The following is a 65,027-nucleotide window of genomic DNA, read 5'->3' as shown; positions in this document are numbered from 1 at the left end:
TGGTATCAAACCCCAAGGTAAATCAGCTCCAATGGTTGCATCGAAAATAGTACCGAAAACAACAACACCAACAACCTACAATTACAAATATGTAAATCTAGATCCAACTTTTGGTACCCACAACCATAATTCAAATTCTGGGTCTTTTTTTAATAATCAATATGATGATATTTTCGGGTTCAACTCAGTTAAGAGTTCTAATAATTATTCAAGTTCATATGTTTATGTTGATGTATTTCAAATGCTAATGAAAAATCCTAGTTTCTCTGGTGGAGGATGTAACACCCCGATAATTCTCTCTTTCTAGAAAATAGTTTTATAATAACTTTAGAGAATTACCCAGGCATTATCGCCCGTGTGATAACGTTTCGGCTTACTCAGAATTTTGCAGCGGAAAACTTAGTAAAATAAAATCAACTTTATTAAACTTATGAAATAAGAACCAAACAATGTTTGAACTGAAACACACCAACTTAAAACTAATGTCTGAAAAGATAAACTCCTAGAAACAACTTAAATAATACTAATGTCACAAAAGACTCTCCATTCCAGATTCCCCAATGGTATGCATCTTCGAACCTGTAATGTCAATGTTGTCTTGACTCTGCTCCCTTGAAGGATCACCACATGATCAATAAGTAAAGCCATGATCACAAACACAGACAAACACGTAATCAGCAAAGCTAAGTACTACATATCAAACATTCATAACCCTAAGCATGATACTACAAAATAACTTGCAGGAATAAATAATAACAAGAGTAAATAATAATCTGCAGACAACTTTTACTGAACTAAACTTAAAACATCTTTTATTACTTTAATGGAATAGTTATTGGACTAGTTGTCCTGCCTATAAAAATGAAATGGGGTGCGACTCCACATTTCAGAGTGACTTGCGATATCGAGGAACCTTTTGAGAATAAAAAGGGATGGTGATCAACCCATTCCTAGAAAAGCTATGGCACGCTCACCATAACCCCAACCCTTATGTCCAACTCTAGACGTGCACCAGTCTAAAGTCTATAACCTATTCTCGTTTCACTTTACGTTGCATTCATTTTAATACTTGTTTGACACCAACCAAACACATAGCACATAATTAATATCACTAATCATAACAGAATCCTTTTTATCTTAGAATTAACAAGTGTTCACAACTTATCAATCAAGACTCCTTTTATTTTCTTTTATCCTTTTTGTTGAACCTAGCCAACAGAAAACCATACCTTTATATAGGTATAACTCATACTTACCAAATAAGATCCACGGTTCTTATAAGATAATAAAATACTCAAGAATCTATGTAACACATGATTCACTTACTTACATTAATTCACTCACGAATTAATACAGAACTAAACTTATCTGCTTGCATCAAACTTCCATACAAACAGTCATACTCATAAATATTCTTAGTTTACATGTAGCACACAGGCAAGTAACATGTAAAACAATTCCAATAAATCATATATATGAACAACAAAGTCCTATACATGATACTAATAAATAAAAACATCCCTAAAGTATGTTTCTAAATCATATAGCACGTAGACTATGTATGTACCTTGTGTAAACGAAAGGTAGGCCATTTTACGCTCTAAAAGTCCCCTACTATGAATTCTCCGCCTAGAAAATAAAATAACAAAGTAAATACTTTGAACTAAAAATTTACAGCAACTTTACAAACGTCCCAAACCCCTTTTAAACGTCTTTAAAATCATTTTTATGTATTAAACTTTCGTTATTTTTAACCCCTAGTATAGTACAACTATTCTAGTGATTAAAAATCATTAAAAACCCTTAAAATACATACTTTCTGAAATTCCAGCACTTATAAAAATTTATAAACCTTCTGAAAATATATTTAATGCATATAAAAATCATATTCTAATCAAAACTCATATTTATACTTTAAATATATAGTTTTGAGTGATTAAAAACCCTAAAAACTATATCTTTCATAATAAAAACTGAAAATAATAAATCTGAAATTATTATTTTTACACATATGTAAACCGAAATATATTTTCCATATAAAATAATAATTTAAATCATAAACATTGCTAATAAATAATAAAATAATGTAAAAACTAATACTTTAATGGAATCTTAGAGAAGAAGAAAAGAAAACAACCACAACGAGGAGGAGGAAAGGCGCCGGAAACTTGTGACAGCAGCAAGGGGCGGCGGCAGCAAAGGTCTTGGCTCAAGAAAATATTTGTGACGTTTCTTGTTCAACAAGAAATGTTACTTAGCGAAGAAGAAACAAGCTTTGAGAGGAAAATATGAAAATCACGCACCAAGGAAAGAGGAGAGAGAAAAAGTCGGGTGAGAGGAGGAGAGCAAGAAATCACGTGCAAGGAGGAGAGAGAAATAGAGTGTAGGGTAAAATATTTGGGTTTTTAGGATATTTAAATAGGCTAATCCTTTTGGGCTTAGGAAAAGAGATAAGATTTAAAAAGATTTGATGACTAATAAGATGATCAACTTAGGACTTTAATCATCAACAGGACTCTTTTCCTTTTTATCCTTTTTGGAGTTTCGATTCCATTAAACTTCTTTTTCAATATACTTTAATATTTAAACATTTATTAAGACATGCTTAATTAAAACATTTTCAATTTTATTAAGCTATGAAAATATTTTTAGTTGACTTTTAAAAATAGTCAACCCTTTTTAAAAGTCAAATCATTTTCCAAACTCATTTGGATTTAAATACAACTACATAAATACTTTAATATATTTATGAAAATCCTTTAAAATTGTGGGGGATTACAGTCTACCCCCCTTAAAAGAAGTTTCGTCCCGAAACTTAACACAAAACCCTCGTACTTTCAAAAGTTTGAACTAAACATTTCGAAAACTTTTGGAGAAAAGGTAGTGCCTCTCGTGCACTTTCCCATTTTTAAAACACTTATGTTACTTATGAACACTTTTCTTATGCGGAGACTCTACTTCTTTTGCACTAACATGTGCAAATTGCCCAACATAGGCATACATATGCATGAAAATCTCATAAAAATAAACAAAAGCGCGAAATTTATCGCATTCTACCCCCTTAAAGAAAATGAGTTACGCCCTCGTAACTCACCTCAAGGAATAGGTCTGGATACTTTTTCTTCATATCCTCTTCGGCTTCCCACGTTGCCTCTTCTGACTCGTGGTTAGACCAAAGAACTTTGACAATATGAACATCCTTGTTACGCGTACTACGCACTTTCCTGTCGAGAATCTTGATAGGTCTTTCCTCATAAGTGAGGCTACTATCTATCTGAACTCTTTCAGGCTCTAACACGTGGCGCTCATCAGGGATATAGCGCTTAAGTTGGGATATATGGAATACATCATGCATCCTCTCAAACTCCATTGGCAAGGCCAATCGATAAGCTACTTTCCCAATGCGCTCTAAAATCTCATATGGGCCTACATATTTAGCACTCAGCTTGCCCTTTTTCCCAAATCTCATAACGCCTTTAGTGGGTGATACTTTCAAGAATACTTTATCACCTACAGCGAACTCATCTTCACGACATTTGCCTCATATTCCTTAATCAACTCTACCCATCTCCTTTGCCTCATATTCAAGTCTTTTTGGGTAAATATGTACTTCAAGCTCTTATGGTCTGTAAATATCTTGCAAGTTGCTCCATAAAGATAATGTCTCCAAATTTTCAATGCAAACACTATGGCAGCTAACTCTAGATCATGGGTAGGGTAATTAGCCTCATAAGGTTTCAATTGACGCGACGCATAAGCTATTACCTTACCATTCTGTTGCAACACACAACCCAAACCATTCTTTGAAGCATCACTATAGACCTCAAATCCCTCATTCCATCAGGTAGGGTTAAACAGGTGCAGTGGTTAAACGATCCTTCAAGATCTGAAAAGCTTCCTCACACTTCTCATTCCACTCAAACTTGGACTCCTTTTTCATCAAATTAGTCATAGGTCTTGCTATCTTCGAGAAATCTCTCACAAATCTCCTATAATAGCCAGCTAAACCCAAGAAACTCCTAATGTCAGCACACTCTTTGGAGTTGGCCACTCACTCACAGCTTGAATCTTAGCAGGATCTACAGAGACTCCTTCCTTAGACACAAAATGACCCAAGAATGCTACTTTCTCCAAACGAAACTCACACTTAGAGAACTTGGCATATAGTTGGTTCTTCCTCAAGGTTTCCAAGATAATCCTCAAATGTTCATCATGCTCGGTTTCATTCCTCGAATATATCAAAATGTCATCAATGAAAACCACTACGAACTTATCAAAAACTCATGAAAGATTCTATTCATCAAGTCCATAAATATAGCAGGAGCATTGTTAACCCAAATGGCATTACAGTGAACTCGTAGTGACCATAACGCGTTCTAAAGGCAGTCTTAGGTACATCCTTATCAGCTACCCTCAATTGATGATATCCTGAACGTAAGTCAATCTTCGAGAACACACTCGCTCCATTCAGTTGATCGAATAGGTCATCTATTCTAGGCAAAGGGTACTTGTTTTGATGGTAACATTTTCAACTCCCTATAGTCTATACATAACTCATACTCCCATCCTTTTTCTTCACGAACAAACAGGAGCTCCCCAAGGCGATGCACTAGGTCTGATATAACCCTTATCCAAAAGTTCTTGCAATTGCGTCTTTAACTCACTCATCTCAGGAGGTGCCATTCTATAAGGTGCCTTAGATATAGGTGCAGTTCCAGGAACTAAGTCTATGGTAAACTAAACAGCTCTTGCAGGCGGCATACCTGAAATTTCACTGGAAATACGTCCATAAACTCATTCACTATTGGAACATCCTCAAGTTTTAACTCACTTCTTTACTCACATCTTGCACGCTACAGAAAAACAGCTCACACCCCTTTCTCATCAACTTCTGCACTTGCAGAGCAGAGATCACTCCAAAGTTTTAGGTTTCCCAAATCGTCTATATGAGGTAAATTTTCCCGAAGGGTTTCTCAACACTACTTTCTGACTTCACAATCGATCCTGGCCTTGTAATGACTCAACCAGTTCATCCCAAGAATCACATCTAAATCTCCTAAGTTAAACTCGATTAAATCGGATGGAAAGACACTCCCTCCTATCTTCAAAGGTAAGTTCTTGAACAACTTAGTACACTTAACGACTTCCCCAGTAGGAATACTAACAGACAAGTCAATTGACTCATACTCCACTAATCCCAGACTCTTTAAAACAGAAGGCGAAATAAAAGAATAGTAGCCCCCGAATCAATAACGTTTTAACGAAAACTGATTAATAGAGAAATTACCAGTTACCACATCCGAGATCTTTCAGCTTCGCTATGACTCATCACGAACACTTTTCCTGCAGGTTTGTTCTGGGTAGGATTATCATTAGCAGGCCTACTATAGTTTCCTTGGTTAATCTGACCTCCAGGCTTAGGACCCTGGTTTCCTATCTGATTGGACCCTGGTCTAGCCTGATTACCATTTCCCTGATCTTTAGATCTTTCCGTGCTTGGCGTAGCACTCAAACTCTCTATGACCCTTCTTCTGGCAGTAATGACAGGTCACTATCTCCCTTACAGTCCTCCCAGGATGGTTTTTGTTGCAACTCTTGCAATGGTAACCCTTTCAGGTCTACCCTGACTACGGTTTCCTGGTTGGTTCTTCCTTGAAATTCCCATTCCATTCCGGTTTTTCTTAAAGTTACTTTGGTTTCCCCAGTACTAACCTCTTTCTCTTTTCACCAACTATTCCACCTTCTTATCCCTTCTCGATTGCAACCCATAAATATGAGAAGCTCTCCCATACACTACATCTAAGATGTAAAGGTTTCACCCCCTAACCCAACTGGATCTCATCAGTCAACCCTGTTCGAACCTCTGAGCCTTAAGTCCTCAGTAGCTACCACCTCAGGTGCAAACCTAGACAAGGTTATGAACTTACTGTAATATCAGAATAGTCATACTACCATCTAAGGTTATGAACTCTTGGCTTTCTGTTTCTCATGAAGGCAGGGTAAAACTTTCCTCTCAGCACAATCACAAAGGCTTCCCAATTGAATCCCTCAGCAGCACTCAATCTAGCCCCTTTTCTCTCCACCACAAATCAGCCTCATCCTTTAGGTATAAAACAGCTGCCTACTCTCATATAGCAGGGCAATTCACTACCTCAAAAATTTTCAAATTCCCTAATCCAGTTTTCTAGGAAAGTAGGGTCAGCTTGTCCCTTAAAGTAAGGTGGTTTCACTTTGGACAGTCTTTCAACATCTCTCCAGCAGTCTCTGGACGTTCGACCTTGTCCTGATTCAGTTTCTCCGCCAAGAGGCGAATAGCATCAGCTAGTTCAGTGTTGTTAGCCATTCTACTTCGGGACCTGAAAGTAATATAACTCTACTCAGGTTCCAGAAAACTTACATAGTCATCTAAGCAAGACAATACTTGACTTGATCACTACAGATCGCATCAACTACAATTTCACTAAGTTTCAACATGGAATGTTTCACTAATATTCATTAGTTTCACGTAAATAAATTCATTCACATGAATTTAGCAAGAAAATTGTAATCACATAATGAATAATAAATAAATAAAAAAAATATTCCCATTACGTGCCAAAATAAATTCTTACTCCTTGAATAAAAAACTATATTTTATTCTTCCATAGAAGGGAAAAAAATGTGAAATAAAATAACACACTATGTATATATATTTCCTAAAATGCTAATCCTAAAAACACCCTTGTCTTGTTGGTACATATCCAACATTATTATTATAACTAAAACCTTATGCATGTCTATATGTATATATATATAAAAAATATCTATCAGTATATATCCTATGGCACTACATTGCCATCCTTATCCTTATCTTCCTTATATTGTTGAGGTAAAGTCTTCATCACTACTTCTCCTCTTCTCAGTCTCATAGTATCAACGAATTTCTCTTGATCTTAGACTGCTCTAGTAGGTATGGTGTCCAAGTCTTCTCAGGTTCAGATTCAACCTCATACATGCATCATATATGTCTTCCCTGTAGTACCTCTAGCAGATCCATTTCTATGATGACTTCATCATCCCTAGCATATGTCTTTCTCAAGATGCACGCATTATCCAATGCAGTTCTTCATATCCCTATGGTCAATGGGTGGATAGGTTCGTTCTTCATCGTCAGTCAGACGATGGGTTAAATAGTTTCCTAAATTTGCAGCCATAATGTAGAGCTACATCACAATAACCAAAAGGTTTAGCACTCTTCCTTAACGTGTTCCCACCAAAATCAAAGGTAAACAAAAAACAAAGGCATGTAAATATAACACTTTAGGCAAGAAAGATATAACAATTAGCAGGAAGAAAAAACATTCATGCATCATTAGAGGGAAGAAAAATAATAATGCACTTATTTGCAGGGAAGAAAAATAATGATGATGCTGAACTAATTTTCAATGCAGGCATATAATATTTCTATCCTATATGCCCTTCTTATACTACCCATTCTCACAATCATTCTATAAACCTTAAAGGCATGAAAATAATGCAGACACTTTTTAAAATAACATTACTTTTGTGCCAAAATAATTTTCATAAAAAAAAATTTCGGACACCTGGTCACTCGAAAAAAAAATTTTCGCTCGGAATTTTTTTTTCTTTTTTTTTTCGGACTTAAAAAAATTTTCGAACTCTTCCAATTTCGAGAAAAATTTCGAACCTCAGATTTCCGAAGAAAAATTTCGGTTATTAAAAAAAATTTTGTTCTAAAAATATTTTTGTCTAACTTTTCGAAATGAAACGTAGGAGCATACTAAGGTTTCCTTCAAATAACAATAAGCTAGGTAACTTAAAAGCTAAAGTCACTTAATAAGCTAGTAGTTAGTAGGCGCCTATAAGTCTTAAACTAACCTAAAGCTCTGATACCACTTTGTAACACCCCGATAATTCTCTCTTTCTAGAAAATATTTTATAAAACTTAGAGAATTACCCAGGCATTATCGCCCGTGTGATAACGTTTCGGCTTACTCAGAATGTTGCAGCGGAAAACTTATTAAAAAAAATCAACTTTATTAAACTTATGAAATAAGAACAAACAATGTTTGAACTGAAACACACCAACTTAAACTAAAGTCTGAAAATAAATCCTAGAAACAACTTAAATAATCTAATGTCACAAAAGCCTCTCCATTCCAGATTCCCCAATGGTATGCATCTTCGAACCTGTAATGTCAATTTTCTTGACTCTGCTCCCCGAAGGATCACCACAGGATCAATAAGCAAAGCCATGATCACAAACACAGACAAGCACGTAATCAGCAAAGCTGAGTACTACATATCAGACATTCATAACCCTAAGCATGATACTACAAAATAACTTGCAGGAATAAATAATAACAAGAGTAAAATAATATGCAGACAACTTTTACTGAACTAAACTTAAAACATCTTTTATTACTTTAATGGAATAGTTATTGGACTAGTTGTCCTGCCTATAAAAATGAAATGGGGCGCTACTCCACATTTCAGAGTGACCTGCGATATCGAGGAACCTTTTGAGATAAAAAGGGATGGCGATCAACCCATTCCTAGAAAAGCTATGGCACGCTCACCATAACCCCAACCCTTATGCCCAACTTTAGACGTGCACCAGTCTAAAGTCTATAACCTATTCTCGTTTCACTTTACGTTGCATTCATTTTAATACTTGTTTGACACCAACCAAACACATAGCACATAATTAATATTCACTTAATCATAACATAACTTCTTTTTATCTTAGAATTAACAAGTGTTCACAACTTATCAATCAAGACTCCTTTTTATTTCTTTTCATCCTTTTTGTTGAACCTAGCCAACAGAAAACCGTACCTTTATATAGGTATAACTCATACTTACCAAATAAGATCCACGGTTCTTATAAGATAAGTAACCAATACTCAAGAATCTATGTAACACATGATTCCATCTTACTTACATTAATTCACTCACGAATTAATACAGAACTAAACTTATCTGCTTGCATCAAACTTCCATACAAACAGTCATACTCATAAATATTCTTAGTTTACATGTAGCACACATGCAAGTAACATGTAAAACAATTCCAATAAATCATATATATGAACAACAAAGTCCTATAAATGATACTAATAAATAAAAACATCCCTAAAGCATGTTTCTAAATCATATAACACGTAGACTATGTACGTACCTTGTGTAAACGAAACGGTAGGCCACTTTTACGCTCTAAAAGTCCCCTACTATGAATTCTCCGCCTAGAAAATAAAATAACAAAGTAAATATTTTGAACTAAAAATTTACAGCAACTTTACAAACGTCCCAAACCCCTTTTAAACGTCTTTAAAATCGTTTTTATGTATTAAACTTTCGTTATTTTTAACCCCCATTATAGTACAACTATTCTAGTGATTAAAAATCATTAAAAACCCTTAAAATACATACTTTCTGAAATTCCAGCACTTATAAAAATTTATAAACCTTCTGAAATATATTTAATGCATATAAAAATCATATTCTAATCAAAACTCATATTTATACTTTAAATATATAGTTTCTAGTGAATAAAACCCTAAAAACTATATCTTTCATAATAAAAACTGAAAATAATAAATCTGAAATTATTATTTTTACACATATGAAAACCGAAATATATTTTCCATATAAAATAATAATTTAAATCATAAACATGCTAATAAATAATAAAATAATGTAAAAACTAATACTTTAATGGAATCTTAGAGAAGAAGAAAAGAAAACAACCACAACAAGGAGGAGGAAAGGCGCCGGAAACTTGTGACAACAGCAAGGGGCGGCGGCAGCAAAGGTCTTGGCTCAAGAAAATATTTGTGACGTTTCTTGTTCAACAAGAAACGTTACTTAGCGAAGAAGAAACAAGCTTTGAGAGGAAAATATGAAAATCACGCACCAAGGAAAGAGGAGAGAGAAAAAGTCGGGTGAGAGGAAGAGAGCAAGAAATCACGTGCAAGGAGGAGAGAGAAATAGAGTGTAGGGTAAAATATTTGGGTTTTTAGGATATTTAAATAGGCTAATCCTTTTGGGCTTAGGAAAAGAGATAAGATTTAAAAAGATTTGATGACTAATAAGATGATCAACTTAGGACTTTAATCATCAACAGGACTCTTTTCCTTTTTATCCTTTTTGGAGTTTCGATTCCATTAAACTTCTTTTTCAATATACTTTAATATTTAAACTTTTATTAAGACATGCTTAATTAAAACATTTTCAATTTTATTAAGCTATGAAAATATTTTTAGTTGACTTTTAAAAATAGTCAACCGTTTTTAAAAGCCAAATCATTTTCCAAACTCATTTGGATTTAAATACAACTACATAAATACTTTAATATATTTATGAAAATCCTTTAAAATTGTGGGGGATTACAGAGGAGGTGGTGGGGTTGACTTTGATATTGAATCTTTGCTCAAAGGTTCAATGAAATTGAACTCGAACTCAAACTCAAACTCGAAGCCGCCTTCGAATGTTGATAATGATCTTATTAGGGGGATTTTCTGAGAATGGGAGCACTAATGTGGTGATTGAAACTGATGACTTGTTGTATAATGATATTTATTAAAGCAACTACAGTTTATTGTCATATAATGATATTTATCGTCATTGTCATATAATGAAACTGATGACTTATCGTCATTTTCATACGTTAATGATATTTATTAAAGCAACTACAGTTTTGAAATATAACATGGACGTAGTAAATAAAACAATATGATCTTTAAAAAACATAATAGAGATGTATTATTACTTGTAAAAAAAAGACAATTACATATCTATCATATCTTATATAGTTAATGAAACATAGCTGATTATGTAGATTTTAATTTTGGATTTGAATACATTATGTAGTAACACAAATAGGTTCTAATATTTTTTGTTGTATAGTTTCTGTAAGTGTCAGTGATTATCTTTCAACAACTTCATTTGATAATAATTGTAGTCTCCAATGTCAAGATTATATGTATCTTGAAGAAAGTTAATGGCTTGTTGAGCTGTAGTTGGCTGTGAAAGATTGACCTCTGTCGAAGTCTTTTCGGTGAACCTTAGTGTATGTGGAAAGTTTGGAACTCCATGTATTTCAATGTATGTCTTCAATTCGTCATCAGTGACAGAATGAATTCCATAGTATATCGCTGGTAAATTAAGTTGTATCATTATGTCACGCGAAATTATCTTAATGTTCTTTTCCATTACTCGGTGTGTTACACCCATTATAACTGCCAATATTTTTGAAGTTGTGGTAGTATTTGTTTGAGTATGTATGTCTCTCTCTCCCTCTCTCTCTCTTTGTGTGTGTGTGTGTGTGTGTGTGTGTGTGTGTGTGTGTGTGTGTGTGTGTGTGTGTGTGTGTGTGTGTGTGTGTGTGTGTGTGTGTGTGTTTGTTTGTGTATGTGTGTGTGTGTGTGTGTGTGTGTGTGTGTGTGTGTGTGTATGTATGTGTGTTGAGTATGAGTGTGTGTGTGTGTGTGTGTGTGTGTGTGTGTGTGTGTGTGTGTGTGTGTTGAATATGAGTTTTATAATAAATGTAACATTCATGTTGACATGTATCATAAATTTTGCTTTCATTCCATATATGTACGATAACATGTGTTGTTTAAATATTCATGTTGATATGATTTGTCATAAGTGTTTATGTGGACAGTATATTTGAAACTTACGTGTCAGAACATTTATATCCTAATATAAGTAATTATGACATCATATGAATATAGTAAATAAAACAATATGATTTTAAAAAAGTATAATATATATTAATACTTGTAAAGAAAAGGCAAATACATATTGTACCATATCTTACATAGTTGATGAAACATAGATAGTTGATTCTAATTTTGGATTTCAATACATTATGTAATAACACGATTAGTTTCTAAAATATTTTGTTGTATAGCTTGATATAAGCTTCGATAATTATCTACCAACAATTTCATTTGATAATAATTGTAGTCTCCAATGTCAACATCATATGTATCTCGTAGAAAGTTTGTGGCTTTTCGAGCTGCAATTTTCTCTGAATATTGACCTTTAGGTCCAAGTAACACTTTGAAGAAACCATATTCTCTCTCTAAAACAAGCCCGCCTAAACCTAAAAAACCCCTTCACCTAAAGGCAACCCTAGGGACTCGACCGCAGTGTGAGCCACCTTGGGCTCACGACAGCAGTCGGGCCCATCCCCATCTTTTCCCTTTTTCTGCTAGCTGAGTTGTTCTCTCCGCTTCCTTGAGTCGCGCTGTTGGTGGTGTCTCCCTCATCCCTGTGTTTCGTTCGTTTCCCCCGCCCACTCCCTGTGTTTGTTTCCTTCCCGAGCAGTTGTGTCGGTTCCCCCACCCACGTGTCGTGTCGTCTCCCTCCCCGAGTGGTGTTCCTCGCGTCGCTCTCTCCCCCCCGAGTCACGTCGTTTCTCCCCTTTCCTGAGTCGCGTTGTCTTTCCCTGTTTTCATTTTTCTTCACAGGTCCCCGACACCTGTCGGTTATTCCGAGTGGTCTCCCTTTGCTCGCTGTTTTTTCGAACTGCGTGATTGGTTCAGTCCTTTCTCGTCACTGTATGTTGATTTCGGTTGTCATGATCCCCGTCACTGTCCCCACATCTTATAAGCAAAAAGTCTCTTGTATAGTGTGTTGGTTGTTTTGGGCTTCCCATTCACTAGTTGTGTATTAGGCTCCCATTTCCCATTCACTAGTTGTGTATTAGGCTCCCCTTTCCCATCCCCCTTGTTAGAGTCGGGCTCCCCGTTCCCCTACCCCCTGTTAGTGTCGGGTTTCCCCTCCCCCTCCCCCTTTGTTGTTGGGACCTCCAACTAGAATGTTAGGGTTTTTCTTCAAATTTGTGTTAAATCTCCAAATAAAAGGAGTGCGTTGTTTTCGAGTTGTTAAAGATGTTGTCAATGGTCGCTTGTGCCCATCGACAAGTGTTTGTAAGTTGAATCAGGATTGGTGATTCAAAGTTGTGATAGTAGAATATGTCGATTTTTGGGATTATGTGTTGAGGGACAAGGTTACTCAAGAAGTTCGTGAGCATGGACGAGGCGATGATAGTTGGTCTTGGTTAGGACGTATGGTTTCCAATTTTGTAAACTGGAGGTGTGTTCGAGAGCTTAATTTATTTGGCTCTCATTTTAGCTTGGCATTAATCGTAATGGATGGTCCTCGCCTTGAAAACTTCAAATCTGAAGGCGGCACCTCAATTACATTTGAGGGTTTTCAACACCCCCACTCATCTGTGTTTCTCCTACCTTAACCTCAAATACTGTCGGGCAAGAGTAATGAGTCACAACAGAACGTGACTCGTATAAAGATCATGAGCCTAGAATCCCAAGCGATAGCAAATTGGTGGGATTAGGGGTGTTAATGAGGCAGGGTGGCTCGCAAACTATTCGAGTTCGGCTCAGTCAAAGCTCGGCTCGAGAGGGCTCGACTCGAGTTCGGGATCTGCTCGAGACCTTAACGAGCCGAGCCTGAGCCTCCCTAAGTTCGGCTCGAGAGTTCATGAACAAGCTCGAAACTATTTTAGATATTTTTTATATAAGATATTAATGTCCCACATCGACATAGAAGGTAAACAACCACCTTATTTTCATTATAAAATCTTACTACCTTTCACTAAACTTCATTTTAGATTTGTATAATTGGAATATTTATAAAGTCTTTAATTAACTAGTTTAATCATTTTGAAATTATTAATATAAACATTGAACAAAAAGGTGGCAGCATATGAAAAGTGAAGAAAAAATAGTGAAAAGAAAAATAAAAGAAAAGACTTGCAAAATATCAATGGAAGCATATGAAATAGTGAAGTAATCAAGTGCAACGTGTGAAAGCTTTGTTATATCAAATTTCTGAAGTCCCACATCGTTGAGGAAGCAAAGGAAGGAGTGAACCTTTTGTGTTAAAAAGGAATGCGGATAAAGAGTCACAAAGATCAATGGAAGTTGGGCCTATTTATTAAACGGGCATGACTTGACTTCCATATTAGTTTAATTTTGGCGAAAGTGTGTTGGGCAGTTTTTTTATCAAAAGTCTGATGGATAAAACTTTTGCTGAACTTTTTTTTAATATCTGAAAGTTTTCGAGCCGAACCTCGAGCCGAGCTTGGGTTTGAGCTTTTTGAGCCGAGCTTGGGTTTGAGATTTTCGAGCTCGAGCCGAGCCTAGATTTTTAAGCTCGACGCGCTTCGAGTCCGAGCCGAGCTCAACCTCAAACATTTTCGAGCCGAGCCGAGCTTGGACATGTTCGGTCTCAGTTCAGCTTGTTAACACCTCTAGCTGGGATTGCTCATGCGGTGAGATGGGACGTTCGCCATTGGTTGTTCATTGTCCGGCCTGCAAACGTCCTCCGCTTCATCTACCACATCCATCAGCCATCCGAGGTTTGCATCCATCATCAAAAGCACTGACCAGCGACACCGCCCTTCCTCCGCAACTTCTTATCAGTTTTATTTACTTCGGTTTTAGATGGAATATACGAGATCATAAAGCTCATTTAGGTTCGTTTGTTTAGTTTAGATTTGGATGAATTAGCATTAGGATGTACTCCCGCTTTTAATTAATGTACGATTTGTAAAAAAAAATGTTGACCTCTGTGGAAGCCATTTGGACGAATCTTAGTGTATGTGGAAAGTGTGGAACTTCATGAATTTCAACGTATGCCTTCAATTTGTCATCAGTGGTAGAGTGAACTCCATAGTATGCTCTTGGTAATTTAAGTTGTATTAGCATCTCACCCAAAATTATCTTAATGTTTGTTTTCATTAGCCAGTGTGTTTCACCCTTTATAAGTAACAATATTTTCGAAGTTGTTGTAGTATTTGTTTGACTATGTATGTATTTCCAATGTATGTAAATATATATCAAGTTTGAGTCTTGCAATAAATGTAACATGCATGTTGACATTTGTCATAAATTTTGCTTTAAATCCAATATATGTATGATAACACATGTTGTTTAAATATTCATGTTGATATGCTTTGTCATGAATGTTTATGTGGATTGTATATTTGAAATTTATGTGTCATAACATTTATGCCCTAAGATGAGAACTAACATGTTAAATAATTTAAATTTAAAAACATTTTTTCTTATTTTTACTTCAATAAATTCCAATTTATATTTAATGTTTTTGTGTAACTATAAGATATTTGATATGATTAAAAAGATATGTAGTAAAAATTTAAAAGCATTGTATTCAAATATTTAAGGGTTGAGCAATGATATCAAATGCATTTATACAAATACATTACATTATATTTTACAATATGTACAATAATGTCTATATTATTGTATCTTACAATGGACATTTAAAAGTAGTTAACAATTGTTGACCCTTGAGTTTTGAAGATGACTTAACCACAAAAGACATAGTGTATTTTATTTATGTTGTTGCTAGGTAATTCATTCTCAAGCAAAGAGAATAGTTGATTGAAGATCAAAACGGAGAATTAATCAAAAGTCGAAGTAAAGATGTTCGAGTGATGAAGAATCAAACATGGAATGAAGATTAGAATACATTAGGGTGTACGTATTATCTTCATGTTACGGTTGAGTGAAAGCTCAATTAAGTTCGTGGTGAATTCTCAAAGGAACTTGGTTCTGTTCCCATGACAGGAACATACCTGGCACTATTAGGAACAAGTAAGGTTAGGGAACAAGACTTAAAACTGGTTTAGGAACACCTAAGAGTCCCTAAAGTTGTGTGCCTAACTCTAGTGTGCGCCCAATATGTTAGTTAGAGTTTTTAGGGTTGTTTTAATTAAGATTCACTATTATAGGGAGTTAGTTATAAGGTTGTTAGGAAAAGATTTTAAAACTGATTTTCTGATTTTATTTAGAATAATATCTAACCGTTATATTTTATATTTTATGTAAAAGATTTTGTTTTCAAAATAAAATATCTTTCCGGCTTTTAAAACATTTTGTTTTAAAATATAAAACTGGTTTTCGATTTTATTAAAGTTATTTTTAAACGATATTTTCCTAAAATCTAGTTAAAAGTAAATACTTTATTTATTTCCTAAAATGAGATTACACACCTACAGTTACTGCTACATGGTTATGTAGTTAGTGGGTTTAGTGGCTTGGATAATTATCTCCCAAGTATTTAATTAATTTAAATAAGTTTAATTATTCCTCAAGTTTGTAAAACCACGTAATATGTTACTGCTTCTCTTATTTAGTTAAGTAGTGGATTAGTGGGTTAATTACTTATCAAGGAATATTTAACTTAAACTGATTAAATTAATTAAAGTTATGGAGATCATGGGTTAGTGGATTAATTAGTGGATAAAATTTCTTGTCTAAACTGTCTATAAATAGGCGCCTAAAACCTTAGAACAATTTGTGTCTGACTTAGCTAATTTGTCTTAGTTGTCTAAAAGAGTCAGTGCCTTTTCCTTAAGAGAATTCATACTTACATTAATCGAGTTTGTTACTCTTCCATTATTTTACAAATTGTATTTTTGAGAAAAGGGTTTGAGTGAACTCATGTAAGTGTGAGAAGCTTTGAGTGAAGCAAGAGAAAGAGAAAGAGAAAGAGAAAGAGAAAGGAACTTCTAGTGAAGTTTGAGAGGAACGACAGTTATGGGAACTGTCGTTGGGAATATGAGTTGAGTGACTTAAGTTGAGAATCGAGAGAAAAGTAATAGGTTGTAATCAGAGTTGTTTTGGCCTATTATAGTGGAAAGTTGTGTTAAAATCCCTTGTGGTCGAGGTTGTTTCTTCCTACTAGGCCTAGGAAGTTTTTCCTCGCTAAATCTCTCGTGTTCACATTATTTGTTCCCAAGTTTACTTTTAATTCCGTAAAAAGTATAGCTTATTCTCTCACTATAATTCAACCCCCCTCTTATAGTGCCCATATTATACAACAATTGGTATCAGAGCGGGAACTCTAACAATCAGGAAACCCTGTTGAGTTCAAGATCTTGAAAAATATGAATACTAGAGAGAAACTGGAAGAAGGGTACTCTACGCAGAGGCCACCAATGTTCAATGGTAAGTTTACACTTACTGGAAGAACAGAATGGAGATCTTTATCAAAGCCGACAATTACCAGGTATGGAGAGTCATAGAGGTAGGTGATTTTGAAGTCACTACCACTAATGACAAGAATGAGGTAATTCCTAAATCATTCTGATTTTGATAAAGCAGATTTCGAAAAATGGAAATTAATGCTCTTGCTATAAACTCTTCATTGTGGTTTGTGACCTCATGAACACAATCGTGTCATGGGATGAAAACCGCAAAAAAAATTTGGGATCTTCTTGAAGTCACTCATGAAGGTACGAGTGAAGTTAAGAGATCAAAAATAGATCTTTTGATGAACAATATGAACTTTTCAAATGAAATCAAAAGATCTATCAAGACATGTTTACACGCTTTACTAATATTATTAATGAGCTAACATCTCTTGAAAGTGATTACTTCTGAGGAACAGGTAGAAAGGTCCTAAGGAGCCTTCCTAGGGATCGATGGATGGCTAAGGTAACTGCCTTACAGGAAACTAAGGACTTTACAAGTTCAATTGGAACAACTTGCTGGTTCCCTTATGACTCATGAGCTGCAAATGGACAATGAAAATGGAGTTATGTCCAAACAAAAATCAATTGCCTTAAAAGCTGATGAAACTGAAGAGTCGAAAACTGATGAAGAAGAATCTGCTCTCATGGTCCGAAAATTCAAAAGAATGTTTAGGAACATGAAGAACGGAGACTACAAAGGTAAGAATAAGAAATATTCTAACAAACTTGTTTGTCATAAGTGTGGCAGTTTCGAGCACTTTATCAAGGATGTCCCCAATGGGAACAAGAAAAAGGCAAAGGAAGGGAACGAAGCAAAGATAGGAACAAGAGATACAAAATTCCTATACTCGATCTGAATGAAGAAAGCTATGGTTGCTTGCATGGGGAGACCTGACTCTGAAGAAGAAGATGATCCTCAACCAAATGAGGAGACTGCAAACTTCTTCTATGGCTCTTGACAATTCCGAATCTGATGAAGAGATTGAATCTCTTGAGGCAAGTCTAGACACATAAAACTCGTCTTAATTCTTTAAGTAAAGAAAAGTTATTTGAGTTTATTGTTGATGCTGTAAATGATTGCAAAGATGAGTCCATTAAACTAAAACAATGTCAACATGCTTTAACTGTTGCGAAGGAACATACCCTTGGCTTAAAAGTTTCGATATGATATTGAGAAAAGATTTTTCGAGTTGTTTGACAAAAATCTAAAAATTAAAAGAGGATTTCGAAAATCTTAAAAATGAGAACTACTTGTTAAGCCTTGAGTTGTAAATTAAAAGAGTTTGTTCCTGAAGTAAGTTCCTTTGACATTAAGTCAGTTCCCTTGCAAAGTTTCAAATCTGAAATAAACGAATTGAAAAATCATGTTTCATTTTTGGAAATAGAAAATAATGAACTTGTAGGGGAACTGCACCAATGAGAAATGAAAAGAAAATGCTACCTATTGCAAATTGGATTAAGAACCCTCAAACAAAACGAACCGAAGGTCTTGGTTTTAATCACAAAAAAAATTTGAAAAACCTAAAAAGAGAGTTGATTTACCAAGTGATAAAGTTTGTATGTTTTGTGGGAACACTGGTCACATTAGGAACTCTTGTCCTAAAGACTTGGTCGCATAACGAGAACTTGGAAACAAGTAGAGTAACTTGGAAAAAGAAATCTATTGTTTCCGAAGGAAAGGAACCCAAGAAAGATTGGGTTCCTAACTCTAACAATTAGTTTTCTTGCAGGTTGGAGTGAGGGGGAACAACACATGGTACCTAGACAGTGGTTGTTCTAGCATATGACTGGAGATAAATCAAGATTTCTCTCACTCTCAGCCTATGATGGTGGAAGTGTGACTTTTGGTGACAACAAGAAAGCTAACATAGTTGCCATGGGCAAAGTTGGTAAGTCATCGTCATATTCCATAGATAACGTTTTTCTAGTTAACGGTTTGAAGCATAATTTGTTGAGCATTTCCCAATTCTGTGATAAAGGGAACTGTGTGAAGTTTAATAGTGAAAAATGTCTAATTATCAACAAAAGCACAAAGGATGTCGTTTTGGAAGGAACAAGAAAAGGGAACACATATGTTGTGGATCTCAACCTTGTTCCCAAAAACAAGTTTACATGCCTTAGTGTTATTGATGATAATTCCTTTTTATGGCATATGCGTCTAGGTCATGCTAGTTTTTCATTGATTGACAAACTTTGTTCTAAAGAACAAGTTTCAGGTTTACCTTCAATTAAGTTTCATTTATATCATGTTTGTGATGCATGCGTAAAAGGTAAGCATGTTAGATCCTCTTTCAAGTCCAAGAATGTGGTAAGTACCACAAGACCATTAGAGTTAATTCATATAAATTTATGTGGACTTATGAGGATTCAAAGTAGGAGTGGCAAGAAGTATGTGTTGGTTATTGTAGATGACTTCTCTAGATTTACATGGGTTATTTTTCTTTCTAGCAAGGACGAGATGTAACGCCCCGACAAATTTACATGACCTTAATCGCCAGCGGAAGCATAACTTAATCCTGTGGGTTATGGCCCACAAATAAAATAGTAGCCTAAAATTTAAAAATTCACTATACAATTACTCATCGCAAGATAATACTTGTTTACTCATTATACAAAGTATCCTAAAACCTCATAGAATCATACATAATCTCCATAATGCAGTCTATCAGTGATCCACAACTGTTCTTCCATACCTAAAACATAAAACAAAACGTCGTGAGCCGAGGCTCAGTAACATACTACTCTAACATCGTAAATTCATTTCACATCATTTTGGTTAAAAACAGGGAGGAGAGAATAAGTAAAACATTTCACAAATATATCATAGTAGGTTACATTATCTTCTTTATCATGTTCATCATCATACATCTTTTACTTTGGTAACTTGGCAAATATCACATATCACATATCGCACATAGGGACGTCTCCCTAAACAAATGGGTGACACTCTCGGTGTCCAAATATTGCCAGAAAGGCAGTCACAAATGGATGACACTCTCGGTGTCCAAATATTGCCAGAAAGGCCACAAATGGATGACACTCTCGGTGTCCAAATATTGCCAGAAAGGCGGTCACATCATAGGTGACATTTTCTATGCCCACATACTTGCCAAGAACCATCTTTCACTTTACTTTATCATGTTTCAAATATCATAATTACATTACATCATTATAATCATAATCATGAAACATCATTAAAACCATAGCGTTAGCATACTCATATTTTCATAAACATCAGAGTCATTTCATTTCATCGAAAACCATCATATTCGTAAAACCTTTCATATCCCACAATCCATAAATCAACAACATAGTGCGAAATACCATAAAACATCATTCGAAAGGGATTGTGGGTGTTAGCAGTAGACGTTACCTGAATTCTTGCTTACCAACCATGATAGCCGGGGGAGGCTTGTAATATCCTTTATCTTCTTTAATCTATTCAAGAATAGTTTTATTAAAGAACGTTTCATTACTTAGCTTTTAAGCCTAAATATTAGTTAGCGCTTGTTAAGGTCATAACGTCGTAAAGGTTTCCTTTAGGTCATTATTTCTTAATCGTTAATAACTTTTTAATCAAGGTGACTCTTTAATCAAATAACTAGGTGAAATAACTCCTTTAGCTATATTTAACAAAACGTTAAAGTTATATTAATACATAACATATAACCCTTTGAAAATATATTTTTGTTATAAGAGTTCGTAGTTAATAACCAATTAATCGTCTATTATTAAACTAATTTTTAATATACTAGAACCATTGGCATTATATTATTAAACTAGTAAGTCAAGTAGCTGGTTATTATAAGTGAACTTGGATTAGTGAAGTGATGATAACTTAAACTCAAATTACAAATAACAAGTGTAATGGATTTGTTTTAAACAACTCAACTAGTTTAGAAGTCATGAATTATAACTCAATAATAGATTTTAGTAAATAAGTTAGGTGGTTTAGTAAAACTAACTGAAATCAGTCCATGAAACAAGTCTAAAACATCTTTTAGCCCAACATAGTAAAATAAATTCAGATTTGTAAACACTTGGGTTTAGTCCAAAGGTATTCTACTAGGCCCAAACTAAATATTAACTAATAAGAGAAATCAACTTGGGCTTGTATTATAAACTAAGGAAAATCAGAATTTAAAATAAAGAAGCATCACCTCTGCTACTAGGAGCAGGGAGAACGACGAGTGGGGCGAGGGAACGGCTCCGGCGAACGGCGGTAGACGGCGACGACCGGAGGCAGCGAGAAACGACGGTAGCGTGACGGCGAGGCGGTGGCGCGCAGTGCTGTGCGCGTCCTGCTGGTGCGACGAAGAAGAGAGCGAGAATGAGCTGCGCGAGGAGGAGAGGGAGAACGAAGCTGCTGGTGGTTGGCGGAGCTCCGGCGAGCGAGCTGGAGACCCGCGAGCGACGGTGAGGTGGAAGCGCGACTGAGTGCGGCGCAAGCGGCGCGTGACCGGTGGTCGACGGGGTGTGTCAAGGGGCGAATTAGAGGAGAGAGAGGGAGAGTTTGGGTTTTCTTTTGGGTTTCTTTTTGTCACAATTTTTCCGGCGATTATTGACTGAATTTCTGATTAGAGAGAAGAGATGATGAAGGTTGTTGTTGGTGTGTTCTTGGTGTTGAATCTATGGCTATTTATAGTGGAGTTTGGGGGTTTTAAAATCAGTGGTTGGGAGGAAGATGGTGAAGTAATTAATCTGATTTTGTTAACTTGAAGAAGCAATGGTGAGAGATTGGTGACAGATTTTGACTGAAGAAGAAGAAGAGAGGGTGATTGCATGTGTGCCATGTGTTTGCCATGAAAATGAAGGAATTGAAGGAGGAGGAAGAAGGCAGTCAACTTTCTCAGTTTTATATAATACTTTTATTTTTCTTTTAATTTATGAAATCAGAAAATAGTCATTTTTTTTTCAACTTTCAACCACCTAGTTGGGTGATGGTTAAATATAAGTCTAATATTTTCTGGTTAAACAAAAGAATAGGATTACCCCTTTTTACAAAGTCTAGTAATTTATGTTTAACATAATAAAAGAAAATCTAAATCTTAGTCAAATTAGTGATAACTATATTTAATTAATTACTTAAACATGGTTAAGTTTTTAGGATATTACACGAGATTTATGATGAGTTCCTTGTCTTTGCAAAGAAATTTCAAAATTTGAGTGGTAAAAAATTGCTACACCTTAGATCCGACCATGGCAAAGAATTCAAGAACTTTAAGTTTGATGACTTTAGTAGAGACAATAGGTTAGATCATAATTTCTCCGTCCCTAGAACACCTCAACAAAATGGTGTTGTTGAAAGGAAGAATAGAACATTAGAGGAAATGGCTAGGACTATGTTGATAGCTAGTGGTCTTCCTATGAACTTTTGGGCCGAAGCTATGAATACTGCTTGTCATATTATAAATCGTGCCATGGTGAGACCTTTATTAAATAAAACTCCTTATGAGCTATATTTTGGTAAAAAGCCCAATATTACATATCTCAGAACATTTGGATGAAAATGTTTTGTTCATAATAATGGGAAACAAAAGCTAGGTAAGTTTGATGCTAGAAGTGATGAAGCTATATTTTTAGGATACTCTTCTAGTAGCAAAGCTTATAGAGTTTATAATAAAAGGTCTATGTGTGTAAAAGAAAGTGTGCATGTTATTTTTGACGAAACAAATAAATTTGTTGCAAGCACACAGGTTGATGATGACTTCAAGATAGGTATGGTAAGAGATCAAAGTTTTACTATGAACTTTGGAAGAAGAAGAAGTCATGGGAACAAAGCCTAAGGAACAACATCATGTTCCTGTTCCCAATGAAGAAGAAGAAGAACTAGGTGAGGAAACACAAGTGAATGAATCCATTATTGTTGAACCTAGTTCCCAAGAACAGAGAAGTGAAGATAATCAAAGAAATCAAGTTTCCATCCAGGATTTCCAACCAAAGCCTTGGAAAACTCATCGTTCCCATCTAGTGGAACTCATAATCAGTGATATTAACAAGGGAACTCAAACGAGATCTCAAATTAGAAATTTTTGTGCTTTTCATGCTTTTCTTTCTATGATGGAACCCAGGAACCATGAAGAAGCTCTCACTGATGCTGATTGGATTGTAGCTATGCAAGATGAACTTCATAATTTGAAAGAAACAAAGTTTGGCACCTTGAACCTAAACCTAAACACAACAGGTTATTGGTTTAAATGGGTGTTTAGAAACAAGTTGGATGAGTTCGGAACCATAGTAAGAACAAGGCTCGGTTAGTTGTAAAAGGATACAATCAACAGGAAGGTATAGATTATGAAGAAACTTTTGCACCTGTTGCAAGATTGGAAGCAATTAGAATTTTTGTTGCTTTTGCTGCTTTCATGGGTTTTAAATTGTATCAAATGGATGTGAAATGTGCCTTTTTAAATGGTTATCTAAATGAAGAGGTTTTCGTGAACAACCTCCCGGTTTTGAAAAAAAGAATTTCCTAATCATGTCTTCAAGCTTGACAAAGCTCTTTATGGGTTAAAGCAAGCTCCAAGAGCATGGTATGAAAGACTTTCTAAGTTCCTTCTTGAAAATGAGTTTAAAAGAGGAAAATTGGATCGAACCTTGTTTTTAAAATCAAAAGGAAAACATTTATTAGTTGTTCAAATATATGTTGATGATATTATATTTGGTCACTAATGAATCTTTGTGCAAGGACTTTGCTAATCTCATGAGTAAAGAATTCGAAATGAGATGATGGGTGAACTCAACTTCTTCTTGGGGTTGCAAATCAAGCAAACAGAAGAAGGAATCTACATCCATCAACAAAAGTACATAAAGGAACTGCTTAAAAAGTATGGTTTGGAGGCATCCAAAGTGAATCATACACCATGGGAACTTCAACCAGATTGGATGAAGATCTATAGGAACAAGTGTGGACCAAACCAAGTATCGAGGTATGATTGGCTCACTATTATATCTAACTGCAAGTCGTCCTATATTGCTTTAGTGTAGGGTTATGTGCAAGGTTTCAAGCCAATCCAAAGGAATCTCATCTCACAGCTGAAGAGAATCCTGAGATACCTCAAGGAACAACGATTTAAGCCTATTCTATTCAAGAAGTGATACCTTTGAACTAAAAGGATTTGCGGATGCTGACTCTGCAGGTAATCTGGTCAATAGAAAGATACATCAGGTATGGTTCAGTTCCTTAGTCATAGTTTGGTTTCTTGGAGCACCAAGAAGCAAAACACAGTTGCTTTATCTACAACTTAGGCTGAATATGTTGCAGTAACAACATGTTTTTCCCAAATGCTATGGATAAAACAACAACTACGTGACTACGGAATTTACTTTGAATGTGTTCCTATCTATTGTGATAATACTAGTGCTATTAGTATTTCTAAAGATCCCGTGCATCATTCAAGAGTCAAACATCCATATTAGGCATCACTTTCTAAAAGAAATGTTGAAAAGGGTCTTATTAAAATGGAATTCCGTGAGACTGAACGTCAAATTGCAGATATTTTGACAAAGCCCTTAAATAGAGATAGGTTTGAAAAATTGAGACTTGAACTTGGCTTGATCAAGTTGAAATGATTGCTACAACTTTTCCCTTTGTGTTGATTCTTTGGCATTATGTATGGATGAGCATATTTGATGTTTTTATTTGCTTAAATACATCACAATCCTTATATGATTATTTCATGTGTATGAGTAAAAATGTCTGAAAACTGCTCACCAATGTCCAATAATATTCCCCTTATTGTTCATAAGACAATTCTATGCCTTAAGTGATGACAAAGGATTAAAAGAATTAATGGTGTTCCAAAGTAGCAAAATTTCTCTGTTTCCATTTGTTGTTCCCAAACGTTGTTCCCAAACGTTGTTCCCAGCGTATTAAGTTTAATTTTTTTTCTTCTTTCAAAATTCAAAAATCCAAAAATATTCTGTTCAGATTTTTTCTCCTAAAAATCTGATTTTTTTTCTCTTTCCTAATATCTCTCAAGTTAGTTGGAAGATATTATCTTTAATTTCCTTAAGTTTTTTAGAAACGTGTGCAATACACGGTTAACTTATATTTTTTTTCCTTTTATTTCCTAGCTTTACTTAAAACAAAACAAAAAAAATTATTCTTTTGTTTTATTTTTCATTAAACCCAAAAACACCTCCACAAAATATGACCTCCAAACACACTTCTCATTCTCTCTCTTCCCAAAAATCCAAAAAACCCTCTCCTTCCTCCATTAACATCGAATCACCTGCTCCCATGGATATTTCACCCAATCCATCAACAAGAATCCTAAGAAAAAGGAAGAAAATTGAAGAAACAATGGAGATGGAAGTAGAGGAACAACATGCAAATAGTGAGGGGGAATCAGAGGTTCCTGAGAAAGGAACAACAAGAATTGCGCGAAGAAATACCACGACAACTAGGTATGTTCATGGTCTTTGCATTAATATCTCTTGGTGTAAGAGGGTACACTTTCGTCAATTGCTAAATATGATTAAGTTTCAAGGTTGGGAACATCTTTTTGTGAATTGCTCTGGTAAAAGTTTAATTCCAAAACTTATGGATGAATTTTGTGAAAATTTTTCCATTGATGAAGAAGGGAATTGTTCTACACTTGTGAAGGGAACCCAAATTGACTTTAATTCTGAAATTTTGGGAAAACTACTCGGTGTTCCTGTGAAGGGAACCGATGTATACTTTAAGAAACAAAGAGGTTCCTATCCCTTTTCTGATATCTCTTTTGACGAATTAATTGTGAAGTATGGCGGTAAAAAGGGAAATACATTTCTTGATCACAATCTTCTTTCTCCCTACCACAAAATTCTATTCCACATTCTAAAGAAAGCTATATTACCTCGTCTCACTAAACGTGCTCAAGTTAGCATGTTGGACTTGATCTATATCGATTGCCTAGCTCTCATAAACACATCAACTTTCCCTCCTTAATGGTTCAATATATGAGTCACTGTATTGAAAATGGATTTGTAGTTGGTTATGGGGCTCTAATAACCGAAATATTGATGAAGTTTAATGTGAAGATTTCGGGGCTCAAACCATTGGTGTATCTACTGGGAATATGTTGAATGTACGTGCACTGAATAATTTAAATGTATGTGTTGTGAATGGGGAAGTTATCAAGAGAAGGGTTAATCTTGATGATGATGAGAATGATGATGAGTGTGATGTTGTGGAAGAAGAAGAAGAGATAGAAATTGGCGTTTGAAAAAGAAATGGAACAAAAGAAAACAGAAAAAATAGAAAAAGAAAAAGAAAAGAAAAATGAAGAAGAAAAACAAGAAGAAAAAAAGAAGGGGAAGAAGGTGGTTGAAGAGATGGTGAAACCAGTTGCTAAAAGCACTCGAACTAGTCAAAGAGTTCGAAATTTGAAAGTGCTTCACTCTCCTTCCCATGATGAGGAAGAGAGTATTGATGAAGATGGAGGATGATGTGCTCAAGATTGATCACACCATGACCGAAAAATCATAAGGAGGTGATGGCTAAGCTAAATGATGTGGTGGAAGAAGTTATCGAGCAACCTTCCTCTCCTAAACCTTAAACCTTTCTTAGTTTAGTTTTTGTGGGAACATGAACTTTTTAATCTTTGTCTTTTCTATCTTTCTTTCTTAAGCATGCTACAATGACACTATGTTAATTTGATAATTCTATGTTTAATCTTGTTGCATGTGTGCGTCTCTTGAATGGATAATATTCTTGGATTGCGGTTTTGAGAGTTGAATGCGTTATTTACTTATAATAACCAAATTATTTCTCACAAGTTTGGTGGTGTGATGTGTTTTAGTAGATAATTTCATCTTTTTGAAATCGTGGACTAATGTTTTTGAAGATGCCAAAGGGAGAAAGAGAAAGGCAATCAAAGTAAATTTTTGTTTAGTCATGGATTATGTTCTCATGTTTCTTTACAAAAATAAAATAACAAAGAGTCTATAATAATTAATTTAACTTAGTGGCATACTTTGTTAAAATAGTTTTATATGACTTATTATATGACTTATGTGCATTACATATTATTATATTATATGCCTTTTGTTGCCATCTTCAAAAAGGGGGAAATTGTTGACCCTTGAGTTTTGAAGATGACTTAACCACACAAAAGACATAGTGTATTTTATTTATGTTGTTGCTAGGTAATTCATTCTCAAGCAAAGAGAATACTTGATTGAAGATTAAAACGGAGAATTAATCAAAAGTCGAAGTAAAGATGTTCGAGTGATGAAGAATCAAGCATGGAATGAAGATTAGAATACATTAGGGTGTATGTATTATCTTCATGTTAAGGTTGAATGAAAGCTCAATCAAGTTCGTGGTGAATTCTCAAAGGAACTTGGTTCTGTTCCCATGACAGGAACAGACCTGGCACTATTAGGAACAAGGTTAGGGAACAAGACTTAAAACTGGTTTAGGAACACCTAAGAGTCTCTAAAGTTGTGCACCTAACTCTAAGTGTGCGCCCAATATGTTAGTTAGAGTTTTTAGGGTTGTTTTAATTAAGATCCACTATTTTAGGGAATTAGTTATAAGGTTGTTAGGAAAAGATTTTAAAACTAATTTTCTGATTTTATTTAGAATAATATCTAGCCGTTATCTTTTATATTTTATGTAAAAGATTTTGTTTTCAAAATAAAATATCTTTCCGGTTTTTAAAAGATTTTGTTCTAAAATATAAAACTGGTTTTCGATTTTATTAAAGTTATTTTTTAAAGATATTTTCCTAAAATCTAGTTAAAAGTAAATACTTTATTTATTTCCTAAAATGAGATTACACACCTACAGTTACTGCTACATGGTTATGTAGTTAGTGGGTTTAGTGGCTTGGATAATTATCTCGCAAGTATTTAATTAATTTAAATAAGTTTAATTATTCTTCAAGTTTGTAAAACCACGTAATATGTTACTTTCTCTTATTTAGTTAAGTAGTGGATTAGTGGGTTAATTACTTATCAAGGAATATTTAACTTAAATTGATTAAATTAATTAAAGTCATGGAGATCATGGGTTAGTGGATAAAATGTCTTGTCTAAATTGTTTATAAATAGGCGCATAAAACCTTAGAACAATTTGTGTCTGACTTAGCTAACTTGTCTTAGTTGTCTAAAAGAGTCAGTGCCTTTTCCTTAAGAGAATTCATACTTACATTAATCGAGTTTGTTACTCTTCCATTATTTTACAAATTGTATTTTTGAGAAAAGGGTTTGAGTGAACTCTTGTAAGTGTGAGAAGCTTTGAGTGAAGCAAGAAAAAGAGAAGGAGAAAGGAACTTCTAGTGAAGTTTGAGAGGAACGACAGTTGTGGGAACTGTCGTTGGGAACTTGAGTTGAGTGACTTAAGTTGAGAATCGAGAGAAAAGTAATAGGTTGTAATCAGAGTTGTTTTGGCCTATTATAGTGGAAAGTTGTGTTAAAATCCCTTGTGGTCGAGGTTGTTTCTTCCTACTAGGCCTAGGAAGTTTTTCCTCGCTAAATCTCTCGTGTTCACATTGTTTGTTCCCAAGTTTACTTTTAATTCCGCAAAAGGTATAGCTTATTCTCTCACTATAATTCACCCCTCCTCTTATAGTGCCCATATTATACAACAACAATATATACATAGTATTCAAACAGTGGCATATATAATTTCCTTAGTTTTCTAGCGTAGTTGTCTGTTATCTCCAAGCATATATGTAGTCAATTATATGCTAAAATATTTGCCTTTCAACTTTTGAACATTTTATTCAATAAATATTTGTCGTTCCCCTAAGAATAAGTGTAATAAATATTTATTATTGATATACTTATATTATGTAATGTGAAATTGTCATTAAGTACCTGTATTGGCAATAAATAGATCTCATTTGCTTTTCGTCTAAGACGAATTCTGCATGAGAACCAAAGAATGTCATAGGTATTGTGACGCTGGAGTCTTGAACATCAACATGTAAGATACATCTGTAGTGGATGAAATAGAACAGATAAATAACAGAAAACTATTTTAAAAAATAATGAAAAATAATGTACAAAATTACCGAGGTTTAGCTATTGCAGCATGTGGAAGAGATGAAATAAAACAGGTAAATTCTTTTCTGATGTTAGCATTACATTTTTTGTTGCAGACGTTGCAAGAATCATATATTAGATTATGCTTATTCAATATGTCTGTAATTTTTCCTTTAATACGCACTTTTTTTTCTAGCCTGACATTAACAAAATTAAATCAAATAAAAAACGACTTCGAAAAATACAACTACAATAAAGAACATAAGAAAAAAAAAATTTATTTAAATTATGATGTAACCTGTTGTTCTGGTAGTAAGTTGATCAAAATATATGCTCTTCCATTTTGCTTTATGCTTTGATTGCTCTGAGTAGCAATCAATGTTCTAAGCTCGTAAATTTTTCTCCATTTTCGATAACACTTCAACAAAATTATGTGTAAAATTAGATAATGTTAGTAATAATTAATCTGTTGCTACTCTTTTATTCAACGTACCAGTTATGTAATGCAAAAGTAGTGTTTGAATCTGGGTTTATTTTGATAGTTGAAAGAGGTGAGCTATTCCATTTCGCTCCTGTAAAAATATTTTAGTATACTTGTAGTTGTTTTAACAATAGTAAAAATACGGACAAAAGTGGTTCCAAACAACTAATCATAATATAATGATTACAATAGTATCATCACTTAAAAAGTTAATGTAATACTTAAATGTTAATATAATTTAAATTGGATACCATCAAGAAAATTTGCTACAACACGTGTAATTTAAATAACATGGAGTGCATCGATTATTTCAACAATATGTTCAGCTTCATGTATAGCAAGAGTATTATACATGATGTGTCATATTTTTATATAGTTTTTAGTTGCATTTAGGTTGCATTCTAGGAGCATTTAGGTGTATTTTGGTTCATAATTGCATGCTATTACTTGATCTGCGAAATATTTCTCCTCTTATGCGTTTTCGGTATTATTTGATGAATTTCTGGTATCGAGAACATAATTGGAATATTACTTGACAAGCTTGAGGACTTAGGAGCAATTGGAAGCAAACTACATTGATAAGGATCATTTTCGATGCATTTGAGTGCAAATTGGAGCTCAATTGGAGTTGGAATTCATTGATAGAATTGTGAAAATCAAGTTATGTTCACTCTTTTATCTATAACTTCTGACTTGATGCTTATATTGGGCTTCTTCCAAAGGCATTGGAAAGTAGGATTGAAGATCTTTCCAACGATAGGTCGCACAGCCCAAGACGAAGTGTATTTTGAGAGATATGGGCTTCGAAAGTTGGCCGAGTCTGCCAGAAAACTTCTTACGCGGTTTTGATAATTTCGGCCATTTAATGATTTATTTGGCTTCCTTATCTTGTAATTTGGTTCCCTACTAGTATTTGGAGTTAGTTCTAGGGCTGGCAAAAGCTGATCCAACCTGATAACCCGACCTGAAACTGACCTGAAAATTCCGGGTTTGGGTTGAGATTTTCGACTTGAAAAGAAAAGGGCCGACCCAACCCGACCTGAAAATATAATGGTTAGGTCCAGGTTGACCTTTTGAACCTGAAAATAACCCAAAATTACCTGATTTAAAAATAACATATATTATGTTAGGTTAGCCCTTAGCCGATTAGGTTATAATATTGGGCCAAGCCCAACTCACTTCAACCTGAAAATTCCGGTTTTGAATGTTGAATCTTAAACCTGTTACATGTACATTACCTTTCTGAATTAAGTTGGCAGTTTTGTGATCATTGGATATTTAGATTTTTATTTCAGGTCATTTTGGGTTGGTTTCGGGCCAACACGAAAAATATAAGGTTGGTTTTGAGTTGAGTTTTTCAACCTGCAATATAAATCAGGTCGGGTTTGGATCAGGTATAAGTGACCTGAAATACAAATCAGGTCAACCTGAAACTGACCCAACCTGATCTGATTGTCAGCCCTAGTTAGAACTATATATTAGGGGTTTTCTAATTAGAATAGGACATATATTGCTCACTTTTCATTATCACATTATTTTTCCTCTCTAGTTTTCTCACTAGTTTATGCCCTAGTTTATTTTCTATTGCTACTTTGGAGATTCAAGATCCAATCTTTCATATTCATATTCAATTCAATCAAGTTTTATTCTCCCATCTTCTCTTTATTATTATTTTAATTATGTTTATCATTATGTTTATTGCTTTTATTACCATGATTAGTGAGTAGTCTTTTTTATCTAGGATTGAGTTGGGCCCTAGTATGGATTGATCATGTAAATTCTTCTCTAATTCCCATGTTATTGAATTATATGTTTAGGGTTTGACAAGATTGTTGTTCTTGCCAATTGTGCATCTTGATTTAGCCCTAGTTTTATATTATCAATGAAAGTCGGAGTTGAACTTAGGAATATTTTTTTGATGCTAAATTGTTATTTTATTAATTAAGTTCATCAATGAAAGTTGGGTCTTAATTTAGATAATCTTGTTATTGATTTGAATTCTCCCATGAAAATAGGTGAGAACTAGAATTGGGAATTATTTGACATTGGTTCCCAATGCTTCAAATTATGTGTGTAAGCCATGAAAATAGGAGACCCTTTTGCTATCACGAAAGTGAGTTCTAGGTATTGAGGATTGACCGAGTGTTTATTTTCGGTTCGCAGCTGTGCTTTATTACTGAGTCAGAAGGGAATGTCAATCTCGCCTAAGCTATAATTGAATAACTGGGATGTGAGTTGTGGTTTGATCAATTCATATTAGTGGTGATGCTTAATCTTAGTGTTTTAATTAGCATATTCATATAGTTTGTCATATTTCGTCATTAGTTTAGCCTTTAGTTTATAGATTATTCCTCATTTCTGGATTGTGTAACTATTTTGTAATCTAAAATCAAGTAGTGGTTAATCTTGCATCTCCCTGAGTTCGACCCGTATGTGCTACGACATCGTACACTTGCGGTATTAAAATAAAACACTAACAAGTTTTTGGCGCCATTGTCGGGGAGGCTATCGATTAGAATGATTTTGATTATAGATTTAATAAATTACACCTGTTACTTTGTTTCTTGTTCACTAGTTGTTGTTTTTGAATGCGCAAGCGATCGTGATCTGTAGATCCCGTGGTCTTTGAAACAGAGATAGAAGCCACAACTTAGAGACTCAACGCTAAGAGAAGAAGAAGGGAACATGAAAATATTCAGAGAGAACCAATGGCTCATCCTCTTCGAGAGTATAATATGCCAGATGTCGCATCTACATCTAGCATTGTCAGGCCTGCTATAGAGGTCAACAACTTTGAGATCAAAATCCAACTGATTCACTTCATTCAACGAGTTTAGTTCAGAGGCAGCCCTATGGAGAACCCCAATGAACATATCAATTCTTTTCTTGAGAAATGTGATATTGTGAAGATTAATGGGCCTCCGATGAAGCTCTTCGCCTCCGCTTGTTCCCTTACTCCTTGCTGGACAAAGCAAAAGAATGGTTAAAGAGTCATGAAGCGTTCAAGTTCACAAGTTGGAATGATTTAGCTACTGCTTTATGTGAGAAGTACTTTCATCCAAAAAAGATTGACAAGCTGTGTAATGCCATCACATCCTTTACTTAATTGGATGGTGAATCACTCTATGAAGCTTGGGAAAGGTACAAGAATTTACAAAGGCATTGTCCTCGTCATGAGATCCCAACCTGGCTCCTTATCCAGACATTCTACAATGGGTTGGCTCATGAGGTTTCAAATTTATATTGATATTGTAGCTAGAGGTGCTCTCATGGGTAAGACTGCTACTCAAGCCAAGGCATTGCTCGAGGAGATGGCCGCCAATAGTTACCATTGGTCTACTGAATGATCTACATCTAAGAGGGGTGGCAAGTATGAGGTCGATGCAATAACTTCACTCTCTAGGAAGGTTGATGCTTTGTCTCAACAAATTAAGAGTATATCACTTGGTGCTAATGCCGAGATTAATGCTTTCCAAGGGAATAATGCAAATTCCATGTCTACAGATATGAGTATTGTGGAACAAGAGCAAGTCAACATTATGTATGGTGATGTTAGACCTAGAAATAATCCTTACTCGAATAATTTCAATCTTGGTTGGAGGAATCATGAGAACTTCTCTTGGAGTAACAATCAACCTCAAGCACCACGCAATTCCAACCCCGCTGGGTTTCAGCAGAGACAACAAGGTCCACCCTCTCAACAACCTCCTCAAAAGTCATATATTTATTCCTTGCTAGAAAGACTCTTAGCAATCTCTAAGGAAACGAATAAGAAGTTTGATAGGATTGATGCTCACAACAAGATATTTGATACCCAAATTGCACAGCTAGCCCAACAAATGTCACATGTGACTCAACAGGTAACCCAACTTTAAAATACACCTCCCCAATTTCCAGGGCAATTAGAACAAAATCCTAAGAATCATCACAATGTAAGTGCAATCACCTTGAGGTATGGAAAGACTTTAGAGGAACCAATGAAGCCTATCGTGACATCATCGAACGTTGATAAAGACGACATTACTGAAGAGATTGAGAAAGCTCCATCAAAGCCTGCTAGAGTTTATGTGGAGCCAACTCCTTTCCCTCATCGATTGCCAAAGGCTAGAATAGAGAAGAAGTACGTGGAGTATCTTGAGTTATTGAAAAATGTTCATCTTAAAATCCCGTTCCTTGAGGCCATTTGCGAAATCCCTGCCTATGCTAAGTCCTTGAAGCAACTTTTGTCTAAGAAGAAGAGGATTAGTGAAGCTACTACAGTGGAGCTCTCCGAGGAGTGTAGTGCCATCCTTCTTAATACGCTCCCTCCAAAGCTTAATAATCCTGGAAGCTTCACCATTCCATCACTACAAAAAAAATTACATATAGAGGCAATCTAAAATTGCATCTAAATATACATTTGTAGCCTCTAATGGTGATTAGAAGCAATTTTCTCGCTGCCTCTAATTAGTCCGTCGCTAATTATAGGTTGCCCCTAATGCCACCTTTTAGAGGCAGACAAGTTATGGTGCCGCTAAAGACACTTCTGTTTAGAGGCAACCATATGCCTGTCGCTAATTGTTGGTTGCCCGTAATGCCACCTTTTTTTGGCACAAAACTTATAGTGCTGCTAAAGCCACTTACATTTAGAGGCGACCATAAGCCAGTCGGTAATTATAGGTTGCCCCTAATGCCACCTTTTTGGGGCACACATGTTACATTGGTGGTAAGGCCATTTATATTTAGAGGCAACCATAAGTTCATCTCTAATTTTAAGTTGCATCTAATGCAACCATAAGTCTGTCGCTAAAGGATGTTTTTAGATGCAACAACAACTAGAATTTCCACATTTTCGACAATTTCTTTGGGATTTTTTGACGTTTATAAGCATCGAAATAAAAAATTATCGACTCCCTAAAGGAGCAGCGAACATTTAGCCACCGATAATTAACGACACTCATAGGCTTCGAAAATGTTGAGGCTTTTTAGCATCATTGCAATTGAAGATGTCGCAATTTGAAGCTACTATATAGACACTTGTAAGCGTCAACATTGTGTTATTAGTACAGTAATAGTTACAAGCACATTCTTACATCAACAAGAAAAAATAATATTATAAATTAATAAAGGAAATTAGAAGTATAATCTTATTACTAACTTTTTTGACGAATTGATACAAACATTCAGAAGAGGAAATAAAAAAATAAGAAATACGTAGAAATTCCATCTTCAACCGACATTCAACCTTCAGTGAATCTTCAACATAAAACTTCAACTTGAACGCAATTCAATCTGCAAATTCAACCCAAAAAAAAAGATCAATATGAACGCAATCCTAGGTTATTATGGTATAGAAAGAAGGTTACTTCCCTATATGAAAGCAAACACCACGCTAAAAAAACAGCAATAACTTAGACTCACTAAAAGAAAAAAAGCAAATAATGAACAGCAAAGTAGTAGTTACCTACTATCGGGACCTTCCTAACAAAAGTAACTCAATTCACTGCATTGAGTAGCAAAACAGTGAACCCCTCAACAATGATGAAAAGACAGGGTGGTTCGAGCTCGACTACATAACTAAGCTATAGCAACGCTTCAATAGCGTTGCTATAAGGTATAAAAACGTTGCAAAAGATCAAATACTTAAAAGTTACCTTGTACAAAACCATAGAGTTGCAAATGCATCATTGAGCAACATATATTCACCTTCTAGAAAGGGTACCATCAAAGCCCTAATCACTTGTAGAAACACCTGCAAAACAACAACAAAGACCAAGAGACAATAGATTCACATACAATCAGCTAAGCCAGAGTACAATTGAACCAGTCTTTATCTCTGCAACTGGATTTTTAGGCATTACAGAGCTAATTCTAGCATATACATCATGTTTAACATTCTGAACTAAAATATCAGGGCTGCAGACATCAGTCTGGTTCCACTTCGCTTAATTTCTTTAGCTATAAATATGATATAGCATGGTTGTACTACAACATCGAATAACACTCTTCTTGAAACTACCTCTAGTAGGTTTACACAACTATCTAGAACAAGAATCAAGTGATTGGAAAACATAGTCAATCCACAACATATTAGCAGATAATACTCCCTCAGTTCCATAATTTTCAGGGCATTTACTGTTTGGGGAGAAAACTAGGAATGATGTATTATATTGATGAAAGCATAAAGCAGAAAAATTAAGCATGAAAGAGAAAATATATTAACAAAATTAAGTAAGGTAATTAGCACAACTACTAACACCCATCCCATTGACCAACCACCAACAGCACCACCTCACTGCCACGACCACCACCACCGTCTAAACACCACCGCCGCCGTCGCCGCCACCAACGTCTAAACACCATCGCCACCATTGAATAGTTAGAAACAGTTAAATAATCAGAAAAACAGAAAATCAAACAATCACAACCAAAACTCTCATACAAATCCCAAGAAATCAAAAATCAAACAATCACCACCAAAACTTACAAAAGATAAAATTGAAAACAAAGAAAAACGAAAATGATCCCAGATCTTAAAAAACTGAAAATGAAAATTTAGAAACAGAAACTCAGAAACTGAAAATGTTGGTTCTTAAAAACTGAAAATTAAGAAAATGTTGTTAAAAACTGAAAATGTTGTTAAAAACGAAAATGATCCCAGATCTTAAAAAATGTTAGTTCTTAAAAACTGAAAATTAAGAAAGTGAAACTCAGAAAAAAAATCGAAAAACAAAAAAGAACATGAATCAGATATGGAAATGAAATAAGAAACAAAAAAGCGAAAAAAATTCAACAAAAAAATTAGAACCAAAATTCGAACAGATAAGAAGAAAAACTCGAACAATCAAAGCAAAATATCGAAAAAAATCGCAGCAAAATTTTTTTGAAGAAAAAGATAAGAACAAAAATTTGAACAACAAATCAGAATAAAAGATTGAGAAAAAATTCTGAACAAAAATCAGCCCGAAAATTCGAAACAACGAAAATCATAATAACATACCTTACATCGAAATTTATTCAAGATCCACAAACATAATCCAACGGTTCATCAAAGATAGATAGTGAAGAAGAAATGAGAAGGAAGTGACGGGAGAGAGAAAACCTAGGAGAGAGAGATGAAGAAATGAGAGTTAAATGAAAACCAGAATGGAAAATCAGAATGATATGAGGGGGGGACTTTAAACTTTTGACGATAATTTTCAAAATATTGAAGGGCGGGGGCTTTATACATTTTTGCTGAAAATTTTATAACTTCAAAAAATCAAATCAGAGCTCATTAAATCCTTTAAAAATAATAAGTTTTAAAAATTATTATACTTTGATCAAAGAAGTCAACTTAAATATGTAATAGGGCACAAAGGAAGTACTACTATAATTTTTTTTGACTCAAAAATTGTTTTAATTTAATTTTTAGCTTTGATGTCTTTGTTTTCCTTGTTGATAGTACAAGAGTTTCCAATGAACTAGGGGCTGGACGACCACATTTAGCTCGATTAGCGGTATGCGTATCGACAATCATGGTGGGAATTAGAGCTATAATTAATTATTTTATTCAATAATCAAATTATCTATATTTTTATTATGAAATTATTCGATAATTTAGATGTTATTAGATTATGGGAAAAAAAAAATTTATCCTTTTTTTTTAACGCCCAATAATATAACTATCATCAGGGAGTCAGGGGCAAGAGATTCTGCCAAAATATATAATTCTTCTGTATCTAAATCACTACAATAGATTGACTTTCATGTTTGCCAATACATAATTTTGACCATTAATATATCTAATTAGGTAATTTGTAAAAGTTATACAAAATTGATATTATGAATATATTTATTAAAAAAACCGAGCAACTTTATATCATATTTTTGTTCCTAGCTAGTAAACATGCACACCCTCGTATATAAGAGCCTAAGAGGAAATGCAATAGCCAACAAGTACTTGCTTTAATGGTTGAAAAGGCATATCTATCTCTGTACCAAGTACTCCGTTGATCAACCCGTAACGTAAAGATCTCTTTTATATTGATGTAGATATGGCCATATGGGTACAAGTCTAACTCTAAAAAGAAAAAGAAAAATTGAAAGAGGAAAACAATTGTTGTATTGCTTAAGCTTTTTTTAATCATCGACCACCTTTAAATTAAATCTAAGTTGAGCTCATTAAGCTTTATGCATTTGAAAACTGAAAATATATAATCGACGTAAAATAAGTTAATAGTGGATTGGTTCAAGGTATATATCTATGTGAATCGATAAGTTAAATCAGGACAACAATACTCCATTTAAGTTAATCGTTAACAAGTTATATTCAATTTGAAACTCATGAGATTCTTTTAGTTTTCTCAGTTCCAGATTTTTTTTTTAAAATTGAAACTCTATATGTTATTTTTCTTTCTGGCTGAAGTGAAGCTATTCTTTGGTTTTGTATCTGGGTTAAGGATGAAGAGAACCTTTGATAAAAAGTCAGTCTTCTAATAAGATTCTGAAACTTTGTATGTTCAGTAGTATATTTTTAGGATACATTCGCTTGATCTCCTGTATTCAGTAGTTTTTTCCCCTTCCTTTTCAAGGACTTAAATTTTTGAAATTTGGTAGTGTGACGAGAGTTTTAGATTGACAACAGTAATTTCAACTATGGCTGGTATCCTTAAGGTATCCTCTACCTTTGTGCTAGTTAGTAATCTCTCCTGTATGTTCCTTTTGTTTTTTTAGGAGTTCTTTCAGAATTTTTCGTTTTGGTTTTCAGATTGTTTTGTTTTTGGTTTTCAGATTTGTGAGGAGTTGTTTCAGATTGTTATTTGTCATTTCTTTTAAGTTTGTTGTATTTTTTGGTAATTATTGTAAGACTATGATGTTTATTGAATATATGAATTTAATGGATAGTTTATTGGAGTTATTTTTGTGTTGTAATTTTTGTTGAGAATTACTGTAATATTTAAATTTCAAAAAAAAAAAAAAACTTAAGTAGTTCATCAAATGTCTGAAAAATCATATATATTCGAACTCAAATTAAAGTATGTGTAAGCTACAAAATTGAAATTTATAAACTTATAGTAGTGAAATTAGTCACTACCGAACCTTGAATTTTTATGGAAGATTCAACTTTCTTCAATTTCTTTTCTCTGACTTTTGTAGTAGTGTAATTGTGAAAATTGTCTTTTATGAAAATTCAGTTTATTAGTTCTCAATTTTCTGTTCTCATAAACAATTATTTTCAACTCAATTTAGTTCAGTTCAATTTAATTGATCAGTTCAGATATTTTAATCTGAAACCAATCTGATTCAACTTGATATAATTCGAATAGTACCTACACCCAACATCTGATATAATCCGAATCCGCCACAATCCGATATTGAAAGATCCGAAATCCGAGTTGGCAGAAAAAAGACTATCCGAAATCAAAATAATATCAACCCGTAACAATCGTCTATAATAAGATCCGTCAATGTAAATGGGTGAATTTAACGTATTTTTTTAACCTTACATTATTAAATTTTTAATAAAAAAAATAGTAGATTATTATTGGAATTTTAATATCTAGAATAAACTATTGTTTATTTGTGGAACTTGTGAGTGTGTCGCTATGAAATATTATATGACACTAAAATACATGGCTTTAGATACAAATAACTAAATTTGATGCTAATAAAATTGGCTTTAGAGACAACTAAATTCATGTGACGTTAAATACATCGCTTTAGAGACAACTAACTACAGTTGATGCTGAAAAAATAGCTTTAGAGACAACTAAATTCATGTGACACTAAATACATGGCTTTAAAGACAACTAACTACAGTTGATGCTGAAAAGAAATGGCTTTAGAGACAACTAAAGTCATGTGACGCTAAATACATAGATTTAGAGATAACTAACTACAGTTGATGCTAAAAAAAAATGGCTTTAGAGACAACTAAATTCATGTGATGCTAAAAATATGGATTTAGAGACAACCAATATTCAGGTGATGCTAAAAACATGATTTTAGAGGCAACCAACATTCATCTAATGCTGAAATGTATCTTTAGAGGCACCAGAATATACTTGACACTAAAAACCATATACTTTAGAGGCAACCATGTTTATGTGATGGTAAAAGGGGGTTTTAGAGGCAAGTCGGCCAAATGATGTGCCTCAATAGCCAATTTTTTTTTGTAGTGCATGTTCCATCGGGGATGTAACTATTCAAAGGGAACTTTATGATCTTGGAGCCAGCGTAAGTCTCATGCCTAATGTTATCTTCAAAAAGCTCAATTTTGGTGATCTTCGCCCTACTCGTGTCTCCCTGAAACTAGCAGACCGATCTATAAGATATCCTTTGGGTGTTTTTGAGGATGTACCCCTCCAAATTGGCAAGTTAACTATCCCATGCGATTTCTTTGTTATGGAGATGCCAGAAGATGTGCACACTCCTATCATACTAGGTAGACCATGTCTTGCTACTGCTGGAGCCTTGATTGATGTGAAGCACGATAAGTTGTCCCTCAACGTGGGTGAAGATAAGGCGGATTTTGAACTCCATAAAGCTTTGCATGTTCCTTCTTTGGGAGATGCTTGTTATCGCATCGATGTGGGTGCCAGATGGGAAATGCGTCACCTATGAAGGGTAGAGATGTTGACTCACCCCACTGGAGTTTCAAAGGTGATGCGGTATCTTTTTCACCAAATGTCACATGATCTTCAAGGAGTCGAGCTCATTGACTTTAAGCGAGCGCTTTTTGGGAGGCAACCCGAGTTTACACACAATTTTCTTTGATTTTTGCTTTTTGTGTGTCTCTTATTTACATTGATATTTTTTTTGTGTGTTTATAGGTTTATAAAAAAAAATGTTCGTAGAAAATAAAGCTGCAAGAAGATCTTCAAAAAGACGACTCGCGGTACAAATGCCGAGAGCATATCGCGACTCGCGGCATGGAACACGACCTACTTTTTCAGAGAATGAAAGATTTACACTTTCCATCATCACGTCTGTTAGTCTTGGACGAACACTTAAGCAACTACAAGAGGGGGGGGGGTGAATTATAGTTGGAGAGATTTTCAAACTTTTTGCGGAAATGGCGGCTCCTTATTTCTAGGAAAACACCAATGCTGCGCATACATCTCACTAAACAAGATATCATGCAATCTTCATATATTTCATTTGTTATAACCATAATATAAATCGGATAACACAAGTAAATAATAAATAATTTTAAACTTGATCAAACACTTAATCAAACCTTTATAAAATATTTACCATTTTATTTGTGAACCCTAAGAACATTTAACTGTAATAAACTAGACAAATAAAATAAACAAAACAAAAACAAAAACAAACTAGAGAACTAGAACTAAGACATAAACAAGTTACTTCTAACAAAAAAACCGATTTAAACTAATAAAATGTAAACATTAATTATATGTCATTATCAAAATAGTGAAATAACAATATTCCCCCTTTTTGATTATGACAATTAATTAAAAAATTTTTAAGGTTTTTTGTTTTTGTTTTTGAAAAGCAACTCTAAATTAAACTACATAGAAAAAATAAACTACACAAACTAACCTAGTGTAAACAACTTTACAGACTGGGAACAGGAGCAACATAGGTAGGAACAGAGACAAGCAGAATATACAAGGAACTATGATAAAAATTTTGTTTTTGTGTACACACACTATCTCTTCCCCCTTTGTCATTATCAAAACCAAATGTTGTACCTGCAACACTAGAGAGTCAACAGTCTAGGCACCAAGCAAGTTGCTCAAACAGATATCTCATAATATTAGTCATCCAAACACACAAGTATAATAGGCAAGCAGAAAGAAGTATTAGGGACAGCAAAAATCAATCAATATGCAGAGTAATGAGAAAGAAAATGGAGAAAGCAAAGAAAATATTAAAGGTACTTCATATGTCTCAAAGGACATAAGAAGTAGAATCCAAAAGAGTGTTTAATAATTACAGCCCTAAAAAAAATTATTCAAAATAGCCAAAGATAAGAGAAGTTAGGATTTGGTTCGTTTGAAGAGAGAGGAGACCGCCGAATCTATCTTGGAAAGCACACCATCCACCTTGTTCCTGATCCCAGTATCATCATTCTTGAGTGCAAGTAGTTGATCCTGCTGCTGAGAGTCCAGAACGTGAACAGTAGCTTCAATTGCATTGATCTTGGTGTGTAGGAGGGTCAAAGAATCCTGAATCTCCCGGAGCATCTTGTTAAGCCCAGTTGTAGAAAGTAGAGGAAAATCCACGGCAGTAGAAGGAACATGATCAGAATCTAGGTGAATAAAGACAGTTTCACCTTGATCCTGTTCCTTCTGGAACTTAGACCCAGCCAACCTTTGCCTTTTTCTGACAGACCCACTGGCAACCCCTTCTTCATCCAATTTTCTTTTACTCCCTACCTCAACCTTAACCGGAGTTTCTTCTCTCTCACACTCTAGCTTCCCATTCACCAACCTCAAACTTAGTCTAGATAAAGTTTCTTTTGTAAGATAATTTTCGGGCTCAAGAGAAAAGGAGGGGCTGGAAGGGAGTTTAACCTTGCATTGTTTGAAGACATAGGACAGAAGATTACCATAACCCACTTTGGTGTTGTGGGTAATGCAATGAGAGAGATGGGCAATTATCAGGGAGGGAAGGTTAATTTTGATGTTTTCAGCAAGGCAATACATAATGGAAAGATCCATTAGACTTGCCTGGGTTCTTTTGGAGGAGCGAGGTAAAATAAAACGCCAAACCAACTGAAACAGCAGCTTATGAAACGGAGACAACTCCTTTGATCTAGAGATAAAGCATTAGAATGGACGTTAAAGAAGGCAAGAATTTTGGCATTAGTGACTCCATTTATGTTTAACTTAGCCCTACCCTTAATGTAATCCTTATAACCCTCATTTGGAATATCAAACCAGTCCCCAAGTTTCTTCTCAGTGATTGTAACAACTGACCCATTAACAAGTGACACACACACACCCTTTGTTATTGTAAACCCAGAACAAAATTCTTTCATCTCCTTTTCATAAAGACCCTCATCTATGCTAACAATTTTCAACCACTTCTGAAATTTTAAAATTTTCAACAACTCATTCCATTTAGACTTTTTGCACCATGCAATGTCTACACAAAAGTCCACAAGAAATTGTGAAGATTTTGTTTTCTTACCTCTTTTTGTAGGTACAACAAGTTCTTGTTCTTGTTCGCTTTCAATTTCATGATCATCATCTTCCTTTTTCGGGGAGAGAGAAATTGGTGAAGAAGATGTCGTTTTTGACCCAGAAGAATCTGTGTCATTCTTGGAGGATTCTTGAGCACTTTCTTCTTCAGGAGATGGTGGTTTCTCTTTCGGTAAGTTTGCATGTGCATCAGAGGTTTGAGTTTTGGAAGACATGTTGACAGAGGTTTTGTGAGGTTGAAGATGAGAATTAGGAGAGAGATATAGAGATTTGAGTTGATGTGTGAGAAATAGTGAAGGGTCAGTGATTTGATGTGTTAGGTTTATAAAGTAATCATGATGCCGTGTGAAAAGAAGTGGAAGGATGGGTTTAATGAAGCGGTTTATGGGTTTTCGGAAGGCAATTAATGAAGTCACTCCTCTTAACTCTAGATTAATTGAACGCTTAATTTTGGGCATAATTCAGAGTGATGTGTTTATTTTTGGACGGAAGGTGTGAAAAGAAAAAGAAACAAGAAAATTTTGAAAAAAAATTTACTCTTGCATATGATAAAATTTTCGGTCCATAATATACAAACTACAAGCATACCAAATATGTGTAAGGACACTAAGGGTAATATTCAGAGACATATGTGAGTCCTTATACTTGACCCTAGGTGTATGAAAATTAAGTCATGAAGATTGCAGTACATACTTAGTAAGAAACAATTGGGGGGAAACCATATCATGTGCACATTTAAACAATCTTTATCATTCCTAGTTCCAAGCGTATCTTTTCAAACCTGTCCCTAGATAGAGGTTTAGTCAATATGTCAGCTATTTGATTTTCAGTAGGACAGAAATCAACTTTGACTAACCCTTTCTCTACATGTCTTTTAGGAAATGATGTCTAATGTGAATATGTTTGACTCTAGAGTGATGAACTGGATCCTTCGAAATACAAATAGCACTAGTATTGTCACAAAATATAGGATCACACTTGAATTTTATGCCAAAGTCACGTACCTGTTGCTTGATCCACAATACTTGAGAGCAACATGTAGCAGCAGCCACGTATTCAGCTTCTGCTGTGGAAAGAGCAACGGTCACTAGTAGAAAAAACCTCAAATGCTCCGGTTTTTTAGGCCACAAATGCTCCGTATTTGACGCGTAGCAAATGTCGCCCGAGCATTTGAGACTTTTACAAATGCTCCGGTTGCAACCGGAGCATTTGTAACACAAATGCTCCGGTTTTATCTCAAAAACCGGAGCATTTATGTTACAAATGCTCCGGTTTTATCTTAAAAACCGGAGCATTTATGTTACAAATGCTTCGGTTTTTAAGATACAACCGGAGCATTTGAGCCCCTAAAAATTAAAAAAATATATATTTTTTTTTGGCTTTTTTTATCCTAAATTGATGGACAATCATTTACATGTAGATAAAAGTTTCATTTCTAATATTTTTGTTCATAAATACAAGATATAGTACAAATCTCCAAGGTAATACAGCAAGAAATTGATGATCACTCGATATCTCCCATCTTTGCTTCACCGTGTCAGAACAAGATATCAAACTCAGACTAAAAGAAAAAAAGCGATATACTAATATCATACAACACCCCTTGTGGTTGTACTCACGTTATTGAGTCACCTGCACATATGGTAGGCCATCGCTTGAAGGAGGAAGTCTTCTTTCGAATTCCTCTTAAGGCATTAGGAGGTCTTGGCAAATCTAAAGGCAAAAGGCCATTGAAATCCACAGGAGATGATGTGTCTAATTGAGAGAGGGACTCCAATAGGACAACCTCTGTTATACCTGCAAATGAATCTAAGGAAAGCCCAGTATTTAACAGCTTAATGTCGTGGCAACATGATGGTATACGAGAACCATAGCCCAAAAGAACAAAAGTTCAATAAAAAAGAAGATTTACCATTCAACAGCTTTCCCCCCACATTGGCAAACTCCTTCAAGATCTTTCTCAATTTCCAGTCACAGGAGTGCTGTAGAATTCAAGAAAAATATATAGATATGTTAAATTTCTCAGTCTTGCTCCTCATTCCATCAATGAGCTTCAAACATTAATAATATAATGACAAATTGCATTTCATCCCAAATAAGGGTAATTTTATAGTGTTTTTGTTTGGAATTTGAGGTTGAAGTGTTTTTGTTTGGCATCTGACTTTGTAGTGTTTTTGTTTAGCATCTGAGTTTGAAGTAATCAAATAATAAACCGAGCAGAGAAGGTAGTCAGTTATTACTACAAAAGGGGTGCGACAAAATTGAAGAAATAATAATTACCTTGTGAGGATCAACTGTACCTAGTATTATTTCGTCTACCACAGCTTGCATGTACCTGTGAGAAATATTGCCACCACAAATATAAAGAAGGGACACATCATGCAAGAAGGCACCTCAAACAAAGTGAGATCACCAACAACAATCATTGAATTCAAATTTAATCTAAAACGCACTACTGATTTGTTGCTTACATACCTATCAAGAAAGGACTTTCTTCATAAATCACCTGAATTTAAGGCTACTTGCACTTCAATGATTTTTTAATTTCAAACCAGAGTTTCACTTTCTTAAGCAACTAAACCAAAATGCAAAAATCACAACCTATCCTCAATTGTACATTAAGAGCTGATTCACTGACAGGCCATATAATCCTACTAGCTTAATATTGCATTACCAAACAATAATTATTTTAGTGTTCAGGTTGCCAGCAGTACAATATGACGAGATTAAGATTATCAAGCGAACATATGTACTCAATCCTTTTCACAGTGTTTGTCAGAATTGACTTTATCGGGCACATTAAGAAAAGTGGAAAAGAACCGATAAGTACATTCATTGACAGAATAGCAAATAGCACATAACATGTTTATAGAAAAGTATTACTCCCTATACTTCACAGTTCACAATAAGCTTAACATTTGGAGTTCCACAAAAAACAAGAGAGTGGTGAGAGATAGACAAAAAAAGTGGCCCCATGTGGTAGGAGAGAGAAAACAAACCCCAAATAAGGTAAGTGTGCAAATGCTGGTGTTATTGTGAAGCATCCATTTTTAGTAAGTGTTAAGCTTATTACAAAATATAACGGAGTTATTATAATAAACTAAATAGAATATCTAAAAATGGAAAGCATAATCAGTCAAAAACGGCGAGAGTAATTCAATACTTGATGCAAAAGATATAACCAAAGGAAGCAGATTAATTATTGAAGTAGATAATGCAAGATACTTCCTACTACTGACAATTGATATGAACTCACTGGAATATGTGCTGTGAGCAACTTTCAGTATCACCAGCCAGAAACAATTGCCTAAGGTTATAGACATGCTTCCTTTGGACCTATAAAGATAATGAGAGAACGTACTGAGGCCTGCAACTCTAACTTTTTCCCAGTTGATTAAAAGACAACACAGTCATGGCTGCATTTTATGTTGACAAATGAACAACATACGTACATTTGTTTTGAAAAAAATAACTCGTATACTTCTCAACTTCTGTCAAGTGAAAGGTTGGCAATGAAAGGACCAAAAAGGCTATTTGAAGATAGAATCATAGAACTATAGAAAAGACATCAGCTTCATACACTAAGTTTAAATTATCAATATCCAGCCTTGTTTCCAGAATTACTAGCATATGATTCTTGAATAAGATTGGCCTCACTCAAAGCCACTTAACAATGGACAGAAAAGCTACATAGCTAAACATGATCCTTGACACAACATAAACAATTCGTAAGTTGTGGACATTTGGTGCGTAAGCCCTGGATTATGTATATGAAAGTATTACAAGTCGCAGACAACATGTCAAGCATAAAACTGTCATTTAGCATACCTCTAAGACTTCATCAAACTCAACCAGGCTCTTCCTGATGTTAAAGAAATACTTCTCCGCGTTTATTTGCAAAGACAGAAGCTTCATCAATGACAGAGAAGTTAGACGAAGTCAGTATAGTGGTTCATGTATAAAGAAAAGAGGAAATGTATTAGCCTGTAATAACCTGTTTAACTATGGTATCTCCTTCAATTGGTATATCCTCGTGATTTGTGATTCTTGATATCAGCTTAACAGCCCACTCAGTGTCAAAATTAAACTTCTGAAATATTTCATTTTGTAAGCTGTAAAATCGAACAATAATAAGTTGGCCATCGCAGAACAGGAAAGGGCCAAAATCTAAAACAGGGCATCAAACTATCCACAATTAAGCTGCATCTAATCGATCACAATCAACACGGGAAGCCCACCTCTAATTTGGAATAAAAACCTAATTGCACCTAGAGTTCATTGTGATCTGTAAGTAGTATTAAATTATGTGTCCTACTGTCCTCACAATATATTCAGCTGTAGAAAGCTGCAGTGCACCAGTAATTTTTCACTACAGAAAGAGAATTTCCCTTCGAATAACTACAGCAACAGAAAGCTGCAGTGCGACAGTGACATGTCATTATAGAGTGAGATTTCAGATTTGTCCTTTAAATAGCTACATTAGCAGAAATGCAGTGACATGTCATTACAGAATGAAAAGATACACATTCTCCATGCACAATGTTTGGGATATGGCAGACCCAAAAAAAAAGTATTCAAGAGTCAGGACTCAGTAAGGCAACTTTAAACTCTCATTAATCTATGAATGGATAGGAAGTTTTATTTTTTAGTTGAAACCCATCATATGAAAACAGCTCATAAATTTAGACACCTCCAATGAATAGGGTAATATAGACATAAGACAATTATGGAGGTCCCATATCTCTTTCTCAAGTGCCAGGCCAATCTTCTGTGTTGAGTAAAGTGTGAGGTCATGCCAATAACCAACAATTATATGCCCATTGTTGCCAGTCAGAGTGAAAAGTCTAACAGTATGCCAAACATTTAAGAAAATATGAGATCGTAGTTGAATAATTATAAAACAGATATCAAAATGTATTGTCATGCCTGAATTATGTGTTGCATATTTTCTCATTAAAATAATTTACCTTCTCTAATTGAACTATAGAAGGTACTTCCGGGAAATTCGCCTTGCCTGCCTGCTCTACCAGGAGGTATTCGCCTTGCCTGCCTACTATAGAAGGTATTGTCATCACTTAAAATATATCAACCCCACCCAACCAGGAAAAAGAGCGCTAGAAAAATAGGACAGCAGCAAGACGAGAAAGTAGGTCATATAAGTACCTAATCATGAATCTTGTTGATCCTGGATCTCCTTGCCTGCCTGCTCTACCACGAAGCTGTTAACAGGCAACAAAACTATTGATGAAAGATATGGTAAAGACTGAAACAAACAATTGCAAAAACATTGATTTACAACCAATAAGTTTAAACACAAATGCCATGCCATGCCCTGCTAGAAAGTTCCTTCCATCACCAGAAAATGCCATGAGACAGATGAAGCACAACTACAATAACTAAAGCAAAATTTAAGGAAACCAGGATTGACAATAATAAATCTAGCAAACAACGTCCCCCACTGATCAAATTTGCTATAGTTGCATTTAAAGTTCTTCCACGTAGGTTAGGGTCCACTTATAGTGAGGGGTGTTTCTACATATAACTTTTGGTATCCGTTGTTATGCTTTTTGGTATGCGTTGTTATGCTTCTTGAGTATTTCAATATCTATTGATTCTTCCATCATAGCACATGAGATTGATGAGTCTTCAGCTTTCCACTAATAAAGAAATGACAAAAGGATTATAGTCAATCAATGGAAGGAAATGTACATGCAAGGAAACAAATCACGGGCGGGCTCGCGTTCATGGTACTAGTCACGTTGTCACAACTTGTTACTGACGAATGGAACAAATCAAGGCCAATGTGGCGTTAATATTATCCAAAAAAATTGCATTAATAGGATCATAACCTCATTAAAAAAAATAGTTTAGGAACTTTTGATTCAACATAATATGACGAGTATATGAAAGGGTTTTTGATTGTGAAATTCGAAAACCCTAACTTTTATATATGCAAACAGGACTCAACTAGAAAAATAAAATCTCGCACTCAAGAAAGACTAGAAATATCACAACATAATTCTCCCAAAAAACATAACGGAAGAGAAAACATTGAAAAAATAAGAGACCATCCATTATGTGCTGCAATACCTATGTATACATGATATGATTTCTTCGAAACATCAATCAAATTCATGAAGCAGATCTAAACCACCGTCGGGTGTGAACGCTGGTGAAGCTTCCAGGGCAGAAGCTATCTACAACATGATTGGAAGACTTTGAGAAACGATTGAATAAACTAATTAATTCGAGTAATTCAGAAGAACCTAGAAATTAGGAGAAAGTAAAACCTGAAGGAGTTTGGGAGGTTGATTGAAGAAACAACGAGGTCGACTCCTTGTGATTCAACTGCGGCGTACTTGAGAGGGACGAAGGAGGGAGCGAAGGACGACGGAGAGAGGGACGGCGGAGGAGTACAGTACTCGGGTCGAGAGAGCGATAGACTTGGGAGGGAGGGATGGGCTGATGAGGAGGGCCGATAAATTAAATTGTTTTAGTAATACGCGTAAGTACTGCTTTCATGAATTGATATAAGAGAGGGTCCAAATTAAGTGCTCGGGTTGATTAGTCAACCGGAGCATTTGATGTCAAATGCTCCGATTAACTAATCAACCCAAGCATTTGTGAATATTTTTTATTAAAATTTTCACAAATGCTTGGGTTGATTAGTTAATCGGAGCATTTGACAAGTAGCAAAAGCAGTTTTTTCCACTAGTGGGTATTTTGTTTCTTTGAGCTCCAAGAAACCAAGCTTGATCCTAAGAACTGGACAATACCAGATGTGCTTTTGCGATTCACCAAGTCTCCAGCATAGTCAGCATCGGAATAGCTTACAAGATCAAAGATGTCACTTCGAGGATAGAACAAGCAAAGATCATCACTTCCTTTCAAATATCTAAGAATCCTTTTAACAGCTGTCAAATGGGATTCCTTAGGATTTGATTGGAATCTTGCACATAAACCAACACTAAAGGATATATCAGGCCTACTTGCAGTTAGATAGAGTAAGGAGCCAATCATACCTCTATAGAGTTTCTGATCTACAGACTTACCACTTTGATCCTCATCTAACCTTGTACCTTAATGTAAGGAGTATGGTTTGTTATTCCATATTTTTTCAATAACTCTTTTACGTATTTTTGTTGATGGATCATTGTTCCTCTCTCAGTTTGCTTGATTTGCAAGCCAAGAAAGAAGTTTAATTCTCCCATCATACTCATTTCAAATTCACTACGCATTAACTCACCAAATTCTTTACAAAGAGATTCGTTAGTTGCACCAAAAATTATATCATCCACATAAATCTGAACCACTAGGATGTCTGTTCCTTTGGATCGAAGGAACAGGGTCCTATAACCTTTGCCTCTTATAAAATCATTAGAAAGTACGAATTTTGAAAGTCTTTCATACCATGATCTAGGAGCTTGCTTAAGCCCATAAAGAGCTTTATCTAGCTTATAGACATGGTTTGGAAGATCCGGGTTTTCAAAATCAGGAGGTTGTTCCACATAGACGTCTTCAATCAAATATCCATTTAAGAAGGCACATTTGACGTCCATCTGATACAACCTAAAACCCATGAATGATGCAAAGGCAATCAAAATTCTTATTGCCTCTATTCTTGCTACAGGGGCAAAGGTTTCATCAAAATCAATACATACCTTCTTGTTAATTGTACCCTTTGGCTACGAGTCTGGATTTATTTCTTATGACTGTTCCATGCTCGTCTAGCTTGTTCCTGAAGACCCATTTTAGCCCAATTATCTTTTGGTTCTTAGGCTTGGTCTCAAGGTGCCAGACCTTGTTCCTCTGGAACTCATTCAGTTCCTCTTGCATGGCGTTTATCCAGTCAGACTCCAGTAGGGCATCATTGTGATCTCGTGGTTCTGTCATAGACAAAAAGGCATGGAAAGCACAGAAATTTTTCAGTTGGGATCTCGTTTGAGTTCCCTTTTCAATATCACTTACTATTAAATCCAATGGATGGGATTTTAAGTGTTTCCACGGTCTTGGTTCAATTCTTCTTGTCTCTGCTCCTCCAGTTTGAGGAGCTTCATTCGTTTCGTCTTCGGGATGAGTTTCTGGTGCCTGTTCCTCTTGTATAACAGGATCAGGAACAGTTATCTCTTCTTCAGAAATATGCTTTTTGTCATTACCTGCAGGTGTTAGTTCCTGATATGAATGTGAATGTACTTTAGTCGAGTTTTATGGAAATCTAAGAATCTTGAAAGAAAGACTGGATCTTTAGGGTTTTCTTTAAGTATTAAGGATAGAACAATTCGATCAAACACAAAGTAATCACGAATTGGGTCTTGATTCACTCTCAAACACAAAGTAATTAAGCAATCAATCTTAAATCTCAAACACAAAGTAATTGATTCAAGGTTTGGAAATCACAAAGAAGTCCGAAAATTTTCACAAAGAAAATTAAAACTCTAATCTCATAAATCTCTATTATTAATGGTCGAAAATCCCATATATATAGTACAAGATTTCCTAAACCTATTATGACTAGTAAATCTTAAAGATAACAACTAATAAACTTATCTATCTTTATCTTAAGGATAAAGACAAATAATAACCTATACTTATCACACGCCTATTCCTAATATAATTAGTAAAATAAGACTCCTACTTAGACTCAATGATAAGGAATTAGACTCCTAAGTATAATAGGATTCCTTTATCACTTAAATACTTAATTACATTAAAACTCCTAATTTACATAGAATCCTAACAAAACTAGAACTCTATATAACGACTTCTCTTTCATATCAAACTTCCCTTCTTGAAAAAAACTTGTCCTCAAGTTTTGTCATAGCCAAGCAATCATCCATGCGCGAAATCCATGATCCATTAAAACAAGATCACGACTGGCAAACAATAGGAGAGTACACGAGATTGTGTGACTTGGATTACCAATATTTACCGTAGGACAACAAAAATCTGTTTGAATAGCGGCATATGTTGGTACCAACACGTCTTTGGCGCCTTGGCGTACCTGGGGTATCAATAGGTGTACATGGGGCAGCAACGATCAGACCTTTAGTGGTGGTAAAAACCAAAGGTGCAATTGGTAAATCTTCTTGAATGTCAAAGGATGGATCTTGGGGAGTGGGACAATTCAATGATTCAAGCTGTAAGGTAATTTGAGCCGAAGAAGGAACTATAGGAACCGAATCCTCCAAAGATACCTTCTCTTCTTCAAGCAATTGTGCAAAGAACAAGGCATATTCCTCCTTAGATACGTATTCTTCATTGGGGCATTGATGTATCTTTATTGTTTTCATGTTGTTTCTCTTGAAGTTGAACCAAATCATTCAAATCTTGAAGTGTCTCCATGAGTGTAGCCAAGTTTTCTTTTTCCTTTTGTTGCCTCTCATGTTCCTTTTTTCTTGTTTCGGTTCTTTGGATATGCCTTCGAATAGCCAATTCATTTTCATAAATGCCTCTTTCCGTCTTTGTTAGCTTAGAATAAGTCAAGAGATCTACTAAAATATCAATAGACTCTTCAAGACTAAGTTTATTAATGGCTTTAATATTTCTATACCAATCATCCATAATTTTTTGTCAAAATAGTCCATCAAAAACTGTCCGTCATACCCATGCAATTTAAAGATCGAAAATTCATGAAATAACTCCAAATTCAATGAAATTTTGTCAGGATGTAGTCCTATATGTTTTTAGCACTCGACCAGAATTTCACTCAAAAAATCCAAGTATAACAACCACAACAACCAATTTATCCCAACCGTGCCAGATTCGATCGAAATTAGACCAATGAACAAAAACCGTCCCGAAACTATACGAAACAATCTTAAATTCCCACGAAATTTTAGGAGAGTAAACTAGACATGTAGTAGTCAAGTTTAGGCTTAAGAAAAACCCAAAAATACGTTTCCAACGAGGAGAACGAAAAAAAAAAGGCACCTGGAAACTGTTTGAATCTGGACGAACAAACTGCAAGTTTTTTGAATTTTTTTCGACCAGCTCTGATACCACTTTGATATGAATGTGAAAGTACTTTAGTCGAGTTTTATGGAAGTCTAAGAATCTTGAAAGAAAGACTGGATCTTTAGGGTTTTCTTTAAGTATTAAGGATAGAACAATTCGATCAAACACAAAGTAACTCACGAATTGGGTCTTCATTCACTCTCAAACACAAAGTAATTGATTCAAGGTTTGGAAATCACAAAGAAGTCTGAAAATTTTCACAAAGAAAATTAAAACTCTAATCTCATAAATCTCTATTACTAATGGTCGAAAATCCCATATATATAGTACAAGATTTCCTAAACCTATTATGACTAGTAAATCTTAAAGATAACAACTAATAAACTTATCTATCTTTATCTTAAGGATAAAGACAAATAAACCATAACTCTATCACACACCTATTCCTAATATAATTAGTAAAATAAGACTCCTACTTAGACTCAATGATAAGGAATTAGACTCCTAAGTATAATAGGATTCCTTTATCACTTAAATACTTACTTAAAATAAAACTCCTAATTTACATAGAATCCTAACAGAACTAGAACTCTATATAACGACTTCTCTTTCATATCAGTTCCTCATCAATGTTTACTGACTCCTCAATACGAGTCAGTCCTATTTCAAAGTCATTTTCATGACTTGGTTCCTGTAGAGAGTTAGTTTCATCGAAAATGACATGGATACTTTCCTCAACACACATTGTTCGTTTGTTGTAAACTCTATATGCCTTACTACTTAAAGCATATCCAATAAAAACAGCCTCATCGCTTCTAGCATCAAACTTTCCTAAATTGTCTTTACCATTATTTTGTACAAAGCATTTACAACCAAAGACTCTAAAGTATGAGATATTGGGTTTTCTTCCTTTAAGTAGCTCATAAGGGGTCTTCAAGATAATAGGTCTTAGCATGGCTCTATTGATAATGTAGCATGCCGTATTCACTGCTTCAGCCCAGAAATTTTTCGGAAGATTGCTTGCTATTATCATCGTTCTTGCCATGTCCTCCAAAGTGCGATTCTTATGTTCTACCACGCCATTTTGTTGTGGGGTTCTAGGAGCTGAGAAGTTATGATCGAGACCTTCATGCCTGCAAAACTCATCAAATTTTGAGTTTCCAAACTCTCTACCATGATCAGAACGCAAGTGCTTAATCTTAAAACCGCTTATTCTTTGAGTTCTTTTAGCAAAGTTAACAAATTCGTCAAATGTTTCATCTTTGCTATGAAGAAAAATACCCCAAGTGTACCTTGAAAAATCATCAACTATTACAAGTACATATCTCTTACCAGATTGACTTTGGATTCGAACAGGGCGACACAAGTCCATATGAATCAATTCAAAGGGACTTTGTGAGCTTACCATTTTCTTTGACTTGAACGAGGATCTAACTTGTTTACCTTTTGCACAGGGTCCACAAACTTCATGGTTTGAGACTTTGATAGTTGGTAATCCAATCACCAAGTCCTTACCACTTAGTTTCTGGAGTAATGTCATGCTTGCATGACCACATCTTTTATGCCAAAGAAGTGGTTCATCATCAACGACACTTAAACATGTTAGGTTGTTCCTAGGAACAAGGTTGAGATCAACAACATAGGTGTTCCCTTTCCTTGTTCCTTCTAGAATTTTGGTACATGTTCCTGTATTGCTTACTATACAATGTTCATCAGTAAAATTTACATTGTTCCCTTTGTCGCAAAATTGAGAAATACTAAGCAGATTATGTTTTAAACCCTCGACCAAAAATACATTGTCTATGGAATGTGACTTAGACTTTCCTACCTTCCCGATTGGAACTATGTTACCAGTAAGATTGTCTCCAAAGGTCACAGTTCCTCCATCATAGGCTGAAAGCGAGAGGAATTTCTGTTTATCTCCTGTATATGTTTAGAACAACCGCTGTCGAGGTACCACAGGTTGTTCCCCATCACTTTAGCCTGCATCAAAGCAATCAGTTAGTGGTAGGAACCCAGTTTGACTTGGGTTCCTCTGTTGGGCTAATATTTCTTTTAGCTTTCCAAACTTGTTTGATTAAGTGGGTTCATATTTCAATATGTTCTTCTTTGGAGGAACAGTCAGACACTAAGTGTCAATGTTTCCACAGTAAGAGCATATTCGGCTGCTTGGAAGATCAACATATTTTTTCATTTTGTTTTTCTTCTTGTGATTGAAACCTAGCCCACTTCTTCCTTCATTTTTATATTTTTGTATCCAACTTGCTGGATCAGGAAGAGTTGTTCTTGAAGCTTCCATTTTCTCTTTAAGTACAAGATATTTACTCAAAACTTTTTCATGTTCGAATTTTAATTTTCGAACTCGGATCTTGTATTTATAGAGGAACTGGTTCCTTCAGGAACAAATAGTTTCAATTCAGCCATTTCCATATTCAAGAAGTAGTTTTCATTTTTAGCATTTTCAAAAGCTTCTCGAATACGTCGGTTTTCATCAAAGACTTCAAAGAATCTTTCTTCAATGTTTGCATTCACTGTTTTAAATCAATTTGGATGTCCTTTGGTGACTTCAAGGCTTTTTCTAAATTTTCTTCTCCAACACAAAGTGGCTTGTAGTCATCTAAGGTTTCCAAAAGTAGTTTTATTAGTTGATTCTTTGAAAGTTCTTTTAACTATTCTTCTATAACATTTATGCGTACCTTGTTTTCTGGAAAGTCTTCTTCTTCGTCTGTTTTTGCCATGAGACATAAGTGTGTCGTCTCCTCTTCTGGTTATTCCTGCTCCTCGTCTGAGTCGGATTCTCCCCAGGCAGCTTCCATGGCCTTCTCATATCAACTTTTGAGAAAGGTTTTTGTTGTTCCTTTCCCTTCTCCTTGTACTTGCCTGTGCCTTTTTCATTTTCCCAGAGAGGGCATGTAATACCCCATATTTTTAGTATTTATTTAAATAATTAAATATTTATTTTATATTCATTTTCTAAAATAAATATTTTTAAGCAAAGGGTATTTTAGTATTTTCAATGATTTTTAATTATTTTGGCGGGAATATGGCGCCAAAATTGAATTTGTTAAGCTTTTGGTATTAAATCCTAGTCAAAAAATTTCAGAAAACCAAAAAAAAAAAAAAAAAAAAAAAATTTTTTTTTAGGGGCCATATATTCCTACGGGATTTATGGTGAATGGAGGGAGTTTTGTTTTCCTATAACTTCCAAATTTATGATGGATGTTACAAATCTTGGTCTAATCCCCTAATTTATGGTGAAGGTTATAAACTATTTAATTTTTGAAATTAAGTACTACCTATTCTACTCCTATAAATACCCCATACCTTAAGCCATCTTTTCCACACAACAACTTTGAAGAATTCATATTCTCTTACTTCAAAGTTCTTCTTTCTCTTCCTATGTATTCTAGTTTATATTTCTTATTCAAGTTTCAATTTTCTTTTGTTAAGAAAAATATTTTCATATTTCTTACTCAAAAATATTATGCTCATGATAGATCATTCATGTTTAAATTCATGATTAAGTTCATGTGGTAGATTGCTTGTTGGTTGGCTATGAGAAAGCTCAAGTATAAGAATAAGTGAAGATACTAGTATTAGTTTGTGCAAGATCAAGGTACGTTATGTAGCTAGATCTTTTAAAATGTGGTTTATATGATAAAGTTGTTTATTGATTTTATTGGTTGGATTGGTTTAGAAATTTGATTTAAAATGGTTACAATGTTTTATTATTCACTCTTGAAAGTGAAAAGAATGAATGATTTTATCAATCATTTTTATATAGAAGTTTTGTTATCCTTTTTGGAAAATTAAATTATTTTTACAAGGAAAGGTTGATTGGTTTTTATGAACTTTGAATGTTCAAAAAGTTGTTTATGAGGAAGGAGGTTTACTCATGACTTACAAGTCATATTATTATTATTTCCGCTTGATTAATATCAAGAGATTCAAAGTCCACTTGTTGGCAATTATAGTTACCCCTTGATATAGCTCCGTGATGGGATGACTAGCTTGGGGGGTGTGCACACTTAGCAAAATAGAAGGGGAGATAAGAAGAGGAATTGTTTTCAGGATTATTTTTAATCCAAGTTGTTTGGAAAGAGTTTATTCTTAAAAGGTTATTCTTGAATTACTATTCAAGTGTTTGGAAAGATTTGTTCTTAAAAGGTTGTTCTTGAATTATTATTCAAGTGTTTGGAAGAGTTTGTTCTTAAAATGTTATTCTTGAATTATTATTAAGTGTTTGAAAAAGTTTATTCTTAAAGAGTTATTCTTGAATTATTGGTGATGGAGTTTTCAAATGAAAAATTGTTATAACTAACAAATGTGTTACTTATCTAGTACATTTCATACTCAGTTTTATACTGACGCGTATTTCCTTTTTCCTATTTGGCTTTGCCCTGTTTACCTTTTTGGTAAGCAGTTTCAGGTGAATTTTGGATGTGCATGGGAGCATACTAGGAAGGGGATCTTCACCTAGATTAGGGTTTTATTTATATTGAGTTTTGAGACAATATTTACTTTTATTAATAAAGAAGTATTATTATTTTTGGTTAAAGTCTTCCGCTGCAAGTTATTTTGGTTAGTTAGTAGTTGGTTGCCGAAAGCGTGTTAGTCACGTGGCGGTAATACTCCTAAATTACTCAAATATTATTTATTAAATTATTTATTTAAAAGTGAGTAATTTGGGGGTGTTACAAAGTGGTATCAGTTTTTCAGGTCTTGAAAAGATAAAAGTTGAATATTAAAATTGATGGGTAGACATAAGATGGGCATATAGAGTTTCGCATTTGCATTCTAAAATGTTTTTGTTAAATTTAATTGTTTTCTTTTTGACGATTTGTATAGATGCATCTTGCTAGTACCACAAAAATGTATATATATTTATTTATTTATTATTTGGAAAGATAAAGGGTGTAGATATGTTGGGGTGACAAGCTCTGTCTAGGATCACTACAAGAATAACGCTCATCAACGACGGGAAATCCTGTTGTTAATGAAGCGTTTCTCGTCGCAGACGCCTTTTACGACGAGATTTCCGTCCCGTCATCCCCGGTCGCAAAAGGCTCCGTCGCAAAAAACATTACGACCAGTTTGGACGAGTCGTCGTCATTGATTTTTTACGACGAGGTGAAAAACTCGTCGCAAAACGTTGTGTATCTGCGACGAGATTACCGGCCGCAATTCAGTTTTTGAAAATTCAAATGATTCTTTTTACGACCAAAATTTCTTGTCGTAAATCTCATTTTTTAAAGTCATTGTTGACCTAACTACGACTAATTTCCAGTCACAATTATACTCTTGGAACTATTTCATTACACCACTAACGAGCATAATTCTTGTCGCAATTCTTTTTCACGCATTTCTTGCAACACATTTTACGACCATAATTCTTGTCGGTGTTCTTTTATTAAATGGATTTTATAGCACCTTTTTACGACCGCATTTGTTTCGTTTTTTGCCGGACCAAATTGTTACATTTTGTGACCATTCTTGCTTTGCATTCACTATATTTACCTGTAAACCATATACCACTCACTCCGAATATCGTGATAAAACATAATTCATAAGTACATAGATGTCCAAACACAAGTACCAATAACAAAAGTATCTACAATCTTAGCTAACGGTTCAATACGATAAAAAAGTCTAGAGAATCCGTCAAAAGTTTGACAAGCTAAAAAACCATAACTATTGTTGTTCTTCCACATTGTAGAAAATGTATAACCCACAATGTTAGTCCATATCATTCCAACTCAAGCTTCATGTAAGGATCTCCTCCACATGTCATTGTTACTATTAGTTTTACCCAATCATGAGTCGCCTCGCTACTAAGCTCCTAAAACAAAAGGTAACAAATTATAAATTACAATGTATAAATTTTTAACACAGAACAGACAAAGTAGAAGTATAAATAACAATGAGAAAAAAAAAATTAGTGTAAACTATGAAAATTCAAATGATTCAGACCATGCAACAAGTTGTGGGTTATCCATCTCTACCTTTTATCCAACTAGTGATTACTCCATAAGCCTAAATGAAAATTGCCAAAAATGTCAATGTTACAAGTAATATACAACTTCCCAAAATGTGAAATGTTGCAAGTTAAAAAAAATGGAGGAAGTATACAACATAAAGGAACAGAGCTATAGACCACTAAAAACGAAGCCAGTGCTTGCTTGCAGTAGTGTACAGCAAGAACAAAGACAATTTGAATACTTTGCCAACATGATATATGAAAAGCCCTGATCGCAAGTTCGTCTAGTTTCTAACAACACAGCAAAAGATGATGGCTCGTCCATACTTGTAAAGGAATGCAATTACATCTACCTCATCTTACAACATCTACTATTAAATCTGCCTTAAGATCAGTATGTCAGTCCAGATTGCTAAACTAAATCACAACCCTCTCCTTCCAAAATAATTATCACCCATCAGATAGGACTATAGGAGAACATTATGTAGCAGCTTCCATAATTATCACCCATCTCCTACTTGAAACATTATTAGTGACCACTAATGATTTTTTAAACCAAGCAAGAAAAGGAACAAACCGTAGCACTAGATGGAACTATTCCTAATTAAGTTGTAATTTTTTCTAACATGTTGTAACCAGCCTAATATTGCTATAAGAAGAGCAGAAAAACATGTTATTATATCTCCTAATTTCGTTCCAAAATGCAGAGATCCAGCCTTCTATTCATTTCAATAGATGAAAAGAAGCCTAATGTACTCATTCATTTTAATATCATCAGCAACATCAGAGACATTTAATTCTTTAAAGGTTAGGAAAGCGTAGTCACCTGGAACATAAAGATACACCATTGCAATCATAGGAAAAATCCACAAGAACACCCAAGGTAAGGAGGTCATAAACTCATAAAAACCAGTGCTGCAATTTCACATAAGTCCAGTTAAACTGAATGATATGGTGGCATATATAATTCACAGAACCAGCTGAAATGAACAGGCACCATGGAAACAGATCAATTAAAGAGATGAAAATTGAAAGAATCTGAAGCCTATAGCCAAAATGGAAAATTTGACTATGAGACAGCTCTCTTTCAGAATGTATACTGGCTTCTTCCTCATAGCTAACAGATGATAGTAACATCAACAAAATACCTCGAGATATAAAATCAAGGATGTTGCCATTTCAGAGTTTGACTTTTTAGCAGGTAGACCATATTTCTTGCACAAGCCTTGGAGATCCTTTCTTGAGAAGTTACGATACAAATCCTCCTCTTTCCTTTCTCCCATATGTTTCAAAGGAAGGCATCAAATTGTAAACCTGAGGCAAACCAGCAGTAATGTTCAAGTAAAACAATGGATACAACTGACCAAATAGGTAATCATTCTTAATCATAGAACGAGATTCCAATATCCAAGCAATGAAAAACTTTCTAGCTGCATCAGAGGAAGGTTAGTTCTTAGAAAGAGCAAACTAAGTTTTGCCTTGATTTCAATAATATTTAGTCTATGCCACCAAAACAATTGAACGTTGCAAGTCAAAGCATAAAAAATTACACTATTTCTTGTCATACACATCGAAGAATGGTGTGGTAAAAGAAAGAACTAGCTCCTATCTGATAGGCGTCAATAAATGGTTGTAATGGTAATGACCTTGTATATACTTTTGCCTAGAAAATGCACATGGAGGACTTTTTAGCAGATAGAGGACTGAAATCATTTAACAGAAGCTGCTGATTACTCTTGATGATTTAACAGATTCATCAAAATCAGTAACAGAAGAAGAGTATATGATTTAAGTCTCGTCTCCCCCCAAAATCGTTAGCTCTTTCAAAGTAACAATAGGCGTAGTACCGCAAAGGGGTGGGAAGAATTTTTGGTGCTATTCGTCCCTTCCACCCTCATGTACTAGTGTACTACCATTTGTAATAAGGAAGGAGAATCTTCAAAAGCAAGGCGAGGAAATTTACATCAAATTCTAATAAAATCAAACCAAATGAACATAATACCAGCCAAATTCGACAATTGTTCTTCCAGTTTTTATGTTTGTTTAATGAAATTCTAACAAAACCAAACGAACATAATACCACCCAAATTCTAATAAAATCTTAAACGAACATAATACCAGCCAAGATTATGAAAATATTATATCAAAATTATGCCTTGAAACTCGAAGAATAATACCTAATTCCCCTGAATCTGATGCCCTGAATCCAGTCCAAGAAACGCTCACTCTTCTCGCCAATGGGAGAACAACAAAAACATGAAGACCGTCAATTTCGGCGAACAAAAACAAAAGAAAACATCTGATTTTGGCTTTATAGCATGAAGGATGGAGAAACTTACCAGATAATCTGAACAAACGATTCACCAATTGGAGGAATTCGGATGAAGTTGAACGGAGGACTTCGCGAGTGAAGAAGCTCGAAGAAACCGCAATAGAATAGCTTGGGGCTTTTTTGATTTTTTGGGGATTAACAAACTAATAATATTTTTTTAATTTAATACTCTTTTACAACCGTTGGTTCGGTTGTACTTACTAACTATATGGACGTTAAAAGTATTAAAAAACTGGGAAAGCTCCCGTTCAAGTTTTTTCGCACAAAATCGGACTTTTTACGACCAGGTTTAACCATTTACCACCAAATTTAAGACTCGTCGCAAAAAAACCTTAATATCTACGACGGCTTTCAAAACTCGTTGTAATTGCTACCTTTTTACGACCGGATTTCCGCACGGTCGTTAAGGTTGGACGCGATTGCCATTCATTCTTGTAGTGGATTAGGGAGGCTCTCCCCGACACTGTGGGTAACTTCCTTACCTGGGAGCTATAATCACCTTGGCTATTCTATATCTCGAAATCAAGTATACTTTAAAATTTTTAAAATAAATATTTTAAGCCATAGTGGTGCATTTAGTACAAATTTTGGATCATATTTTTTTAGTTAACATATATTAATATTACTTTTATGATGTTGTTCTTGTGATATTTCAATTCTTTTTGCTTTTATATGATTATTGTTGGAAGTTGAGGAAAAAGTTTATGTTATTCCCTATATATGGGATAACCAAGGAGTCATGCTGCATTGGCGAGCATGTAGTAGTACTATGTGTATTTTTTTTTACCTCTCGAAAATACTCAGGCCAGTCTGATTATATGGCCATTGATGAGCTGGAGAATGTTATTAAGACAGAGTACGTACCAGAGTGTGAAGTCTTCAGTAACCTAGACATATATAGTTTTGTTTTGGTCATGAAACGACCTAGTTGTCTTAAGAATATTTTGATACGCTCAAATATTCTAGTAGTTGTTATAAATAAGGCTTCATATTTGGCCTTGATATATGAAATATGTGATTGCTATGTTTTGAACTAGTTATACCGCATGGTTATTTATTAATTTTTTTTGGTAGTTACACAACTATTCTATGAATGTTAGTTGAGATTTATCCTCAGACATCCCTTATATCTAGTAGAATGGCAGAAAGAAGGAGAAAGAGTATAAGTTATATGGTTAGAAGGCTAGCAAAGATAACTGAAAACATCACTCAAGTGATAGCTAATCAAGCAACCAAGCAGAGTGAGACTGATAGTTTTGGTGAGGTCTTTAAGAGGGTAGCAGCTGTCAAACCTCCACTTACCATGGGAAAGAGGACCCATCTAGTTTAGAAAACTGGATCTGAGAATTTGATAAGCTTTTTGATGTCATAGTGTGCCCTGAAAACCTTAGAGTTAATAATGTTGTTTATTATTTGAGAGATGAGGCAGACCTATTGTGGAAACAAAGGAAAGATGATCTTTTAGAGGATCCGACTTTGAGGTGGAACGAGTTTAAAGAAGCCTGAGGACTAAGTTTTATCCTGTGTACTTAAGGAAGCAAAAGGCTATGGAGTTCACCAATTGAGGATAGGGACTATGTTTGTTAATGAGTATTATAGCAAATTTTGGAGTTAATGAGGTTCGCACCTGAGATAGTACCATCTGAGACTTTGAAGGCCCAAAGGTTTGAGCAAGGGCTTAACTTAAGTTGGGAGGAGTAACTTTTGAGACTCTTGATGAAATTTATGGTAGAGTGCTCACTTATATGGGATTAAAGGAAGAAGAGCTTGAAGGGACTTCTCTGGGGAAAAGAGGAAGTATAACACCTATGGGAACCTACAAAGTGGAGATAAAGTGGAGATAAAAAGCCTCAATCTAATGGTGGATTTAACCAAACTGAGAAAGACAATAGGTATCCTAGTCGGAAGCCTAATGGGAGCCAAGGGAATGGGAAGAAAGTGAGCGAACCTTTTTCTGCAAAAGGTGTGATAAGAACTACCCTGGAAAAGATTGTCAAGGCAACTTGGTGACATGCCATTATTGTCAGAAATTGGGGCACCGTGAGTATGAGTGCTTTAGAAAAGCTGGTGGAGAACCTGCAGTCAAACCTGACCCGAGTAGTAAGGCACCTCAGAATGATCAACAGAAGTTAGCTTCTTCCATGCTGGTGTTAAACCAGGGATGAAGAATCAGTCTAAAGGCAGAGTTTTCATCATGAACCGCCGTGAGGCTCAGAATGTTTCTGAGGTAGTAGTTGGAACCTTTTTCATTAATTCCTTGTCTGTCAAAGTGTTATTTGATTCAGGAGCATCTCATTCATTTATTTCTAGCACTTTAGTAGAAAAGCTCCAGTTAAGCAGTCCAGTGTCTATTTCATTAAAATTGCATTGCCATCAGGGAAATGTTTAATTGTACTAGTTTGCATAGTCAAGTACCTTTAGTGATAGTTGGGTGAACTTTCATCCGACTTAGTTGAGTTTGCTTGTCAGACCTCGATGTAGTTTTGGGGATGAGATTGGTTGGGAAGATTAAGGCTCAATTGATTGTGAGGCCAGAAGTGTGTCCTTAGTCGGTCCAAGAAAGAAAGGGTGACTTATAGGAAGCTTGGGAAGGAGAAGGGAATGAAGATAGTGTCTGCGATGAGAATTCAATCTTATGTGAAGAAGGGGTGTCCGTTATTCTTATGTGGAGTTCAGAGGATTGAAAAGGAAGATGAGAATAGGGAGATCCCAGTCGTATCTGAGTTTCCTGATGTGTTTCCTGAAGAGATACCGAGTGTGCCACCGGTTAGGGATCTTGAGTTCATCATAGACTTGATGCCAGGAACCGGACCTATTTCAAAGGCTCCTATAGAATGGCTCCAGCTGAGATGAAAGAGTTAAAAGTTCAGTTGGAGGAGTTATTGGAAAAAGGGTATATAAGACCTAGTTCGTCTCCTTGGGATGCACCTGTATTGTTTGTGAAAAAGAAGGATGGTATTTGAGGTTGTGCATTGATTATCGGGAGTTGAACAATGTGACGATCAAGAATAAGTATCCACTTCCGAGAATAGATGATTTATTTGATCAGTTGAAAGGATGGGGATTTTCTCGAAGATAGATTTGAGGTTAGGTTATCACCAATTGAGGATTGCTGAGGGTGATATTTTAAGACTGCATTTAGGACGCGTCATGGTCACTATGAGTTCACAGTGATGCCATTTGGTCTGAATAACGCACCTGCAATGTTCATGGATTTGATGCATAGGATTTTCAGGCCATGCTTGAATAAATATGTGGTTGTGTATTAGATGATATTTTGATATATTCGAAGGTTAGGAGCAGTCATGAACTGCATTTGAGGGAAGTTTTGTCCACCCTAAGAGAGCATAAGTTGTACGCCAAGTTCTCTAAGTGTGAGTTTTTGGTTGGATAAGGTTGCATTTTTAGGACATGTTATCTTAAAGGATGGAGTTTCAGTGGATCCTGCTAAGATTCAAGCGGTGCGCGAGTGGCCAATACCAAAGATGTGTGATATAAGGAGTTTCCTTGGGTTAGCTGGTTACTATCGAAGATTTGTAAAGGATTTCTCGAATATCTCGAGACCAATGACTAGCCTGATGAAGGAAGAATGTAAGTTTGTTAGGAATCCAGAGTGTGAGGAAGTTTTTTTTGGTGTTGAAGGAAAGGTTGACTACAACACCTGTTTTGGCTCTACCTGATGAAAGTCAGCAGTATGATGTTTATAGTGATGCTTCGAAATTTTCGTTAGGGTGTGTATTGATGCAGAACCGGAAGGTCATTGCTTATGCTTTTAGGCAGTTAAAACCATATGAGGTGAATTATCCAACATGATCTTGAATTAGTTGTAATAGTGTTTGCTTTGAAGTTATAGGAACTACTTGTATGGGGAACGTGTAAGTTGTACACGGATCATAAGAGCTTAAAGTATATTCTCACTCAGAAGGAGTTGAACATGAGGCAGAGGAGGTGGTTGGAGTTGATCAAGTATAATGATCTAGAGATCCAGTATCATGAAGGGAAAGCTAATGTTGTTGCTGACGCATTAAGTCGAAAGTCGAGTCATTCAGTTAATGCAATAGTGTTGCCAAGTCAGTTATGTGTCGAGTTTCGAAAATGTCATTGGAAGTAATAGAAGAAGGAGGTGTTGAAGAATTATTGGGTTC

At 35.0% G+C, this 65,027-nt stretch overlaps 1 protein-coding gene and 2 long non-coding RNA genes across 7 annotated transcripts; all 3 read right to left on the bottom strand.

The window, feature by feature from the left end:
* Nucleotides 1-19,491: 19,491 nt before the first annotated feature.
* LOC130590721 (uncharacterized) lies at nucleotides 19,492-21,325 on the bottom strand. The gene is made up of 3 exons (XR_008968568.1): nucleotides 21,193-21,325; nucleotides 20,406-20,470; nucleotides 19,492-19,725 (listed from the first exon to the last, which is right to left on the bottom strand). It is a non-coding gene; the product is annotated as an uncharacterized LOC130590721 (long non-coding RNA).
* A 22,657-nt stretch (nucleotides 21,326-43,982) lies between these two features.
* Nucleotides 43,983-49,119, bottom strand: LOC125496043 (protein translocase subunit SECA2, chloroplastic-like). Of its 2 annotated transcripts, XM_048641405.2 has the most exons (9): nucleotides 48,910-49,119; nucleotides 48,710-48,816; nucleotides 47,783-47,838; nucleotides 46,614-46,731; nucleotides 46,448-46,528; nucleotides 45,876-45,955; nucleotides 44,900-44,954; nucleotides 44,532-44,601; nucleotides 43,983-44,428 (listed from the first exon to the last, which is right to left on the bottom strand). In XM_048641405.2, exons 3-9 carry the CDS (start codon nucleotides 47,788-47,790, stop codon nucleotides 44,235-44,237), a joined length of 606 nt encoding a protein of 201 aa, XP_048497362.1. In that variant the 5' UTR covers nucleotides 47,791-47,838; nucleotides 48,710-48,816; nucleotides 48,910-49,119; the 3' UTR covers nucleotides 43,983-44,234. The 2 variants fall into 2 exon arrangements, with proteins under 2 accessions (XP_048497362.1, XP_057249683.1); XM_057393700.1 differs by having other exon boundaries at nucleotides 46,448-46,709.
* A 9,001-nt stretch (nucleotides 49,120-58,120) lies between these two features.
* LOC104885269 (uncharacterized) lies at nucleotides 58,121-61,031 on the bottom strand. 4 transcript variants are annotated; one of them, XR_008968807.1, is made up of 5 exons: nucleotides 60,890-61,031; nucleotides 60,728-60,777; nucleotides 59,699-59,864; nucleotides 59,377-59,465; nucleotides 58,121-58,412 (listed from the first exon to the last, which is right to left on the bottom strand). It is a non-coding gene; the product is annotated as an uncharacterized LOC104885269 (long non-coding RNA). The 4 variants fall into 4 exon arrangements; XR_007272705.1 differs by lacking the exon at nucleotides 59,377-59,465; XR_007272706.1 differs by lacking the exon at nucleotides 59,377-59,465 and having other exon boundaries at nucleotides 58,121-58,404.
* Between the last annotated feature and the right edge of the window lie 3,996 nt (nucleotides 61,032-65,027).

This window comes from Beta vulgaris, chromosome 3 (genome assembly GCF_026745355.1).
Source record: "Beta vulgaris subsp. vulgaris cultivar EL10 chromosome 3, EL10.2, whole genome shotgun sequence".
NCBI classification, from domain to species: domain Eukaryota; kingdom Viridiplantae; phylum Streptophyta; class Magnoliopsida; order Caryophyllales; family Amaranthaceae; genus Beta; species Beta vulgaris.
The sequence above is the reverse complement of the archived record's forward strand: the minus strand, read 5'-3'. Positions and strand labels throughout refer to the sequence as shown.

Excerpts from the sequence above, each read along its gene's own strand:
- LOC125496043 (XM_048641405.2), bottom strand. Across the intron at positions 46,529-46,613 it reads GAGATACCATAGTTAAACAG|CTTCTGTCTTTGCAAATAAA; the intron begins GTTATTACAGGC and ends TCATTGATGAAG. Across the intron at positions 44,955-45,875 it reads TGCTCACAGCACATATTCCA|GTACATGCAAGCTGTGGTAG; the intron begins GTGAGTTCATAT and ends TATTTCTCACAG.